The sequence below is a fragment of the Pipistrellus kuhlii genome, unplaced genomic scaffold (assembly GCF_014108245.1).
Source record: "Pipistrellus kuhlii isolate mPipKuh1 unplaced genomic scaffold, mPipKuh1.p scaffold_m20_p_23, whole genome shotgun sequence".
Classification (NCBI taxonomy): Eukaryota; Metazoa; Chordata; class Mammalia; order Chiroptera; family Vespertilionidae; genus Pipistrellus; species Pipistrellus kuhlii.
In genome coordinates this window covers 6,703,045-6,774,083 of record NW_023425522.1, presented here as the reverse complement: position 1 = coordinate 6,774,083, position 71,039 = coordinate 6,703,045, and the positions used below count along the sequence as shown (strand labels likewise).

The 71,039-nt window shown below is 47.7% G+C and overlaps 1 protein-coding gene across 1 annotated transcript; it reads right to left on the bottom strand.

Moving 5' to 3' along the window:
• Positions 1 to 14,152: 14,152 nt before the first annotated feature.
• On the bottom strand, positions 14,153 to 68,043 carry LOC118726915 (myosin-13). The gene is made up of 40 exons (XM_036452241.2): positions 67,992 to 68,043; positions 60,172 to 60,387; positions 57,865 to 58,008; positions 57,625 to 57,781; positions 55,824 to 55,851; positions 55,626 to 55,737; positions 54,322 to 54,414; positions 52,653 to 52,716; positions 52,462 to 52,560; positions 52,218 to 52,321; positions 49,536 to 49,674; positions 46,416 to 46,534; positions 45,572 to 45,721; positions 45,286 to 45,456; positions 43,774 to 44,083; positions 41,868 to 41,941; positions 41,687 to 41,774; positions 39,327 to 39,444; positions 38,797 to 38,920; positions 37,333 to 37,469; positions 35,617 to 35,872; positions 33,695 to 33,937; positions 31,783 to 31,959; positions 30,686 to 30,831; positions 30,495 to 30,585; positions 28,993 to 29,382; positions 26,264 to 26,390; positions 26,056 to 26,174; positions 23,748 to 23,944; positions 23,215 to 23,398; positions 22,683 to 22,848; positions 21,854 to 21,978; positions 20,631 to 20,939; positions 20,345 to 20,548; positions 18,896 to 19,021; positions 18,477 to 18,647; positions 16,364 to 16,468; positions 16,189 to 16,284; positions 14,639 to 14,773; positions 14,153 to 14,250 (listed from the first exon to the last, which is right to left on the bottom strand). The coding sequence occupies exons 2-40, from the start codon at positions 60,373 to 60,375 to the stop codon at positions 14,236 to 14,238; spliced, it is 5,817 nt and encodes a 1,938-aa protein (XP_036308134.1). The 5' UTR covers positions 60,376 to 60,387; positions 67,992 to 68,043; the 3' UTR covers positions 14,153 to 14,235.
• Positions 68,044 to 71,039: the final 2,996 nt, after the last annotated feature.

Below are 71,039 nucleotides of genomic sequence, written 5' to 3'. Positions count from 1 at the left end.
AATGCCTTAGTTGTTCTTGTAAGGAAAAGTTTAAAAGGTTGTAGAAGTGTTTAACTTGGACAGTACTAAATCCATAAATCAATTTGGGAGGAATTGATACCTTTATACTATTAGGTATTATGATCAATAAATCATGCTGTATCATTGTTTTATGTCTTCTTAAATAGCTCTAATGATAAGTTTTTTTATTTTCTCTTATACATGTTTTGTTTTATTTGATGCTAGATACTTGATTATTTATTTATTTATTTATTAAATACATTTTTATTGATTTCAGAGAGGAAATGAGAGGGAGAGAGAGAGATAGAAATATTTTAATGATGAGAGAGAATCATTAATCGGCTGCCTCCTGCATGCCCCTTACTGGGGATCAAGCCCATAACCCAGGCATGCATCTGACCTGGAATCAAACCATGTTTCCTGGTTAATAGGTCAGATGATGCTCAACCACTGAGCCATGCCAGCTAGATGAAATTTGATTTTTTTATTTTAAATTATAAGTAGGATAATCTTAAAAACCAGTTTCTACCTATTTGATGCTGGCATATATATACACAATTGGGTTTCATATTTTGATTTAAAAAATTTTAAATCAGAGGTTTTAGTTTGAGTTAATTTTAGCTTTACAAAAAAGCTGAGAAGATAATACAGAGGGTCTCCTCACCCAGGTTTCCCTAATCCTAACACTTTCTATTAAAACTAAGAAATCACCATGAATACATTATTAATACATAAACTCCAGATTTTAGTTGGACATCACTCATCTCTCCAGCAGTATCCCTCTTCCCCAGGGTACACTCCAGGGTACCCCATTGCATTGAGTGTGTTTTGATGTTTGATAATCACTGCCTTGCTAAGCCCCCTATCAATTCTAATATTTATATGCTTATTCCTTGGTAAATGTATACAACCAGCAAATAATGGCAAATTTGCTCCTCTTTCCCAATCCTTATGTTTTCATTTTTCCCTTGCTATATTATATGAAGTAGGACTCTGATTAATAGAAATAATGATGGTGGGTGTGCGTGTCTGTGTCTTATTTTCAATCTCAAAAAAAAAAGATTTCAACATTAAGTCTGTTTGTGTAAACCCTTCTGCAGAGACTTTTTATCAGGTCATGGAAATTCCCTTTTATCCCTGGTTTAAGAAGGAACATTCTTTTTATTAAGTGGTGAAAGGTTACTGAATTTTATCAAACATTTTTTTTTTTGTACTCATTGAGGTGATCATATGACCTTTCTCCTTTCATTTGTTTACACAGAGTATTGATTTTCTAATGCTAAACCAATTTTACAATCTTGGAAAGATCCCAACCTTATCCAGCAAATATTATCCTTCTTATACTGTATATTGATAGGCTCTATTTCCCAACATACTTTTTAGAATATTTTGCATTTATGTTCATATTCATAGTTGAGATTGACCTACAATTTATTTTTTTATATTAAAGGTTATCCTGGCCTTACAAAATGAGTTGGGGAAGGGCTATACCTTCTTATGAGTTGTTTGTTTTCTGGGAGAGTTTGGGTAAGCTTGGAATTATTTCAATCCCTTGAGCCTCTACAGCGAAGTGTGGGGTCCTGACTTGGTGTCTCATAGCCGTGTTTCCCACACTACTTTCCAGAGCCTCGGGCGCCCCTCCTGGACACACCACCCCTTCCCCGTGAGAGGCAGCGAGCACCTGCCATGTTCTCTCTGAGCTCCCTATGCTGGAAGCCCAGGGCAGACCACGGTGACTGAGGTCAGTCTCTCCTAAGCTGAGCAGGAAGGTAATTTTTGTAAGCTGTGGGCTCCGCGGTTGTTTTCTCAGGGGAGGAGGAGATGGAAGACTGTAGAAGCACCCAGTGCAGTGGCTACATTCACGTCCACCCCAAAGCTATTCATGAGAGCATCGCTGGATGGAGAATCAGTGCAGAAGTGTGCATGACCGGCAGTTGTCCTGGTCTCTAGCCTCTGGCCTCCGCCCTGTCCCTTCCCTACTGGCTGGCAGAGGCATTCTCAGCATTTTCCGTGATGGGAAAACTTCCACAGCCATTTGTTTGGGAGGACAGGGTGTGGCACGCTGAAGGGCGGCTGGTCAGGGCATATTCCAGGAAAGGAAGTGAGAAGAGGTTTCCTTTTCCCTTTCCCTAACTGGTGCCCGGGAGGTCTGCCTCTCTGGGGCAGGCTGAGGTGGAGCTGGGACAGGAGTGGAAGCGGCAGCAGCCGAGCCTTGCAAGGTTTAAAATCCATGTTTGTGACCCTCAAAAGCTTTGTTCTCCAGACCCCTTTACGCTTTAAAAAGTGGCCAAGGACCCCAAAGGACTTGTGTCCCTGTGGAGCCTGCTTAATGATATTTACCAACAAAAAACAAAACAGAAAACTTGAAAATGTTTCATGTGTTTAAAACAACATCAACAGCGGGGACTGGTTTGGCTCAGTGGATAGAGCGTCGGCCTGTGGACTGAAAGGTCCCGGGTTCGATTCCGGGCAGGGGCATGTACCTTGGTTGCGGGCACATCCCCAGTGGGGGGTGTGCAAGAGGCAGCTGATCAATGATTCTCTCTCATCGATGTTTCTAACTCTCTATCCCTCTCCCTTCCTCTCTGTGAAAAATCAATAAAAAATATTTTTTTAAAAAAACAACAACAATTAATCCACTGAAATGAACATACCATATTCCCCAAAATAAAATAAAATTAATGAGAAGAGTGGCATTGTTTTAAATTTTGCAAATCTCTTTAATTTCTGACTTGATTCTCCTGTCTGCTTCTAGAGTAAATCCACTGCAGTAAGCTTAAAATACATTTTCTTTTTTTGCTAAACTATAAAAAGAAAATTCAGGCTTACAAGTATATGTGGTTATAAAAGAAGCAATATTTTAATAGATTTCTCAAATAATTGCAAACATTACTTTTGGGCTGTTCACCAAAACTTGACAATTGGTAATTTCCTAAAACTTAGGTGCAATGAAAAAGCTAAAACTATATCATCAACTTTTCATACTCTGCTACATTAGAGTTCATTGATCTGTCTTGCATGTTTTGTTTTTTTAAAATATATTTTTATTGATTTCAGAGAGGGAGAAGGAGAGAGAGAAAGAAACATCCATGAGAGAGAATCATGATCAGCTGCTTCTGCATGCTCCACACTGGGGATCAAGCAGCAACCCAGGCTGGAATCAAACCATGACCTCTTGGTTCACAGATCAATGCTCAACCTGTGAGCCACGCTGCTGGGCTATCTTGAACTTTGAATGGATCTTTTATTCGAGGATGATTCTTTAACATCGGGCATTGGTCACTGGGGAAACATTGGCTCACTGAGTTAGGCAGACAGTCCAACTGTTAATGCATTTTAGTAGACAGTACAATGTGAAAGGTGTTTATGAATACCAGGCCATTCTCCTCAGAAATGTCCTTAAGTATTGGAAAGCTATTAAGCTCAAGTTTTCAAAAATTCTAATTTTTTATTGGAAAGCTCAAATTATATCATTGACTACAAATATTCTTTTTTTTGGTCAAATATCCTTTGTCTTTTTTTTCCCTTGTGATAAACACACTTCATCCATTTCCAAGTATTATCTGACAGACACCCAGGGTCTGTAAAATGCAGCCTCGTACGTGAAGTAAAGGTGACGTTTCCTGAACAAGTGGTTAGTGCAGCTTGTAACTCAATTGCACAGATGTTTTCCCTCAAGATAATCATTCTACTTCAGTTTGCAGAAGTGCTTTTGTATTCTTCCCATTTCATCACATAGAATAGTTTTTAAAATGTGGTTTCATAAAATTAATTATTTGTATTGCTCCATTAAGAGTATACTTAAGTAAAGTGGATTTTGCATTTTTTGGGAGTACCTGGAAGGGAGGAACAGATGATGGCTAGCACACCTCGATGCTACTGCCTTGGTATGGGCTAAGACAGCAATAATTCACCATTGCTTGTATACCCTCAGTGCCAATGTCAACACAGTGAAAAAGGAAATGACATCTTGGAATTCTAACGAAAATGGTTTTGACCTCGCAGACCCCCTGAAAGGAACTTCAGGACTTCAGGCTGAGAACTGATGCACCATGAATCTATTCAACTGGACCCCAATAGATTCGTTAATTCCCAGAGACCAAGAAGCCTTTGAGTTGCTGAGGACAGTGGAGATGATAATGGTTTTGAATCTGCCATTTATTAAATGCTGACTGTGTGTCTGGTCTTGTTAATCACTGTGCGTGAATTGTCTCTTTTTTAATTCCCACAACAATCCTATGAGATGGACTTTATTATTTGCATTTCACTGATGGGCAAACAGGTTTGCTGTGCCCAACTCCATATAGCAGGTAAGCTGGGGAGCTGTGACCTCCATCTCCTAGGTCCTCCTAGACAACCTGTGGGGAAATGAAGCTGCAGGATTGGTCTTGGGAGAAGTGAATTGAGATGCAGTCCCAAGAGAGGTCTCAGCCAGTTCCATGGGGGTGGAGTGACAGGGGTGGGACTCTGGAGTTGTATGGCCCTTTGGATTTGAGCATAAGGGTCATCCTCTATCCTCCCTCTGCCCAGGGATTGTATGCAGACTGCCCTGGGTCAGGGGGCATAATCTTGAGTTCAGGGCAATTCACCTGGAGATCTTAAGGTGCATGTTTGGGTTTACGGTATCTGGGAGGGGCCTGAGAGTCTACCCAGGAGATTTTGCTGCTGCTGCACATGTGTAATAGCAAGGCTAGACCAGGGCACACACAGTACTTTGACTCTTTTCTCTTGTCTACCTAAATATTCAAAGCTAGCAATTGTATTCCCATTTCCAGGCTTCTTCTCAAGATTACATATGACCAGTTCCCTGGACTGCTCTTTGGGTAGCAATGTTTCCACACCCCTAACCCCCAACTCAGCCTGCCCTTCTGCATACTATCCATTCCCTGCACCTCAGTCCACAACTTCTCTCATCACCCTCTTTCACGTCCTCCTGCCATTTGGAGCTATTTCTTTCGGTATTTCCTGAGCTGGCTCCTGTCCCTAGGGGATTTTCAGATCACTCATGCTTCTGGGAAGCTCTTGGGATTGTGGGAGAGAAATCACACCAGAGCCGGATGGTGCCATGTGCATCTGTCCAATCTGGACACAGCCCTGGTGAGCCTCCTGTCTCCCATCCTCTCCACACACTCCTGCCCCTGACTGAAGTCACCTCAGTTCAACCCCAGTAACCATCACCCCTTAGAGACACCCTGGGCGTTTGAGGGGCTGGGAGGATAGCACAGAGCAGAGAGGGGCCCTTCCTTGGCTGCCAAGAAGGGTTTCCCTGAACCAGCCACGATAAAGTAGCTTTTGTGACAAAGTTGACACTTTTAAAATATATATATATTTTATTGATTTTTTACAAAGAGGAAGGGAGAGAGATAAAGAATTAGAAACATCGATCAGCTGCCTCCTGCACAACCCCCACCTGGGATGTGCCCGCAACCAAGGTACGTGATCCTGACCAGAACCGAACCTGGGACCCTTCAGTCCTCAGGCAGACTCTCTATCCACTGAGGCAAACCGGTCTTGGCAAAGTTGACGCCTTTGTACACTCTTACCCCACCCCCACCACCCCAAAGTCTCCTCCTCCACCCTCAGGACCCTCCCCCCAGCCCCAGCCCATCCCACTCCCCCAAAGCCAGCTTCCAGCCAAGGCTTTGCTTCAGAGGATCCCTGGGAGATGTGTTTGCAGGGAAGCAGCAGAATTGAGCCCATCTTGTACCTTAGCATCGCAGAGCGGGTTCATCTGTCAAAACAGTGAGCAGCTGTCCAGCCCCTGGGGCATAACACTCAGAGGTAGATGGCTTTAAAAAATTATACGGAGCTTCTCCGGGAAATGAAGACTCAAGGAGAGTAGAAACTCCATTTCATTTCCCAGATCACGGGCTTGGCTGACACATCCATACATTTTCACGTGGCTGTGATCAGTACATATATATTAACGTAAGCTTCATTCACTTAACATCTTTTAGTAAATACGCATCTAGATGCAGCCGAATGTTGTTTGTGCTTTTGCCTTTTAAAGAATGCATAACCCACCAGGTATACAAACCCTTCACGTAATCCTAGACTAGCATGGTGGTTGCAAGATCAGGCCCCACCGCTTACCAGCTGTGTGACATTAGGCAAATTCTTAACCTCTCTGATCCACCCCTGTAAAATGAGGACACTATGCCAGTAAGACCTCACAGCATAGCGGTTTTGTGAGAAAGAAATGCAATGATCATTAAAGTTCTAAAAAATAGCATTTCCCTCATTAGACATGCTCAATCAATGCTAGCTGTAATGGCTATTACCATAAGGCATCCAGGCAATCCTTTATTACTAAGCATTTTGGGTCATTTGAAATTATTTCATTATCAAAATTATGTAATGAACATGGATGCTTTCCAGAAACCACCAGGGACTGCCGCATCTGTGCTAGAGGATTCCAAGGTGATAAAGAGAGTGGCCCTGGATGGGGCTGGCAGTTTAACACCGGAGAGAAACTGGGAAATGAATGATTATAATCATCAAAGGCCCGGAGGGGAAGTGTGTTCGCAGAGGGATGGAGAGAACCAGCTAGGCAGGTGAGATCCGGAACCACCCGGAGGAGCGGATGACACTTGAGATGAAGCTGGGATATCTTTGAGAGGAAGGCACTGCTATCGCTTGTTATTTATGTCACTGTTGTGCTCCCCTTGCTCAGAGCTGCTTGCTCCTGTGTATCACAGGCCCTCAGTCGCTTCGCTGTTGGATGTGTGGCTTCCTGCTTGCTCCGCAGAGGGAGCGAGGCCCCGGCAGTGCCACCAGCCCGCTGTGGGCCGGCCCTGGTTCAGGTCCCAGCCATGTCCTGATCTGGTCCAGATGTCCTGTCTGGCCCCACCCAGACCTCTCCTTCCTGAGTCAGGACAGGAAACGCCTGCCTGCAGGCCGCGCCTCTGAGCTGCGTCTCTGCTCCTGTCAGCAGCGAGGCAGCCCGAGTGGAATGTGGAATCTGGGTCAGGGATGGGGCGGAAATGATGTTATGTGTGAGAATTGGAACTAGGGATTTTGGAGGATGGGGGTTCTGCAGGGTCTGAGTACCCGCTGGTTCAGCTGGCAGTGGAGGAAAATACCCCACACATCCTATGCCTCAGAATCGTTCATTCACAGCGTTGTCTCTCCCGTGGGAAAGAGACAGCGAGGATACGTTTGGAAGAAAGGAATCTGCCCACCGGCGCTCCGAGGCAGCCACTTTGTGCCAGAGGTTCCCAGACCTTGGATGGATTTGCCCACACTCTGACCTGTGGGAGGGCACGGCCTGCCCAGTGCCACAGTGAGGGGCATGGCACGGCCACAGCGCGAAGCGCCTGGGCCCTGGCAGGGAGCAGCTGGTGCTTCCCCGCCCGCCCTGCTTCTCCTGGGAGGCGGAGGAAACCGCCCTCCTAATGCTCAGGCCACGGGCTTGGGTGGAGTTGGTCCCCATGGCTCAGAGCTGACCTATCAGAGGTCCGAACCCTCCCACCACCCCTCACCGAGGCCTGGCCAGTTAGAAACTGCAGCTTTTGCTGGAACTCTAAGAGAGCTCTTCTCTCTCTCTCTCTCTCTCTCTCTCTCTCTCTCTCTCTATATATATATATATATATATATATATATATATACATATATATATACACACACACACACATATATATATATATATATATATATACACACACACACATATATATATTAATCGTCACTGGAGGAGTGGATATATTTTTTTCTATTGATTTTCAGAGAGTGGAAGGGAGTATGGGGAGGAGCAGAGAGAGAAACATCAATGTGGGAGAGACACACATCCATTGGTTTCTTCCCACAGGCTCCCCAACTGGGGGCAGGGATCAAACCTTCCACCCAGGTACATGCCCGAGACCAGGAAGCGAACATGAGACCCTCTGGTGCAGAGGCCAACACTCTAACCACTGAACCATGCCGGCCAGGGCGAAAGAAGCTCTTTAGTTTAGGCTGCTAGCATAAGACCTTAAGAGGCAGGAAACGAGCTGGCCTTTTATAATTCTGAGGGGGCAGGCTTCCTGGGAATGCATTGATTTAAAAGAAAGTAGAACTGAGAGGAAAGAAAGAGAGGAAAAGAAATCATCGGAAGTCCTAGATCAAACCTCGTATCTGTGGATCCAAGCAGCCTGAAGGTGGACTGCCCTCAGATTTTTCACTTGGGAGAATCCACAAATGGTCTCTCGTGCCTAGAGCGTGTCAGCTCCCTTTCTGCTACAGCTAATGAGTTCCTCTGAGCAGGACGCAGCTGTGGGCGGGACTTGGAGGGCACCTTCCTTCCCTTCGTTGGGTCCCCCCACTTTCCAGAGCTCCCAGGGATGCAAACCCCAGCCCCAAGCACTGCCTGGAATCAGCCATCTGGTGGGATGGTGGGGAGTGGGGGTGGGCTTGGCCCTGGGAGCTCCAATATCTTTACCTGCAGAATTGCAGATTTGTGGGAGCATTATCTCAACTTATTGAGGTTCTGCTTCCCGGCATATGTCGACTCAAATAAACTCACTAAAATTCTTTAAAAAAAAGAAAAAAAAGAATTGCAGATTTGTTTTTATTTGGATTTCGTGGGTTCCACTTGGTGACGTGCTGGTAAATGCTTAACAAGCAAACAAACTAAAAGCCCTGTCTCGTGTTTGCCAGTTTCTGTGATGTGCTGTTTCCACCCGGGCCTGCTTCAAGCTGCCGCCATGACATCAGCGAGTGCCAGAGGGGGCGGTGAGAGGGGCACGCCCGAGGGGGCATCTCCTCCACTCGGGCTTACTGGTTGTAAATACCCCCCAGGGCACAGATAATGAGAAAATATAGCAAATAATTCCGGACTTATGAGTTTTGAATTTTTATTACCTTTGTTTTTTAATATAATTTATCTCATTGTGAGTTTAAATGATGTAGCTCTTAATAATGTCTGTGCATAAACATTGATTCACAAAATTCCTTAAAAATGCTTTGGCTCCTGTGGGCTGGATCACGCTGGTTCCAGGGTACCACGGTGCCACCCTGCCCCCAGAGGAAACGGCTGCCTGTTTGTGAGGTCAAGAGCTGTTTCAGCCAAAACTGGTTTGGCTCAGTGGATAGAGCATTGGCCTTCGGACTGAAAGGTTCCAGGTTTGATTCCGGTCAAGGGCATGTGCCTTGGTTGCAGGCACATCCCCAGTGGGGGGTGTGCAGGAGGCAGCTGATCAATGTTTCTCTCATTGATGTTTCTAATTCTCTATCCCTCCCCCTTCCTCTCTGTAAAAAAATCAATAGAATATATTAAAAAAGAAAAGAGCTGTTTCAATCAAGTAGGGGGCCTGGAGGCACCCTAAAAGCTTGATTTTCTTGAAGGACTGTGCCAGTCTGCAATGCGCAATGAAACTGAAGGTGTCACTAACTCCCTGACTGGGATTTATGGCCCTGAGACATTCCCGGGCTGCAGGGCGGGGCTGCAGGGCCGGAACACGCCTACTTTGCATGGTCAGCTGATCCTGCTCCACAGAGGAGGCAGGGAGAGTGAGATAGATGTGCTGGGCAGGGGTCCTGCAGAAGTTAGGCTTCCGCAGGAGAGAGACGGGCACACCCAGATCAGCATCACGTGAGGGGTGTTTGAGGAAGAGACTTTACAAAGATGGGGGCAGGTGGAGGGGGACCACAGGGACACAGCAGCGCCCCAGGTCCAATAGCTCAGGGTTCAGTTACCTTCCTTAGGCCTGAAGGTGCAAGCAGCGGTGAGGGGAGAGTTGCTGAGATGGAGAGAGAGGGCTGGGGGGAGTGGGACACTAGACAGAAAATGGGATCTTTGACTGCAGGAGGGACTCGGGAAATAAACACCCTTGACCTCCCTCTCCTTCCTTCTGCTCCTTCTATCCCAGGTCCCAATTGGCTGGACTCACCCAAAAATCCAGAGGGCAAGGAAGCCCGTTGTGCCAGTCTTGGGCCACTGGAAAAAGATAGATGCGGTCTGCAGGGTCCAATGGCAGGTAGTGTGGGTACCTGGCCGGGGAGCAGTGATCCTTTGTCTTGGGTCTTCTGGAACTGCCACAGACCATCTTTCCCCCAGAAACATTCAGGCCTGGTCACCTGCCCTGCTGGAGGAGGGGCGTCTGTGGAGGTGCATGCCTTCTCCTCCAGCCTGCTAGAAGTTCCGGGTCAGGAGAAGGAGGGCTGGGGAGCAGGCCCTGGGCATGGTTTCACCCTCCACTGCCAGGGCCATCCCCAGGGCATGCTTTCTGCCTAGCCACCCCTAGCCTCCATCTGAGATTCTGTAGCGTCCTCTTCTATGGAAACTCGGTTGGGGAGCTTGGGAACTTGGGAGACCTGGGCGTCTCCTTCCAACCATATCCTGAGAGGTTACCCGACCTTATCACTAATCAAATGTTCTCACCTGCCAGACCAAGGGCCTGGGCCAGGTGACCATGACTTCCAGGAAGACCTCTGCCTAATTCCACAGCTTTAGGAGCGTCCTCTCCAGGTCCCTTGCATAATGAAGTCTGTCTTTCCACTGCCAGGAGGTGGCAGCAAAGCTATGTTTTAAAGGGACCCCTATGCCAGGATAGGCTCTGCTCTCCAAGGCCCAGGGCTCAAAGACCAGGTATGGTGGCTGGGTCTCAATGCTGAATAATAATAATAATGATGATGATGATGATGATAATAATAACAACAGAAGCAACATCATTATTATTATCTCTGTTGTTAGTAAGACAGCCACAATGCCCCCTCCGGTTGGGTAGTGTTCTATGGTGGAGGAAAGCTATGCAGTATCCTATAGGGATCTTTCGACACCACCACAGTGCAGGTAGGAAGCGCTGGGCTTGCAGCCCATGTTGAGGCTGAGAGACATTCTCAGACTCCCCAGGCCTCCTGGAAAGTAGGATGTGCCAAGACAGAAGCCCAAGCTTTCTTCCTGTGCGTCTCACCATGTGCAAGTCTCCCATACTTCCCTCTTCATCTTGGAGGGGCCAGGGGTACCCAACCCAAGACCCAGGGCCCGAATTTGGTTTCCAGTTGCCATGGGGGTGCTGAGGAAGAACACTCAGCACAGGAATCCATGTTCATCCCCTCCTCTTCCTTCCAGCTCTCAGAAATACTTTAAAATCTTTATTTTATCATTAACAGGGCATACTTGATGTCTAGGTAGAAAAGTTTCTCATTCATTCATTTATTCATTTATTCATCTCTCCATTCACTAATTGGGATTCTGCTGTAATATAAGACATGGTATGTATATGAAGGATGTAGAAATGTTCTTTCTCTTCTAACTCAGAGGTCTGGGAACTAGGGGTTGGGGGGTTGGGGCTAAGTAAGTGCAGAGATACTTGGGGGTGTCTTCCTCCTAGGGGGTCCCCGGGTGAACTGGGGAGTACTTGAGCAGATGGAATTAGATCTGCTCTTGTTGGGTGCCAGGGAGGAGTGATGCCATAGGAATTTTTGTTGATGACCTCCATCTGCATGGTGTATTACCTCCTCAAACCAGAGGAAGCTCTTGAGAGACACAGCCCAAGCCTCAGACTGTTGTCCATCTGGACCCTGTCTTACACTCTGCCTGTGTCCGCAGGCCATGTCTCCCCCTCCCCATCATGATAACAGGTTACCAGTGCTAACTGTAGGCCAGGCTCTAGACTAAGGGCACTTCTTTCTTTTAAAAAAATATATATATATTTTATTGATTTTTTTATATAGAGGAGGGTAGAGGGAGAGTTAGAAACATCGATGAGAGAGAAACATTGATCAGCTGCCTCCTGCCCACCCCCTACTGGGGATGTGCCTGCAACCAAGGTGTATGCCCTTGACAGGAATCAAATCTGGGACCCTTTAGTCTTCAGGCTGATGTTCTATCCACTGAGCCAAATCAGTTAGGGCTTAAGGGCACTTCTTGAATATTCTTATTTACTTCTCAAAACAACCCTATGAAGTCCATTGTTATGCCCATTTTACATGTGAGAAAGCTGACACTTAAGTCATGAGGGAATTTTCCCCAAATCACAAAGATAGTGCTTGGTGGGCCAGGACTGGGACCCAGCTGCTGGCACCCAGGGCTCTTACCACTGCAACATCATCACACATGGAAAAACCCTCCCTCCAGAGGCTCTGCCCGTGTGTGAGTCTGAAGAGCTGCCCTCTCTTTTCCTTCTCATCACTGGGCACCCAACCCGACCTGTAGCGCCTCTAGAAAATGATGGTGCTGATACCGCTTCATCTCCTGATGGGCTTGTTGGGAGACTGGAACGGGAAAAATGGGCATATGAACACTTAGCATCATACAAAATCAATCTTGTAGCCGAAACCGATTTGGCTCAGTGGATAGAGCATTGACCTGTGGACTGGAAGGTCCTGGGTTCAATTCTGGTCAAGGACATGTACCTTGGTTGCGGGCACATCCCCAGTGGGGGGTGTGCAGGAGGCAGCTGATCAATGATTCTTCTCATCGATGTTTCTCTCTATCCCTCTCTCTTCCTCTCTGTAAAAAAATCCATAAAATATATTTAAAAAACAATAACAACAAAAAAACGATCTTGTATGTGCTATGGCATCATCGCTCTTATGGGGAGGACAACGTGGTGGGGTGGCAGGACTGACCTAGGGCCTGGTACCTGGGCTTTAAGAATGGCCTGTTTCCTTGCCTGTGAAATTGAGGAGAATATAGAGATCATTGTTAATAGACTCTTTCATTCCTAATTCTCAGCAGTGACATTGTTGCTGATGCTGACCATGGTGATGACAGTGGTGGTTGTGGTAAGAATAGAAATGATGATAGTGATAGCAGTGACAGTGATGATGACGATGATGACAATAGTGAGGATGCTGATGATAGTGATAATGGTGATGCCAGACCTGACCTCAGAATCATTTCCTGTTACCACCCTGCTGCCAGCCCTCAGCTCCCAGCCCTGCTGTGTCCAAGTCATGCAGGGGTGGGCTGGTGATGAAATGGAAAGGAGGCTCTCCAAGGATTGGTCTAAGACATTGGAGGATGCCAGTCTCATTGCCTGGGACACAGTAGCCCAGTACTTACTATCAGTTAATGGCTTTAGTAAGACACAATTCACAGTTATACAACCATCAAGCAATCAATTGTGGAACATTTTTGTTGCCTCTAAAATGTGCCCTGCCCCCTGCCACCCACCCAGTGTCCCAGTGAAGCTGCGATTACTATTACCTCTGCCTCTATCAGCACATGGGGCTCAAGAAGATACTGACTGACCCAAGGCCTCACAGTAGGAATGTGACAGCATCAGCATTCCATCCAGGTTTGCCGGAACCAACAGTCCGTGCTCTGACCACACAGGGCAGCACTTTAGGTTCAGAGAACACGTGTAACCAACCCCAGGCCACACAGCTACAGGCATTAAGGGGTAGCCTGGGACTCAAATACAGCGTTGGCTCCTAATCCCGTTCCTTCAGGGTAAGCAAATGACATAAGCAGAATCCGAGGGGTCCCTGGGCCTGGCAGCGAGCTCTAAAACTAGCAGTAGCTCCTTTATTGGTGCCTGGTCCCAGCCTCAGGCCTGAGTCTGGAAGTCAGTGGCTCCTGAGGCCCAGCTGCTCCCTTCACTGGTGGCCCCGAGCATCATGAGGGGAGTCCATCCAAGTTGAGGGGAGTGACCCAGCCAGAGGAAGGAGCAAAGCTTGCAACACATGCCCCTTCCAGTCCTGCGAAGCACCTGCCTTCCCAGGAGTGGAGCATCTGGGAGTACCAACTACCTCTCCGCTGCCCTGGAGCAGTGGGTGGGTCTGAGAGGAGGGTAACGCGGTCCCAGGAGGGATGGGATGGGAAGCAGACTTGCTTGAGGGAAAGAGCCCTGGGTAGAGTCTGTGAATCTTTGGGTCTACTCTCCACTCTGCCCTGAACAACTACCGTCAGAGAACTACGTCCATCTGGGCCCAGTTCCCCTATCTGCAAGTTTGGGGAGAAATGGGGGGCTGAATTGGAAAGAATCATGATGAGTTCCAGGAAGAAAATGGGCTGTAGTTACCCGAAAGTTCTTTCTTTTGAAATGCAATGGGAGCCAGTGATTTATCTGGCAATGGGCTGGACTTCTCCTTCCTCCTTGGGGCAAGGAGCCTCCATGGTCACATTCCTTCCTGTCTTTAAATGAAGGAGAGCTCAGGCAAGGATCTAAAAGGCAGCCCACGGGAGAGCGCTGGGCCGCGGTAATAAACACAGAGGAGCCGAGTGTCTGAGTAGTTAGGAGAATTTATTTCTCACAATATCTTCCCTCCACTCGCCTGGAGGTGCCCATGGCAACAGGCATCAGGAGGGCCTCATTCTTCTATCTTCTGTGGGAGAAAAAAAAAAATCGTACACAGGATATGAGTCAAACCCAAGGCAAGGCTGAGTGTCGTCTGCAAGTGGGGCGGTTGCAAGGGCTGGAAGCTCAGGCAAATATTACAGATGCATGACCCATGACCAAAGCAAGGCCCTCAAGCCCGGGGGAAGGAGTCCACCCCCTGGAAAGTGGGGCCTCTGGCCTCGGGGAGGGATGGGAGTGATAAGATGTGGCCCCTGGTCCCTCGCTTTTCTCCTCGCTTTTCTTTTTAAGCCACAGGTTCTGGCTAAAGTAGTGGCATCTGTGAGCCAACGGCTAGCACAGGGAAGAGGCACCCATAGATACCCTCCGAACCCTCCCTGGGGCTCAGCACATCTAGGGAAGAAGTCTGCTCTCACCTGGCCCCCAACATCTCGGCTCTTGGCCCTCAGTTTGTTGACCTGGGACTCGGCGATGTCTGCCCGCTCCTCGGCCTCCTCCAGCTCGTGCTGGGCCCTCCGGCATCTGGACAGCTGTGTGTTGGCCTGCTCCTCCTGAGCAGAAGACAGAGGGGTCCGAGGATGAGCAGGCCCTTACTCTGGCTCTGAGGGCCCAGGCCCTGCAGGCTGCTGAGGAACTGGGGAACCAGGACAGCTTGGGTCTCAGCTTCACGGATGGCAGAGGAGAGAAGGCTGAGCAATCCAGGGGTGAGGATGCAATCTGCACCGCTGTGTCCCTTGCCTTCTCTCCCACAGGAGCTTTTTGAAAGAGACCCAAGTCCAGAGTCCTCCCACGGCACCTGTAGGTGTCAGAGACCCAAGGCCCAAGTCCCCATTGCCCTTCTCCTGCTCCCAGCATCATTTGCCTGTGGCTGGGCCAGTGTCTGGGTCTGTTTTAGCATTAGCCAAGGGTTCCTGACAACGGTGGCCTTCTGGGCCCCCTCAGGCTGGCCAGTCCCCCTGCCACTGTTCTAACGCGATGAGCACGTGTCTCCATGCTACGTAACCAGCGCAGATCTGTCCCTTTGATGTCAAGACAGAACCAACCAGCCCCCCAGGCAGGGAAGAGAACGGGCAAGGAGAGGAGCCCCATGCTCAGGCATTTATCTAGGGCAGGATCCCCCCGTTTTTTTCCCTCAGACCACTGGCCCTGTGGGAAGCTCTGCATACTTTCGCCAGAACAAGGTGCCCGGGCCCTTGAAAGGTGGGAAATGCTACATTCTAGAATGCCTCTTCCACTTTGCAGAGCCAGTTACATGTGACCTACAGAATCTGAGAAATCCTTGCAGTAAAGCAAGCAGTTCAACGTTTTTAAACGCAGCATTTCCAATGGATTTCTTTTCTATAAAAGAAAACCCTCTCCCCATGGTTGTCCTCCCCCCGCTTAACCCCCACCACCTCCACTAGCAGCTTCCTGCTGTTGGCACCCCTCAGGCCCAATGTTCCCAGGAGATACTTTGGGAAATGCCGGTTTCAGCCCATTTCATTTCTTCCCTGCTGGTGTTCCCTGTTCGATGGAGGGCAGATCACAAAGGAAGGACTGGGGTAAGGGCATCACGGAGGGCTCAGAGAGAGCAGGAGTAGGGGTGCGCAGGATGGGGACCAGGAAGGGGAGTGGGATGAGGTGTCAAAGGTCAGGTCACAGGGGCAGGATGGCTGGTGGGATGGGCTGAGGGTGAAGCGAGGCCAGAGGTGGACTAAGATGCGCTGGGGTGGGTGAGATAGTGTGAGCTGGGCTGAGGCCCAGTGAAGGGATGGGGGCAGCTGGTGACATGGGGTGAGGCAAGGGCACAGAGGAGGAGGTGGGCAGGATGTGTTACACAGACCAGGAGAGGGATGGCACAGGTGTCCTTGCTTTATGGCCTGTGAAAACCGCCTGAGCTCTGTGGGCTGTAGGAAACAGGACATACTCCCAGCAGGGCTGGGGGATACTCAGGCCGGTCTGGGTCCACGAGAGCTCCCCCACTTACGGCCTCCTCGGCCTGCCTCTTGTACGCCTTCACTTTGGCCTGCAGCTTGTCCACCAGGTCCTGGAGCCTCAGGATGTTCTTGCGGTCCTCCTCGGCCTGCAAACAGAGAGTCCTGGCCAGGCCCCGGCCGCTGCCGCCTCCCACCAGACCACTCCCCCAGGCCCTGTGCTTCTACCTGGTAAGTCATCTCCTTGACTTTTCGCTCGTATTTGTGAGTTCCCTTCAGAGCTTCAGCTCCCCTTTTCTGCTCAGCATCCAGTTCGTTTTCCAACTCCCTCACCTGGTAAAGAGAATGCGGAATGCAGGCCAGACCGCCCCGGAGATCCATGGCCTGAGTGCCTGTCCTAGCAGGGTGATCTCAGCGTCTCCTCCGAGGATGCAGAAGCCACGTGTACTCACAAGGCCACCACGCCTGCACGCGGTGGGCTCTGTACAAATGAGAACAAGGCACCACTGTGGTCAGGGGCAGCCGCAGGGGCACACGGATCCAGTGTCAGGTCTGGCTTTGCAAGGAAGCCGCTTCCTCTGGCGCCTGCAGCCTGGCCAGAGCTATGCCTCAGCCGGGCTTGCCCAGCAGGCAAAGACTGCATGGCTGCTCCAGGTGGCCCAGCTCCTGACTGAGCGAGGCAGCGGGGGTCCTGGCGAGAACCGGAGCCAGGAGCAGTCCAGGACACGCTCAAGTCCAGGTCAGCTGAGTGAGCTGAAGCAGGGCAGCTGCCCGCACTGGGAATGAGTTTCTGTGCAATTGGGGTGGAAATGACCATTCCTGCCCAAACTTCTGCCCATGTGGGATCGAATGACACCAAAGGCCTGGAAGTGTTAATGTCACAGCTGCGTCCACCTTGCCCGAAGTCTTGGCAACAGAGGACAGCCATCGAGAATGCAGGTCACCAGTGGTGGCCCCAACTCCATGATCAGAGAGAGCCCAAAGGGGGCGTGGGGTGGCAGCCAACGAGTGGGAATCCTGCTGCCATGGGCAGGGCGGCTCTGGGCTTGCGGACTCCCCAGCTCAGCTTTGTAATCTACCAGTGGAAAAGGCCACCACTGGCCCTGGCTCCAAACAAGATCCCACCACCACCCATACCCGGTGGGTCCTGGGAGCTGTCTGCCTTCAGGTTCTACAAAACTTCTTTCCTGGGGGGAACTCTCCAGGCCTCTGTACAGTTTATGAACCCAGCGTAACTGGGCAGCTGGCAATGGGAGGATGTTGAAGGTTCCTCATCCTGCGGGGGTGGGGGAGGGGGGAGGCTGGCTGAGGGACCCCTGCCAACCCAGGATTCACAGAATCCGAGGGTGGCAAGGGATCCCTCAAGGCCTAAGCTCACGCTCATAGAATAGGCCTAGAAATAATTAAAAATAAGCATGTAAAGATATTTTTTTGGAAGCTCCGACTTTCCCAGTGTTGACTTTTGCTACTCATGCTGCATAGTTTCCAGCCAAAAATCCCTTCCCCGTTTCAAGTGTGCCCGTGCTGGGACCACCTCCGGGGGAGGCTGGCTGGGAGAATGACTGTATTTGGGTCTTTCCTGCTGGGATAAGTGGTCTCCTTCTCTCGGTGGCCTCCTCCTCCTCCTCCTCTTCCCCTCCCACTCTTCTATTTCCTTTCTCCCGGGGACAAGAGGCATCTGACAACCTCCTCCACACAGCCCTTCTTCAACATACTAACTGGTGGCGGAGCCCATTTAAAAAACCAATTAAATATACCATCGCAGGCCTAAAGGGAAACAAGCAACAAAGGGACCGAGCAGCAAAGAAATTCAACAACCATGAAGCCTACTCCCAGGTGACAAAGCGCACAGCTGCCGATCACCCTCCCCGGGATGCCCGGATGCCTTCAGAGATGGGGAAGCCAGGGGAGGGAGGGGGGTCCAGGAGTGGGAGGCGGAGGGAGACTCTACAGGACGGGCCACTATTTATCGAAGTGGAGGTTGGTCCAAAATTTAAATCCCACTAAAACGTGTACTGTTTAAATTGTAAACTGTATCTCCACCACCCCCCTTTTTTTTTATGTGGGTCTGAAACTCTATAAAGCCAGAATGCGAACACTTACAAATGTCATCACTGCAGTTTCTGAGGCAGAAGCATTCTACAGTGAATTTGTGTGAGTTGGGGTGGAAGGATGGGCGAAAAGGAAGCAGGTGGGACATTTGGCTCACAGGGAGTTTTGCAAGAAGTCCTCATGCTAAGTCTGAAGTCTGCTTAGTCAATGGCCACTTTCCCACCACCCACTGTGGTACTGCCCAGGGACCGGGAATCACTTTGGGAGGGAGTCCCCTCGGGCCAGCTACCCGGTTCTCCAGCTTCTGGATCTGCTTCTTCCCGCCCTTCAGGGCAAGCTGCTCAGCCTCATCCAGACGATGCTGCAGGTCCTTCACAGTCTGCTCGAGGTTCTTCTTCATCCGCTCCAGGTGGGCGCTGGTGTCCTGCTCCTTCTTCAGCTCCTCGGCCATCATGGCCGCCTGGGTAGTTCATAGAAAACATCCGTGGGCCATCCGCCCATCTCACCCCTCCCCAGAGCACATGCAAGATACTAAGGTTGGTGCTGTGTGTGCTGATACATAGCACTCCCTCACGTTACTAGTCCACCTCTTCAGGAAGCCAGCACTGACAGACTTGGTCTTAAGGAGATGGATCTGCATGTCATGCCCAGGCTTAGAAGCCCCTCCTTCTCCCTCAAGCATCTCTGAGAAGAAAGAATGGAGCTCACGTCCGTGATGGCTTTCTTGGCCTTCTCCTCTGCGTTTCTGGATTCCTGGATAGCGTTCTCCACTTCTGCCTGGCACTGGGCTATGTCAGCTTCCAGCTTCTTCTTGATGTTTATCAGGCTTGTGTTCTACAAGGAAAATTCGGTACCGGGAGTGTAGGTTGTAATTGGATAATACTTCAAGCAATCGGCAGGGAGAGGGCTTGGTGGTGAAGGACATAAAGCATGATCAGGTTCCATTCCTCATTTCCACACGGGGTTTGCTAGACACTGTTTTGGTCTTGACCAAACAGAACATCCCAAGAGAGACCCAAGAATTGCACATGAAATAATTGAATAAAGGATAAAAGTGGGCTTTCAAATATTTGAGGAAGAACAGATTATTCAAAAAGGTGTTGGAAGAAGGAAATGATTTGTTGACCTAGCTATATAAAATGAAAAATAATTCTAATGACCAAAATACCATAAATGGAATTGTAAAAGTGCGGACAAACTGGAATACATTTGCAAATGATTATTACTGAAAAATATTCCCTGCTTAATGTAAAACAAATCAATAAGCAAAAAGGGCAAGAAATAAAAAATAGGTAAGACACAATAGAAGAAATGCAAGTGGCAAAAAAAATGACAAAATGTCTACCTCAGAAATCAAAGAAATAAGAATTTTAAAAAAGGAAATATTTTTAACAATAAAATTGGTCAAGTTTAAAAAAAAATAGCTAAGGTCTTAGAGAATTTATAAGAAAGAGCTCCCAATGGGTAATAAAAATTGGGGCAACTTAATTAAAGATCAGTTTACAGTATATTACAAATTTATTTATTTCTAGAATATTAGGAAAATAATAATAATGGATATATGTGAAAACTTAGTTTACATAAACAGTTTTTCTAATAGTAAATTTTAAAGAAGTTCATCATAGCAGTTTTTCTAACAGCAAATGTTTTTGGTGGAATGATATAAAACATCTAATCAGAGAAATAGTTAAATAAAAATGCCATAATACACAACTAAAATGGACTACTTTTTTGTCATTAAAAACAGTTATAGAAAACTCTCTAAAGAAACATATTCAAGACACACTGCTAAATGAAAATAAGTTGCAAAATGTTTGATCACATTTTTACAAAAAATTTAATATTTATTCACATAGACAAGGGCTTAGCATGAAAGGTCTCAGAATGTTAACAATATGGTTAGCACTTTTCTTCTGCTTCTTTGCTTGTATTCTCTATTTGTCTATAAAGAGAAATTTTTAAAAAAACTTCCATAAAAATGACAAAAGTAATTATTTTGAATGACAATCCTAACTTTCTAAGATTATGGCTTCTACCATGAAGCCTTCTCCAGCCCCTCTATGCAGCCATTCACGCTTCCTTGCTCTGCCTTCCCACAACATGCATGACCTTCTATGTTCAGAAGAATAACACCCCCTGGAGGGAGCCTGGCTGCACCTGGGAGTGCAGCAGCTGCACCCGATCGCTAGCGTCCAGCAGCTCCTGCTCAGACAGCCTGCGGGTCCGCTCCGTCTGTTCCAGGGCCACCTTCATCTCCTCCAGCTCCTCCAGCAGCAGGCCACTTCTGCGCTCCGTGATGGCCAGCTGCTCCTTGAGGTCCTCGTTGCTCCGCAGGGCGTCGTCCAGCTGCAGCTGGGAGTCCTGCAGGGGGCAGCAGGGGTGAGGCCGGAGCCCACAGGCCAAGGGCCCAGTCGCCTCCCCCTCCCCAAGGCCCCACAGTCACCTTGAGCTGGCCCTGGACTGTGCGCAGGTGCTTCTGGGTCTCTGCCAGCTGGCGGTTGGAGTGGCCCAGCTGGATCTCCATCTCATTGAGATCTCCCTCCATCTTCTTCTTCAGCCTCAGGGCATCATTCCGGCTCTGGATCTCCGCATCCAGCATGCTCTGCATGGCCTCTGCCGCCCGCTGGCTGTTTCTCTTTAGCTGCTCGATTTCTTCATCCTTTTCCGTGACCTTTCGGTCAAGCTCGGATCTTACCTGGCTCAGCTCTAGCTGGACACGCAAAATCTTGCTCTCTTCATGTTCCAAGGAGCCCTGGTAAAAGCACAGGAGCGATTGGAAGTGCTGTGGACACGTGAATGGATATTTTCTGCTGTTAAGAGAAAACTAGAGGCCCAGTGCACAAAATTCGTGCACAGGTAGGGTCCCTAGGCCTGGCCAGTAATCAGGACCTTCTGGCTGCCAGCCAGGACCTTCCTTTGTTCTGTGCTGCCTCCTAGTGGTCAGCACATGTCATAGCAAGCAGTAGGACTCACAGTAGGTTGCACTCCAGGGACAATTTGCATATTAGCCTTTTATTATATAGGATGGGTAGGATAATAACACCCATTTTACAGATGAGTAAAAAACACTCAAGAAGCTCAAATGACTTGCTCCTGAATGTCCCTTCTAGTAATAAAACTGGAACTAAGCCTTTTTATTAGCAACCAGGTCTTGAGGGGGGAATTAGGGAACATTTTATTGAGTGTGTCTTTTTAATAAGGCTATAAGTCAGGAGCCAACCTATTCTCTAAAATGTCAGGGCAATTGCTCTCCCTTTATCCCTTTGTAAAACTTGACAAATTTACGCACATTTCCCTAGAAGCTTCTCGAGAGCGCTGCCCTGCACTGGCCTCAGCTGAGTGTGAGCTCAGGTCACTGCACTGTGGTCAGTGCAGGACACCCAGTAGCTAGAGGTGATCATGTGCTATGTTAAAAACCAGTGCTTTGGATGTGTGGTGAAGGATTTCTTGCTTTCCAAGAGGAAACACTGAAGACATAACAAACAAGTGTATTTATCTTCAAAAGGGAAGACAGGATGGACTATGGGACACAGAGGACACAGCAGAGCCCAGCTGTCTCCCGGGGCTTCCCAGCAGGAAGCCCCCCCCCCCTCGCCCAGGGGTGCGCTGGCCTCTCCTTCAGAGCCCACTCTCCTGAGCTCCCATGTGCTGCGTCCCAGAACTTGCCTCCACCTCCTCGAGAGCAGCCTGGAGCTCCAACTTTTCCTGCTCCACTTGCTTCTTGGTCTTTTCCACTTCCTGAAGATGCTTGCCAGTTTCCGCCATTTGCTCGGTTAGGTCTGAAATCTCCTCTGCAAAGGACAGGCTTGATTTAGGCTGCGCAGGCTCTGAGGGGCAGCGCAGGCCTCGGCAGGCAGCTGAGGGTGAGCGATTCACTCAGAACATTCACGTGGGAGAGAGCAGGCGAAGCTGTCGGGTGAGGTGTGAGTGGAGGGAGGTGGGTTGCCACACCTGAACTGTGCAGAGAGCCAGTGAAAGAGCACCCAAACCTCCCAAAGCTCTGCATGGCCCAGAGGACGGAGGAGAGAGTGTGGAGAGCATGCACAGGCTGGCATGCCGCACTGAGGCGGGATTGGGGAAATGTTCTCCCACGGGGACCTCAGAGCCCCACTGTGCCCTCTGGTTTAGAAGATGCGACTTTCTGCCACTGTGCCTTTCACAGGAGGCCTCAGGCCTCACAGTGGACTGACCAGATGTGCGGATTTGGGGGCAGTGAAAAGGAGGAGGAGTCCGGAGGTGGTTGTGCTCATGGTGGAGGGGTGGCTGGCTGAGAAGGGGCATATTACACGCGTGTGGTGGTCAGAGAGCTCACCTTGCAGATTTTTAAATTTTCATTTTATTTTATTTTTTAGAGAAAAAGAGAAACATCGATTGGCTTCCTCCCGCATGCACCCCAACTGGGGATGGAACCCACACCTTTATATGCCTAGACCTGCCACCTTTTGGTGTATCTGACGATGCTACAACGAGCTGAGCCACATCGGCCAGGGCTCACCTTGCAGATTTTTGTTCTCCCGCCTCAGTGTCTCCAGCTGATCCACCACCTCCTCGTAGGCGTTCCGCATCTTGAAGATCTCGGTACTCAGGGACCTGGACTCTTTCTGAGCTGCTTCCAACTCAGCTTGGCCCTCATCCAGCTTCTGCTTCCACTCTGCCAGGACCTGGGGGAGTGAGAGGGGGGAGAGACACACAGGGCATGAGAGGGGCAGGAAGGGCAGGGGACTGTCTGCAACACCGAGGTTTACCCTTCCATCCTTAGGACCAGGGAGACAGGGGCCCCTTCTAGAGCAGCCCCCACGCTCTGATATCCCTGCCATGATCCACCGGGTTCTTAAAGGTGTTTTCATCTCAAAGGAAGCAGAATTAGCTTTAACTAAAGAGAGAATTCCCTTTCGAGGGACTGTCACCAACGTCAAGTGACACGGTCCATCCCCAAGCTCCCCGGACGGGCCATCCTGCCCTGCAGGCTGTGTGAGCCCCTCACACGTGGGCATGAGGGCCATCACTCTCATCATGGGAGGAAGGACCTTGTCGAAGTTCCTCTGCTTCTTGTCCAGGGTGGCACAGGCGGCGTTGGCCCGCTCCAGGCCCAGCATCAGGTCGTCCACTTCACCCTGGAGCCGCTGCTTGGTCTTCTCCAGGGACGCGCACTTGGCGCTCACCGCCTCCGTGTTCTCCTCCGCCTCCTGGAGCCTCTGGGCCAGCTTTTTCCTAAGAGAACCAGACGTGTCTCCCTTGGCAAAGGTGGACTATCTCAGGAGGACCATACAGGAAGAGAAACAAGCAGCCTACAGGGACTGGACCTGGACAAGAGCAAGACCTAGAGTTTGATGAATAGAAAGGATTTATGTAACATCTGAAGGGTCTCAAAGAGCTTGGCCACCGAGGGGGCACCGGGGAACTGGGTCGAATAGAAGGTACTCATAGGAAGGACAGGAGCACCTACGTGGATGCTCAGAAAGCTAGGGCCTGGGGGGAAGGGGCGTTCCAGGGAGGGCTGGTTCACTGTTCCTTTGCCTGTGCCTCGGGGTCCCCTCTCCTATGTAACCTGGGGCCGTACTTGGCCTCCTCCAGCTCCTCGGTGCGCTGGATGGCATCCGTCTCGTACTTGGTCCTCCACTGGGCAACCTCGCTGTTGGCCTTGGACAGCGCCCTCTGCAGCTCGGCCTTGGCCTCCTGCTCCTCCTCATACTGTTCCCGCAGCAGGTCACAGTCATGGCGGGAGGACTGCAGGGCGTGAGCCAGGGCGTTCTTGGCCTGTGGGAATCGCAGTGGTGACAAAGACATGACACAGACATGTGGCCGTTTCCCAGGTCACGGTGTTTTCACATAAACCAGCACTTCCCCAAGTTGAATCGATATTTCCTTGCTGCCTTCCCAAACTTCGCTGTCACAGCGCCTCGCCTATTGTGTTCCCTTAATTTTTAGAAAGATGACTCCTTTGTTCTATATTTAATTTTATTTAATTATATTTAGTTTAGAAATAAACTGTCACACTACCGCAGGTGGGACACCGTTAATAGGTGCCACGATGAGAAGGCACCCCTAAGAATCAACGCAATGGAAGTGAGGCAGCAGTGTCGCATTCTACGTGGGTCAGTACTGGGCCGCTGTGGCTCTGTGCCCGGGGCCTGCCCCCTAGGGGTCAGTAAGTAAATAGCCAAGTGCTAGAGAGCTGTCGTCCTCATGTGATCAGAAGAACTGAAACAGAAGTCGATGCAATGCTGTGGAGCCCTGTGACTGTGAAAACCCAAAGGCATCTTTGGTGCAACTGCCCTACGTCTGTGCACCCGATCTGTGCCATTCCCACGCTCCACCTCCTCCTCCTGAGAGGAGGCCATGCCCAAGGCCTCACACCCATCCCTGTCTGGGCAGGACCACGGATGGTTTAGCGCTCATCACACCAGTCACAAACACTCTGCGGAACCACCGAATGCAGCAAGCAACTTAGACATCTGCATCCCTTTAAAGACACATAAACAGCCAAAACCGGTTTGGCTCCATGGATGGAGCATCAGCCTGCAGACTGAAGGGTCCTGGGTTCGATTCCGGTCAAGGGCATGTACCTTGGTTGCGGGCACATCCCCAGTGGGGGGTGTGCAAGAGGCAGCTGATGGATGCTTCTCTCTCATCGATGTTTCTAACTTTCTATCCCTCTCTCTTCCTCTCTGTAAAAAATCAATAAAATATATATATTTTTAAAAAGACACATAAACAACAAGACTTTGCGGAGGAGAAGGTAGCGACCACGGTGTCCTGGCCTGAGGACGGCGCACTCCGTTAGCAGACCTGCTCCTGACCTCCTCGGGCTCCGGTTCTCACTGCTCCCTGGCCCTCTCCGTACAACGGAAAGGTGGAGACACATGTAGCTCTGGCACTTTTAGGCAGAACGTGAGAGACTTCCAAAGCAGGCGTCTTCAAACTACGGCCCGCAGGCCATATGTGGCCCGCAGAGGAGTCTGATCCGGCCCGCCAGGTTTTTTGGGCAGTGAGCGCAGCCGAGATGTTACAGTAGGAATTAGTAGTTCATATAGTCCGGCCCTCCAGCTCTCTGAGGGACCGTGATCTGGCCCCCACTTTAAAAAGTTTGAGGACCCCTGTTCCAAAGGATGGCTCCAGAAGGCATTGCTGGTGCACGAGGCCCTTAGAATTACGAGGCCCTTAGAATTACAATTACACACGTCTGGGGACTCCTGGATTCTCACTCTAATGAGCAGCTTCACTAAGCACCTGCTGAGTGCTCTGTCCTACTGTGCACGATTCCTGCTGTTTACAACTACAGCGGGAATTATTCCTGCCCTCCAGGGGTTTACAGATCAGTGAGAGCCCTGCAATACAAACATAAACGGCTAATACTGGCATCAGGAACACGATGGTGGCGTGTATGTTTATGTCGATGTCGCAGGGCTGTCTCTACAATCAGGCAATTTTTTCTGGGGGAGGGCAGCTTGCAATTGGGTATGGCAGCAGGGGCTACCCAAAGTGTGCAGAAGAAAGAGGAGGCCATCTTGAGGGCTCAGATGAATTGCTAGGCAGCGTGAAAGAATACACACAGGCAGGGATGTCAGGCCAAGGCATTGGGGGTTGGGGGGAAGGGCGAAAGGGATGTCCCTAGCTGGAGAGGGAAGTGCATCAGAGCCCTCTGGGGGACAGAGGACCCAGAGGATGGAGCCTTCTGGAAGAGTTTTCTAGGGCTGAGGAAGGAGGTCTGATGCCAAGATCCCCTCACCTTGCAGACCCAGCTCCTGCACACTGCAGGCAGAGGGCAGGCACCCGCATCTGTGATGCAGCCCACCTCCCACCAGCCCCGAGGCCTCCCCTCTGTCAGGTGCTATCAGACGCTGCCATCCCAGGAAGGTGGTCCTTACCTTGGTTTCTTCGTCCAGTTGCCTCTTCAGCTCCTCCAGCTGCTGGGTGAGGGCCTGCTTGCCTTTGGTGAGCTGTGAGACCAGCACCTCCTTCTCCTCCACTTGGTGGCTCAGCTCCCCTAACGCACGGATGGGGTGCCGGTCAGCCTTGCGCCTGCCTTCCCCCGGGCCCGCCGCCCCCGCACTGCAGCGCCCCACTGGGCCTCACCGTTTTGGGTCTGCAGTCTCGCCTTCTGCATGTTCAGATCGTGGATTAGCTGTGTCTGCTGGTCGTCCTTGGCTTTGATTTCATTAAACTGGTCTTCTACGGTCCGGCACAGTCTCTCCACGTTACTCTTAAAAACAAGCCCATGTGAGTGGGGAATGGGTTTTTGGTGTCCAAAATGGCCCAGGCCCGTGGTAGGCAAACTGTGGCTCACGAGCTACATGCGGCTCTTTGGCCCCTTGAGTGTGGCTCTTCCACAAAACACCACGGCCTGGGCAAATCTATTTTGAAGAAGTGGCGTTAGAAGAAGTTTAAGTTAAAAAAATTTTGACTCTCCAAAGAAATGTCAATTGTTGTCCTGTTGATATTTGGCTCTGTTGACTAATGAGTTTGCCGACCACTGGCCCAGGCTGTCTGACAGATTAGTTAAATGATAATATAGAGAGCACCCAGAGGTAAGTTTTCAAAAGTCATTTCCCGTGTGCTGTGTTTTTGTTTGTGGTTGTTGCTTAATCACCAATAGCTGGGAACAGCATGCCCGGCAGACAAGTATTTAGTGATTTGTGAGCAAACCTTTGAGAAAACACCACTCACAGGAGCCCCGGGATCTCCTTCTAACATAAGCAGCTCTATTGCCATGTCAATAGCACGACCTCCTGATGTGTCTGACTGCAGCAATATAATGAGCATCTCATTAATCACTCATAAAGTTCCCTGCGGCTGCTGGCTGTCCTTTTTCTTTTTTGAAATTCATTAAAAAACTTTGAATATGCCATAGACCTCTTCCCTCCTCTCCCACATCATTTAACATAAAATGAATATATGGAGCCTATATTTGTCCTTGGGCTGCGAAGTGTGAGATGACAGCAGGAGAGGCAGGGACGGTAGATTCAGAGAAAGACCTTGAGGAGCTCAGGCATCTTTGAGAAGATGATTTACGCGCGTGGAACCATTAAATCGGGATAGTCCACAAAGGGATGGGGACTCACAAAGAGAAAAATCAAAGGATTCAACAACGTAAAAAAAATATAAGGCAATAGCTCAGACTGTGTGACTCAGTGGTTGAGCATTGACCTATGAACCAGGAGGTCACGGTTTGCTTCCCTGTCAGGGCATATGTCCAGGTTGCAGCTCAATACCCAGTAGGGGGCATGCAGGGGGCAGCTGGTTGATGATTCTCTCTCATCACTGATGTTTCTAAAGCCCTCTCTCTTCCTCTCTGAAATCAATAAAAATATATTTTTAAAATAAGGCGCCATAAAGTTCTTCTTGTACTGAATATTAAAAGTGAGAACTGAGAGCATGGTGCTATGACAGGGAGGCAGTAGAGTGGGGCTGGTTGTAGGCACAGCATGTGAGTGATGCTGAAGTTTCCTGTAACCCACCCATCCTGCAGCCTGGCTTGGCTTGGCTTGCTGGGGCAGGAGGGTAGGGAGGGGAGTGGGAGGGAGAAAGAGAAGGAGAATACATACAGATGCACTTCCCAAGGGAATGGGGAAAACACGACACAGTTGGGGAAATGGCTAAGTTAGAAGGAGAGAGAAAGGAGTTGCAGTGAGAAGGAAATAAAAGGGTTGAACGAGCAGTGTAGAAACCCAGAAGTTCAATAAAGGCAGCAAGAGGCTCCAAGGAGACCACCCTAATCCCCTGATCCTCTCTCCATTCCTTCCTCACAGACACCCTGACCTCTGGGCAGCCCCCTGCAGGAGGTCCACAGCCCCAGTCTGCGGTCACCACTTCTTCTAGCCCAGCTGAGCAGCCCCAGGAACAACTCTGAGCTCATTATTTTTAAATCCTTACTCGAGGGCATGCTTTTATTGATTTTAGAGAGAGAGGAAGGGAGAGGGAGAGAAATAGAAACATCCATCAGTGGCTTCTTGCTGGAGCCTGACTGGGGATTGAACCCATACCCTGGATATATGCCCTGACTGGGAATCGAACTCGAGACCCTTCAGTGCACCAACTGAACCTCCTGGGCCAGGACCAGGGCACCTATTGAATCTAGGAGCCCACGGCTCCTCTCCGGGGAACTCTTTGTTTTGGTCACACACAGAGGCCAGTCTACTATGAAGCTGGCAATGTTTAGGCTCCATGCCCTCACTCGCGTGAGCCAGGACTGCAGGGAGCTGTGGCCCCCAGTGTGGCGGGGGAAGGGGGAGGCTGGGCACAAGCAAGAATGTCCTCCTGAGCAGGTATTTCTGACAAATGGCCTGAGGAGGCCTGAGCAGACAGGGGCCTCGTTCTCCAAGGAGCTAGCAACCTGTGACGTATTTTCCCATTCTAAACAAATACGTACTTACATGCTTAATTTGTGTTCATATTTTATGTATATTTTCCTTTAAGACTCCTCCCCTCCTGAGTTTCCTGTGCTTTAAGTGCCACAAGCCCTGGGCCTGCCCCTGGTCCCATGTGCGATTTCACATGGGCTCTGCTTCCCAGGGACTGATGCTGTGGGCTCAGATAAGCACATCTGGCAAGGCTCCTCGGTGCAATCCACCCACAGGTTTAGTTTTAGAAAATGCTGGATGGATCAGAAACTTTCTGGAAAACTCTGGGAAGATGATGAGGGTGTGAGTTATAGCAGGCCGTTGAGTCAAGTTCACAGACTTGAATTGATTTGGGGACTTGGGAGCAGGCCCCGTGGGGACAGGGATTTGGGTTAGAATGTGCACTGGGTTAGGGCATTTCCTGATACGGCAGCCTCGCCTTTGCCACAGTAGAGAGGCAGGTACCTTGGACTTGGAGACACTCTCGATGTTGCTGGCCATGTCATCGATCTCCATCTTCATCTCGCTCTTCTCCTTCTCCAGCTTCTGCTTGACCCTCTGCAGGTTGTCGATCTGCTCCCCGAGCTCGGCCACAGTGTCTGCGTGCTTCTTCCTCAGGGTGGCCGCCATGGCTTCGTGCTGCAGGGTGGCCTCCTCCAGGTCCCTGCGCATTTTCTGGAACTCGGCCTCCCTCTTCTTGTTCATCTCAATCTGGGCCGACGTTGCACCGCTGGCTTCCTCCAGTCGCTCGCTGATCTCCTCCAGTTCCCGGGAGAGGTCCGAGCGCTGCTTCTCAATCCTGCCTCTGAGCATGCGTTCTGCTTCCATCTCTTCCTCCAGCTCCTCCGTGCGGGCCTGAGAGGGCCTGTGTCAGCAATGCTGTGGGGGCAGCAGCCACGTGGGGAGGGCAGGCAGTGCGGAATAGAGCGCAGGCAGCGTGAACTAAAGAACACACTATACGATTAAGTTAGTGTCAAAAAACCCAGCAGCAAACCAAATGTCCCCCGGGAGGGAGGTGGTCAGGTCAACTGTGATGGAGCCGCGCCCTCTGTGTCCGCAGCCACTGGTCCACAGCCACCATGGACAGCTCTGCAGGGCGAATTGAGCAAGTTGCAGAATGATAGTCTCAGCATGATATTTATATGTATATTTTATATATGTGTGTTATATATATTTATTACACACATATATATTATGATGTTCTTGTTTCCTTATTTTTTTGCATATATATAAGCTTATGCCTGTGTTGTATATATAATATAGCACTAGAGGCTGGGTGCATAAATATGTGCACAGGTTAGGACCCTCAACCTGGCCGGCTATCGGGCTATAGGGGCTGATCCAGGTGGGCTGGCCAGGAGGTGGGGAGGGGCCACAAGAGGTTGGCTGGCTGTGGGAAGTTGGCGGGCTGTGGGAGGTTGGCTGGCTGTGGGAGGTTGGCGGGCTGTGGGAGGTTGGCTGGCTGTGGGAAGTTGGCTGGCTGTGGGAGGTTGGCGGGCTGTGGGAGGTTGGCTGGCTGTGGGAGTGCACTGAATGGCCCCTGATGGTCAGTGTGTGTCATAGTGACTGGGTTGTTCGATTGTTTGGTCATTCAGTCATTTGGTAGCTTAGGCTTTTATATATAGAGACATATTTTAAGGTCTTATGTACATAAATTCCTATTGAAACATCCAGAAGGATGCACCTCCAACTGGCACTGGAAGTGACCTCTGAGAAGATGGCAAGGGCACTGGGCTTAGAGTGGTGAGCAAAGCAATATCCTGCCTCATTGGTAAGAGGTTAACTCTGTCCAAGGAAACCCATTGATGTGGAACTTGGAAAATTGAAATATTAATTTCAGTAAATAAAGGGAAGGAAGGAAACTGTCTCCAGCTGCAAAGGGAGGGAGAGAAGAAGCAGCAACGGAAGCAGAGGGGACGGGGTGAGGAGGCGCGACCCAGGGCGCTGTCAGGGGCTCCCGGCCTCACCTGCAGCTCTTTAATCTTCTTCTGTAGCTGCAGGCTGTGAACCTGCTCGTCGTCCATCTTGCTTTGTAACTGACTAATTTCAAACTCCTTCCTGCAAATAGACATATAGGCATTTCGCATGAAAGAGAAGCCTGATAAAGGGGAAAGCTAACTTTCGTGCTCAAACACAGAGGCCCAGATGAGACAGCTACTTTTTCAGTTTCTCCTCTACTTGCTGCCTGTCGTTCTCCAGATCCATGATGGCTTCCTGGGCCATTTTCAGGTCTCCTTCCAGCTTCCTCTTCACCCTCTCCAGGTCGGCCCGCAGCTTCTTCTCTTGCTCCAGGCAGCCCTCGAGCTGGGACGAAAGGGGGGAGGCTGAGGCCCTGCCGGGAGAGTGCGCTTGCCCCTTAGCCACGCACCAGGCCGTCCTGGGCTCCCGGGGTGTGACTGTGGCATTGGGCTCAGAGGGAGCAGGTTTGCCTTCCCTCCTCCAGCAGAGGCTCCCCAGGGGCTGGGGCCTCAGAGGCTCCTGTGGCACCCCTTCAGCCGATTCCCATGTGGCCTGCCCCTGCAGAAACATGGTGCTCTCAGGTTCGTGCTCTTGCCCAGGCAGGAACAAATGTCCTCTTCCTTAGGCAAAGTGTGTGTGTGTGTGTGTGTGTGTGTGTGTGTGTGTGTGTTTTCACGTGCATGTGGACATCTGTGGGTGTGTTTAGGGGGAGTCTAGGGGTGGAGCACACCATCTTTGGCCTCAGGGACATCTGGTCAAGTTCTCACCACAGTTGTAAGTGAAATCTGGAGACACTGAACCTGGCTCTTAGCTCGAGAACAAAATGTAACGTGGTGGGAGAAACAACCATTTTTATGGTCGCAAACAGAACTCGTTTTTAGCAATGTTAGAACAAAAGTGAAGCTTTTGGGGACCATAGACCTAGAAGGGGATGCCAGTGATGATGATGATGATAATGATGTGATGATGGTGATGATAGTGATGATGGTGATGATGATGAATTAGCTCATGGTTCACTAACACTGAACATGCTGAACTTTCCATGGACACCCTCCAAGGTGGAGCTAGCTGTATTCCCATTCACAAGGTGGAAATGGAGCCTCGAGTTTAAGTGTTTGCTCAGCATTCCAGTTGTGCTTGGAAAGGGCTAAGATCTCAACCCAGTGACTCCGATTCCAGAATCTGAAGCTCAGCCGTTCCTGCATCCCGTCTAGACTCTGTATCCTGCCTAGACCCCGCCTTTTCTGAGTGTCTGCAGGCACCACGTGTGAGAGCCCAGCAGAGAAATGTCCTCACGTCATCTGCCTGCTGCTCCAGCTTGGCATTGACTTTGATGAGACCATTGACTTTGTCCTCTTCAACCTGCAGATCATCCAGTGTCTGCTGATGGGCCTCCTGCAGGGCTTTCTTCTCCCTGGTCAGCTTGGAGATGTTTTCTTCAAGGGCCGTCATTTCTTCGGAAAGGTTCTTTACCTGGGGCAGTAGCAACACCAGTGCAAGTCAAAGAATTAGACCAGGGCGTCCAGCAAAGGCTACTGATTCTCTCATCAAAGGACTTGGCTAAATGTTGTTCTTTTATTGAAGGACACTGTTAAATTAGAAGATGCTGCCTCTGAAGGGAACACGCCCATCTATTGATATATCCGCCTGGCACATCACAGGAATTTGCTGATTAGGTTGGCTGACTGGGGTTTGGAATGAGGTGGGAAGGGGAAGAATAATCCGGAATGGGAGTCATAAGTTGTCTGGAAGCAGGACAAGGGCACCAAACACGGAACTTTAAAGCATTAAATTAAACAATTGTCCCATGTGCAACATTCTTCTGGTCACAGAGTACTAACTCCTGGCCCGTAGGCTGAATCCAACGACAGACATCTATAATATCCTTTAGTCCTCATAGTGGTTTACAACTTTAAATAAGTTATCAACATTGAAAAACTAGGGATGTCACATAAAATCTGGGTTTCTGGTCTCTTACAGGAAGTTGGAAGCCCTGGCAATGCCCGATTCCCATTTCCACCTGGCAACAGCTGGCTGGCGCTGTCATGGCTGCCACTGGTGGACAGGGTGAATGCTCTCCAGTTTGCCACAATCTCCACCGCTCCCTACTGTCTCTTTCCACTACATCCAGTTGTCCACCCAGCACTGACTGGGGAAGGGCAATCCCACACCTGGCCATCATCATCCCATGTTCTATCTCATTGGCAGCCATTATGAAATGAATCATGTACTGCACTCTTCATTTAGTTCTGTGAAATATTTACTCTTTTGTGTGCATCTAATTTTAGTCTACACATGGCTTCATGTTGTGTTTTTCATTTTCCTACTTTTCCCCACTAGGCACTAGTTCTTTTATACCCATCTTGTTGCCTTATGAGCATCCTCCATGTCTCACCTCTCCATTCCCCAGCATGGGCCCTGATGCTGTCTCCAGCTCTACCCCTGCCCCTGCCCTAGGCAATGCTGCCACACTCATCCCCACACATGTCCCGGTACGGACTGGAGGGAAATTTCCCTGTCTCTACACCTAGGAGCACAAACACTGGGTTGAGGATGTGTGGATTCTGAATTTAGCTAAGTATTTCCAGATGGCGTTCCTGAAGGCTGCATGCGTCCATCTATACCAGTGGTCGGCAAACTGCGGCTCGTGAGCCACATGTGGCTCTTTGGCCCCTTGAGTGTGGCTCTTCCACAAAATACCACGACCTGGGTGAGTCTATTTTGAAGAAGTGGCGTTAGAAGAAGTTGAAGTTTAAAAAACTTGGCTCTCCAAAGAAATTTCAATCATTGTAGTGTTGATATTTGGCTTTGTTGACTGATGAGTTTGCTGACCACTGGCCTATCCCAATAGTGCCTCCCTGACAGTATTAGTTTTCTGCCTCTTTCTCTCCCTGTCTCCCTCATTATGTGCCTGGCCCGGGGACATTCTTGTTTGCTCCTCCTGTGCCAAGTAAAATGCAAAGAGATGAACAGGACTCCAGAGCTCCTGTTTTGTGGAGGAAGCGGTGGGCTGGGAGTCTGTGGTACCCCTATGGAGGACTGAGAAGCCTGCAGGGTAGAGAACAAGGCCGAGGGTAAAATGGGGGTGGACTCCAACCACCCTCTACTCCTTCTGCCTCCACTCCAGGCAGTGCTGGGTTAGTGGGGGTCCTTACAGAAAGGAGTCAGGACCAGCCAAGAAACTGCGGGGTCCCCGGGGTTCGTCCACCTTGTTCTCCGTGGCATGCTTCTCCTTCTCCACTTTGGTCAGGGTCAGCTCCAGGTCGTCAATGTCTCTCTTGAGAGAGGAGCACTTATCCTCCAGGTTCCTCTTCTTGGCAACAAGCTCAGAGTTTGTTTCCTCCTCCTCTTCCAGCCTCTCATTCAGCTCCTTGACCTTTGCCTCCAGTTGAATCTTGCATTTGATGAGCCCCTCACACCGCTCCTCGGCGTCCATCAGGTTTTCTGTTTCCTGAAAGGACCGGGACATTACGGGTGGATTGGCCTCCTGACAGACCCAAGAAAGGAAGGGCTTTGCCCTTCCCCAAGCCCATTAACTAGTGCTAAGGAGTGGCTACACACACACACACACATGCACGCACGCACTTGCATGCACACACGCACAGGCATGCACTCACACATGCACACCCCCTCATGTGCATATAGCATCCACATGCTGCATTTTAAACTACCATGGGCTTCATCCACTTCATAAAAACTCACCTCAAATAATTTTAAGCTAAAGCGTTCATGGAGTTTATAAAGCCTTTACTAATTCTGGAATCCCAACCATCTCACTCTGCCCACTACCACCAGCTAAAAGGTAAAAAATCCCTACACTATCACAAACGAATATTTGAAAATGCCACTGCCTTTTAATTTTCAACAGGAAAGTCCTGGCTATGTCTCCTTTAGCCTGGCCTCCTTGAGCTACAGAACAGAAAGTTCAAAACACACAGGGGTAAGTGACTAAATAAATACAGGTCCCAGAACACCTGCCATGAGTTTCTAGGACCACATTAGTTCTTAAACCAAATTGGGCCATCGCTTCCCACACAAGAGTATTGTAAGGACTGGACACACCTTCCAAGGGTATGAATGGAAACAGACCGGCAAGCACAAGAGTCTGTGTTTGCTGAGCATGTGCTATGTGCTGGGCATTTTACATGCATGGACTCATCTGATCCTTCCAGCAACCCTATGAGGTGGGAATGTTGCTGTGCCTATCCTACAGATAAGAATATTGAGGCACAAAGTGGGTGAGTGTCTTGCCTGAGGCCATGCAGCTGTCAAATGGAGGGCCTGGGATGCAAACCCAGCAGGCTGCTTAAAACCTTGTCCTCTCGCCACTGTGCTTGGGAGCGCACGCCTAATAACCACATTTACGGACGGGGAACGTGGAGAGGGGAAGGGAAGATGCTTTTCACAGAAGGCAAGAGGTAAAGGTATTTGGGAATTTAAAAAAAGACAAACAATAAATGCCTTAACTCTGTGAAATAGCGCAATTACATGGTCAGAGTGGCCCTATCTTCCCCATTTCTTCGATAAAAATGCAGATTTTTAAAGTGTTTTTACTATGACTTATTATCGAAAATCATGTATAGAAAACTACTCTTTCTACTTTCAATTTTTAATTTTAGTGTTTTATCTTTTTTAATAAACTTTTTTTTAAAAGAATATTTTCTCCACTAATATTCAGAGATAGTGGAAGGGAGAGAAAGAGATAGAGAAATATTGACGGAGAGAGACACACTGATTGGCTGCCTCCTACATTGGTCCAGAGGGGCAGAGATGGAGCCTGCAACTGAGGTACATACCCTTGCCCAGGGCCAACACTCTAACCACTGAGCAAACTGGCCAGAACTTATTTACAAACGTTTAAAATACCTATTACATTCCTGACAAAGTTTATTATGATGACACATAACCACAGCAAGACAGGTTTAACTCCACCATGAAAGATGGGTGGGCAGAGATTCACCTTGTATGTTCCAGAATGCCCTGCTTTCTCTAAGCCAGGGCCCGCCTCCTATGACTGGAGTGTGGTGCTGCAATACTTAATATGACCACTAGGTGGCACCAATGTCCCTCGAATAGACACCTGATGGGGACTCAAGGTTGCTCCTCCTTTTCTCTTAAGAAGGCACTTACAGACTGGACCTGCAACTGGAGGTCATTCTTTTCCTGCAGCAGGGACACCATTTTCTCCTCCAGCTCCTTCCGGCGAGCCTCAGATCTGGCCAGCTCCTCCTTGGCCCTCTGGAAGTCTTCCTTCATGGTGGCCATCTCCTTCTCTGCCTCTGCACTCTTGAGGAGGGGCTTGATCTTGAAGAACAGGTTCATCCAGGGCCAGTGCTTGACATTCATAAAGGAGCGGATGTTGTACTGGATGCAGAAGATGGAGTCCCTGTACATCCGTTAGGACTGGGGTTAGTGAATCTCAGCGAGGTCTTGTCTCCACTCACCTACCCTGTGGGCCCCAGGACCTGCACCGCTCCGGCTGGGTGGGAAGGAAGTACAGCCAAGCTGAGCAGAGCCCACAGACTCCAGAGTAGATTCTTTAAAAGGCAGGGGGAGGGGCAGAGGAAACAGAAAGTGCACAAGTTGGGAGGTGAGATGGGGCATGGACTACTGGTGGTCTCCCATTCACCAGCTCCCTCCTGGAAGTCCTCTGCCTAAGCATGCTGGTGTCCCCTGTTTATTGGGTCCCCCATTTGACTAGTTAGCTCTCACCTTTTGAAACTCTGATAGCTAATTATTTGCCATGTGGGCTCCGTCTTTATGCTTAAATATTGGCGTACATCCAGGCCTGCCTTGAGTCCACTGGGCATCTCCCGGACTCCAGTCCTCATTGAATGGATCCATTTTCCTAATTTCAACACCTACACTGTCTCCTACTCGTCACCCTCTGCAGCCTTCTATCACCTAGCTCATGTTTACCTGAAAATGGACTTTCCTTTCCTTTAACCTGTACCCTCCTGTGGGATGTTTTTAATTTCTGCACTGGCTTTCCTTCGCTTCACCCAGCCGGTGCCTGGGAGATGTTCTTGACTAGTACATGTGGATGGCCCGGACGGCAGTGACAATGCCTGTGCGACACAGGGCATCGGGGCATCAGGGAGGGCGGGCTTCCACCCAAAGGCCCTCTTCCTGGGGTTCCCACACATGACCAGCTACCGTTGCTGCTATTCCTTCTGCTTGCCCACGGACCATTTCCTAACTTAGGTCCCGGCCAACTATTACTGGGACTTCTGCCACAGCCTGGTCTTGGTCTCTCCTGTCCTCTAGGTGCCACTCTCCTTGGAGCTGCCATAGGTCTGAGCTACAAACTGGGGAGGGGGAAAAGGAGTTGGCCGCTCTCACTTAACTCCTTAAACACCTTCCACGGCTCCCCACCAACCAGGTGATCCCATATGGCTCATTAGCACAGGGACCTTCACTCCCTGCACCTCACACTCACTCCAAATGTGACCCACTTGTGGGCTCCCTCACCAGCCACTCTCTCAGGCCACGCAGAGCTGATTTCAGAAAATCCTTTCTTCTCACTGACCCTTTCATGGCAACCCCACCTCCAACAAGGTTGGGGGCCTGTTCTCCTGAATATAATGTTGACAGAGTACAGATCACAGGCATTAAAATTAGCCATGACCTGTCTGCTTCCCACCCATCGGGAGCTCCTGGAGGGCAGGGTTCCTTTCTGCGTCCCCAGGGCCAGGCAGAGACCCCAATAATGAATTCCTGCTCAGGAAATGCTGGTTGAGTGGATGAACAAGTACACGAAAGTCCCGAGACTAAAAGCAGGAAGTGATGGTCTGCTTCTAAGGAGGGAGGGCAGGGGAAGGTGGAGGTGAGGGGGATCTGGGTCACCTCCTCTCCATCATCTTCTTGAACTCCACCCGCATCAGGTACCCTCGGCACAGGGCCTGCGTGCGCGTCATCAGGATCACCAGCTTCTCATCCCTCATCTCCTCCAGAAGTCCCAGGAGCCCAGCTTTGAAAAACACCTGTATTAAAGGAGAGACAGCCCTGCTCTGTACTCCACAGGTGACAGCCCTCAGCCTCAGGAGAACCTCTTCCGGTCCAACCCCAGCCCTCAACTTCCAACGCCTGGGTGGGAACCTCAACCCGCTGGCTCCCAGGTCTCAGTTCTCAGGGGCCCCAGTCTCCTCAGCAGCCCCTCCTGTGTCTTGTTCCAAAGCACGTCCCAGGCGCCACCAACCTGCATGGACCGATCCTGACAAAGCTCACACACAGTAAGCAAAGAAGAGTCCAGAAAGTGACCTCCACTCTCCACTGTGTCCAGATTGGGAGAGATCCAAACTTCTACCTCCTCGCCCTCCTCTCTCTCTCTGCCCTTCCGAGAAGGCTGGCTCCACCTCAGGCCCATTCACCCACGGTCCCTGTGGGCAGAGCTCCTTCAGCCTCCATGATGTTCCAAGAAGCATGGCCTCCTTGGGGGCAGCAAGCTCCTCCCCAGCAGGGTGGATGCTCTGGTCCCAGCTGCCCCTTCTGGGACCCGGAGTGCTAGAGTTGGGCCAGGGTTGAAGCCAGCCTTTGCATCCAAGTGACCAAGTTTCTAGCCTCCGGGAAGCCTGCATTTTCTGACCCATCATCCCCCTGAGGTCAGGACCACCTCTGTCACCACCAGCTTCTTGGGAGGCTCAATGAAACGTGTGCAGAGGACTTGTCACAGGGCTCCCTCAGTGCACACGACTTCAATAAATGGCTGCCATTTCTGTGGTGATAGCTCTTCCACCCAAGTCCTCATGGCCCCTGGAATTCTTTCCACATTCTCATCTCTCCTGTGGGCTCCTTCATTTTCATCAGAGTGTCTTTACTCTACTCCCTCCAGGACACCCAAGCTCCCAGCGTTTTCTTCGGCAGCTGGTGGGGCTCCCACCTCCAATTTATTTTATTTATTTTATTTTATTTTTTAATTTAATAAATCTTTATTGTTCAGATTATTACAGTTGTTCCTCTTTTTCCCCCCGTAGCTCCCCTCCACTTGGTTCCCATCCTACCCTCTTTCCTTACCCCCCCCACCTCCACACTGTCCTCGTCCATAGGTGTACAATTTTTGTCCAGTCTCTTCCCGCACCCCCCACTCCCCTTTCCCCCTGAGAATTGTCAGTCCATTCCCTCTAGACTCTTTACAGCCAGCACTGAGACGGAGACCGCTGTGCCCAATGCCTCTTCCTGGGCCACAGGGCAGGGGGTGGCCAGGCTGAGCAGATGGGGAAAGAGACCCCTTTCTTCCACTCATCTAGCAAGCAGCCCAGGGCTGCGGTTACAGGGGGGAGGGCGGCGGTGTCCAGCTCCCCCTGCTCTCACCTTGGTGTGGCCAAACCGGTACTGCCCCCGGTCCACATCGATGGAGTTCAGAAGCTTCTCGGAGGCATTTTTACTGTCAATGAACTGCCCTTCTGGGATGGCGCTGGCGTTGAGGAGCCGGTACCTGGGGAGGGAGGACGGACGCAGGCCAGTCCCGGGGCTGCTGGCTGGGGCAGCTGGGATGACCATCTCAGGGGGGAGGGCCGCTGGCCACACAGCCTCTCCTGAAGGTGCACCCTGCTCCTTGCTGCTCAGGCCCACAGGATGCATAACCCTCCAAGGTCCAGGCCAGCGAGGCCGTGCCCCCCTATCCTCCCTTCCTTGACCCTCCCCACCATGAGTAAGGCTGGAAAAGGAGTTGGGTCAACTGTCCCAGGGCAGAGGACCACTCCCTCTTCCCCAGGAAAAAGACAGAGCCATGGACATCCTCGGTGGGGGGCTTGTGGGCCCACCAGACAACCTCCCCAGGAAGCACCCTGGAGGATGCAAAGGTGCCCTGAAAGCGAGAGTGTGAGGACGAGACCACCCACCGCTGTTTGAAGTCGGCGTAGAGGATGCGGCTGGGGAAGCCTTTCCGGCAGATCCGGATGCCCTCCAGGACCCCGTTGCAGCGCAGCTGGTGCATGACCAGGTGGTGGTCCATCACGCCTGGGGAGAGAGTGTCCGGGCAGTCAGGGGCTTTCTCATCGTTTTCTTTGTTGCTTTGGACACCATGGGCCACTCCGACACCCAAGCTTGAGAGGAAAGGGTTGATGCCAGCTCCGGAATGGGAGTGGCTGGAGTCTTGCCTCCACTCAGTAGAAATAAACCTAATGTATTGGGTAGACCCTACATCCCATCACCATGGGAGCAAGAGTCATATCAAATATTGGTGTTGACCCTGTTCCTGGTCCCTGGCTCTGTAGCCAGGCTCCAAGGGAGGCAGATGAGTGGGGTGCACCCTCTGGGCCTCCCAGCAAACCTTGAGGTGCCCTTCAGTCTCTACCAAGGTCAGAGATGCAAATGTGCAGGCTGGGTGTTCAGAGGAAGAAGAAAGCCAGAGAGAACAAGGGGGCTGTGGCAGGGGAGGAGGGAGTTGCATGAAGGGCAGAGTCACCTGTTAAACACAGAGCACCTGCCACAAAGCAAGGTGAGCACCAAGGGAAGGGCAAGAAGGGGAGCAGAGGGACCAGACCCTGTGGGGAGGCAACATGGTCACTCTTGGCACCAGCCTGGGTCAGCTACAAATCAAACGGGGACCCAGAAAATTCTGCCCTTAGACTAGGAGAAGGAGTTAGAGGAGAGGCATATGGCTGCGTAATGGCTTTTAGTTGTGAGCTCCCTAAGTTTCTAGGGAAGGGCTGAAGCTGGTTTGGCCTAACCTTATGGAAACTTATAGAACGCTCAAAAGTTCCCCTGGCTGCTGTGAGGAGAGGTGATTATACATTTATACAATTTTTAAGATTCTTCTAGAGCTGTACCACTATCTGATCCAGTAGTCTTTGGCCGCATGTGGCTATTTACATTTAATTCAAAATTCATTCAAGTGAAACAAGCACTGTCTTAGTTGCACCAGGTACTAACCACATGACATATAACCATACTGGGCAGCCCAGACAGACAAGTTCTCCATCATTCTCAGAGATCCTAGTGGAGAGTGATTCTCGAGAAAGAAGTGGTTGAATAAGGAATAAATGTGTCAGAAACTCAGAGAATCTCTGATGAGAGAACCATGGAAAGCATCCAGTCCAACCCATTATTTCTCCGCTGAGGCTTCTAACCTGTGAACTTGTTAACTAGCCGTGTGAACTTGTACTTTTTATGCCACAGTTTCCTCATCTGTAAAATAAATATAACGATGGTATCCACCCCCTAAGGCTGTGGTGAGGGCAAAGTGAGTTCACGTGAGTGGAGAGCTTAAACCAGCCTCTGCCACACCAAAAGGGGCGCAGGAGCTACACCCTGTGGCAGTTGGAGCACCAGGCTGTGTCCATGAGGTGGTGGACTCATCTCCACTGGGACCAGGAGCGGAGAGAGAGTGCAGACAACCCTTTCAGGCAGAAGAAAGTGGAAACGCCATCGGTTTATGCTGGGGAGGCCAGAGCGCCATTCTGCTTGCCAAACATGTCACTCGGAGAGGGACTGTTGTTGGTTCCCACAAAGCCATTCTATAAGGCGGGAGGATGCTGAGGGAGAGGTGAAGTGCCTCGTAAGGTAATAGTAGGTCTGAGCCTGGACCCCCAACCCCTATGGCCCCTCTATTCGTGCAGGCTCAGAATTCGGGATTGAGTTTTCTTAGATCCCTCTCTAAGTCCCCCTCAACCCAGGCTGAGGCAGTTTGTCCATGAGAAAGATCCCTTTGCCTTTGTGCCAGCAGCCAAAGCTCCTGCGAAGGTCCCCAAGCTACTGCCTCATCTTTCTCATGTTATGTTTGCTGCAGGATATTTTCTTCTTTATTCCCCGCCCTTAGTTACTCCTTCAGCCCCTCCTTTCTCCAGCTACTTCAGCCTTCATGGGCAGTGGTACTAATTGTGTGTTCTATTTTCTGTATTTTATGATATTTTGACATCTTGGCACCATGTTGGCCCAGGAGAGTCTGCTTTGTCCAGAGCTAGCCAATTCCTAAAGACGGCAAATTACCCCCCTATGGACACATAATTCATAGGCGAGCCAACCAATCCAGAGCCTGTTGCCCCCAACCACTACCTATATCTGGCAGCTGTTTCATAGATTGTCTAGACTCTAGAGAAATGACAAAGAGTTGAGAGCTTTCCTCAGAGACACAGCAGCACATATGAGCACACACTCACACACACACACACACACACACACACACACACACGTGTGCGCTCACACCCCTAAGATTTTGCACACGTTTCAGGGAGCTCTAATCTGGTGGGTTCTCACTTACCAGGAGTCTTGGTTTCATTGGGAATCAGACATCGTACAAAGTGAGGGTGAGTGCTCCTCAGGTTGGTCATCAGTTTGTTGAGGTTTTCCTGGGCACAAACCAGAACAAGCTCATTTACCTCAGTGAACGTCTCACTGGGTACAACACCAACAGCTGGGCATGGAAGGAGCCAAACACCCACCCTGAACACCGCCGACACGGTCTGGAAGGAGGAGCCCTTCTTCTTCCCTCCTTTCTTGCTCCCTCCGGCGTCACCTGGAGACAGACATGGAGGGTATGTCAGATGCAGTTCTGATGACATCACTCTCCCAGCCCTGAACGTTTGGTTTTCTCATGATGTAAGACACCTGAGGGTTTCTATTTGCTTTTTGATGTGCCCCCGAGCCACTTAGATTTGGGCATGCGCACTTTTGTCACTGTGAGGATGGGGTGGGGTGTAGATGGCATTGAACTGGGATAGAACTGAGGTCCGAAGCATCCAAGGAGAATCTTTCCTTCAGAAGTCAGACGTGATGCTCAGCCAAGGTGCCGGCAAGATGGAGACACCCCTCTGAGGACTGTCCTCTCCTTCTGTGCTTGAGCCCCTGTTCAACTCTTAATGAGAAATTAACTAGAAGTAATACAACTGAACATTCTCAAGAATATTCTACAAGGAATGAGCTGTAGAATATTCTTGAGAATATTCTTTTCTAAAAAATGGAAATTTGATTTGGAGTCAGTGATACCAGGTCTACTTTTCCTAAATGGCTCCATTTCTGATTTAGTCTCTGCTTTGTCATCAAGCTTCATGTGGGAAATGTCATGTCTTAGTTTCCCCTTACTCTCCTCACTCCACGCACCTGTCCAGGGTCCACCATGGATTCATGTTTGGGTCGGGGAAAGAGAGGTAGAAAACCCCTTCCCCAGACCCACACCCACCAGGGGTGTTATGTTTGGAGTCCTGGTGTGTCTCTAAGTGATGTTATTCAACACAGTTTTAGAGAACTCTGATTAGAAAGGAAGCTGATGTTAATTGTTCAAGTTTAAATTTGTGCCAATTAATTTTTTAAAATTGTCTACTTATAGAATGAATGATTATATTGCATGTATTTTCAAATTAAAAATGAATTTGTGTTTAAGTTTATGTGTTTAAGATAATTCATGATTTTTAAACCCTATTTTGGCAATTATTTTAGAAATAATATATGAATAACTTTACAAAATGATACTGGGTTATACAGCCATTTTGGAAGGCAGCTATGCTCACCACTATACCACCAACGCCTTTATACAGCCATTTTGGAAAACACTCTAGAACTAACTCAAAAAAGTTAAGCATTGAGTTATCATATGACTCAGTGATTCCACTCCTGGGTATATACCTAGGAAAATTAACAGCATATTTCCACACTAAAACTTGTATACAAATGGTCATAGCAGCATTATTCACAATAGCCAAGAAGTGGAGACAACTCAAATGTCCATCAATCAGTGGGTAGATGGACAAAACATATATATACATACAAAGGAATATTATTCATCTATAAAAAGTAGAGAAGTACTGATACATACTACAACATGAACAACCTTGAAAACACTAGGCTAAGTGAAAGAAGCCAGACACAAAAGACCACAGAGTGTATGATTTCATATTCAAAATATCCAGAAGAGACAAACCCATAGAGACAGAAAGAAGAGTCGAGTCGTTCTTTAGGGGAATGAGAAGTGAGAAGTAACTGGTAATGGGTTACAAAGTGATGAAAATGTTTTTGAATTAGATAATGTGATGGTTTTACAACCGTGTCAGTATATGAAAAACCACTGATTTTTTAAAGGGTGAATTTTATGCTTTCTAAATTATATCTCAATAAAACACTACTAAAGAATGTGGTATTGGCTATCACGTCCACTGAGAGGTTTGTTGAGCTCCATAGAATTCCACCTCATAAGGAGAGGAAGAAGAGGAGAAAGGAAAATTGAGATCAGAGACAACAAATAAAGCAACCTCAACCCAAAGCTTATGTTCAACTGCTGCTTCTTCATAAGCAGCTTTGGGTTATGAGCATTTCCACAGAGATTTCCACAGGTAAGACATAAAAGAATTTCACCTGCTTCTGCACCAGCATAGTTAGAAAACAGGAAGGACAGCAGCTTCAGGGAAGACTTCTGGTACAGCCCGACCACGGTCTCATTCAGGGGGTCCTTGTTCTTGTCCAGCCAGCCGGCAATGTTGTAGTCCACGGTGCCCGCGTAGTGCACCAGCGAGAAGTGGGCCTCGGCCTTGCCTTTGACGACTTTGGGCTTCTGGAAGTTGTTGGACTTGCCCAGGTGCTGGTCATACAGCTTGTTCTTGAAGGAGGTGTCTGTGGCCTTGGGGAACATGCACTCCTCTTCCAGGATGGAGAAGATGCCCATGGGCTAGAAGGAGCATAATAGGCTGTACCTCAGTATTCAATACCAGTCTATTCCAATGACTCTATTGTCTGCGGGGTCTAAAGGCACTTTGGTGCTGTCACTCTGTTACTAGACACTGGAGTATAAGTGTTGTGAGAGCAAGGCTCTTGGTCTATTTGATGCAATGACAGAGTAGCACTAGACATGTGGTATGAGCTTAATTAATATTTGTTGAATAACAATACATGGAATGAAATTATCCTATATAATAAAAAGGCATAGGCAAAATGACACTCATGCCCTTGTACAAGATGGCTGCTTCCATGCAGTCATAAATGGCCATCACAAAATGGCTGGCAGGGGAGAGTAGTTGTGGAGGATCAGGTCAGCAGGGGAGGGGAGTTGGGGGTGACCAGGCCTGCAGGGGAGGGCAGTTGGGGGGGGACCAGGCCTGCAGGGGAGGGCAGTTGGGGGGGGGACCAGGCCTGCAGGGGAGGGCAGCTGGGGGATGATCAGGCTAGCAGATGAGTGGTTAGGGGTGATCAGACTGGCAGTCAGGTGAGCAGTTGGGAGCCAGCAGTCCCAGACTGTGAGAGGGATCCCAGATTGGAGAGGGTGCAGACTGGGCTGAGGGACAACCCCTTTGCCCCAGTACATAAATTTCGTGCACCAGGCCTCTAGTGTGTATTTAAATGTAGCCCACTTTTAGCAATATGTTTACTAAAAATGTAGTTATGTACATAGACATCATGTGATATAAGTAATATTTTATTTTATTTTTTTAAAATGTGAGTAATATTATCTGGATTGATCAGCATTCACCTCTTTCCAACATGATCAGTGCAAAAACATTATGGAAAACATTTTTAAAAAATTAATGTTATCCGTGTTTTCCCAGTGACATTGAACCCCACTGCTCTATGGGCCCTCCTCCATGGGACTTTGGACAAACCAAAAGGGTGTGAAATACCACAGTCCTTGCTGGGCTCCCATGATATTCTTGGGGATAATTGAGCCCTGGGATTTTAACCACCCAGACACCCCTCTAGGTGTCTGAACAGATTCTGGGTGCTTTCCAAACACTTAGCCTTTATGCACAAGGGGATTACAGCTTGGGACAGTGAGGTTAGAGGCAGCAACATGTTGGCAGGAACGAGTTAGAGCAAAGAGGGGATGGTCCCACGTAAAGAGGAGCTATCCCTGAGGAGTGACATTTATTTATTTACCTTCTCGATGAGCTCGATGCAGGCAGCCAGGTCCATCCCAAAGTCGATGAACTCCCACTCGATGCCTTCCTTCTTGTACTCCTCCTGCTCCAGCACGAACATGTGGTGGTTGAAAAACTGTTGCAGTTTCTCGTTGGTGAAGTTGATGCACAGCTGCTCCAGGCTGTTGTACTGGTGTTTCAAATAAAAAAACAGTTTGAGGGAGTTGGAAATTCAGTGGAGATCCAGTAAAACAGACACAAAGTGGGAGGCCCTTTTTAGGCCAGACATCTACCCAACAACTCACGTCGAAGATCTCAAAGCCAGCAATGTCCAAGACCCCGATAAAGTACTGCCTGGGCTGCTTGGTGTCCAGCTGCTGGTTGATGCGGGTGACCATCCACAGGAACATCTTCTCGTAGATGGATTTGGCCAGAGCACCCACGGAGTTTGTCACCTTGAGGAAGGATCTCCCACTCAACCCTCAATTTAGTGTTTATGGTTGTGTTAAATTGAAACATATGAAGTTGACATCTCCGATGTTTAAAAACAGTTGGAAATGACAACTTTATATAGTTCAACCTAGTACAAAATATTTCTTGAGCCTTTTCCCAGCTCATAATGTTCTCCTTTCCTGAGAACTATCCCATGTATATACGTTATTTCATTTTTTAACCACACTGGTAATAGCACTTGGCTCTACTTAATTGAATCAGATATGGATATTTGATCCAAGTTGGGTTAAAAAGAATGTCTTTCCTGGTAATTTGGAATTGGGATCAAAAGACACTGGTCTCAGGGGGAGGCTAGAACCATGGAGATATCAATGTGGGAGCTGCAGGGTGGCTGTGGGCAGGAGAGGTGGAGAAAACTTATCTGCCTAGTAAGGACACAATAGAAAAGAACAGCAATGCCATCCCAGGGAGCCCCAGAGAGGGAGCTGGAGAGAGAGTGCCTAGCTCCAGGCTCCCAGGAGACCCTTTTACTCTTTGTTCAAACTATGGGCACACCTTGATTTGCATCCCTTGATGAACCACAATGTTGAAGTCAGTTTTATATGCATTTCTGATACCTGCAACCCAAACCACTTGAAGATGAAGGTGAAAATAGCAAAATACCCAAGTCCACTGGACTCAGAGCCTCTCCATTACCTGCTGGACATTTTGCCCTTTAGTGACGTACTCGTTCCCGACCTTCACCCTCGGACAGCACAGGCCTTTCAGCATCTCTGCGGAATTCAGACCCATCAGGTATCCAGCTTTGTCAGCCACTGAAGGAAGAGGAGGAATGGTATCACACAAAAATAGAAGATGCTGACGTGTACAATTGGACCCTGGGTCCTCCCAGAAACGTTTTCTATAATCCTTCTTGATGTTTTTACGTTCTATGTGCGCCAGGCCTGGCCTTGTCCAATGAAGCTTAAATTCCATGGTCCAGGGCTCCAGGCTTTAAATTTTTTTTCAATTTGCCTTCTAGACACCATCTTTAATTATAGGTTGATCTTGCTCTACTGCTATTTAAATTTCATTTTAAAATACAGCTACACAGTCATACTGGAGTCTGCTAGTATATACAATGGTCAGCAAACTCATTAGTTAACAGAGCCAAATATCAACAGTACAACGATTGAAATTTCTTTTGAGAGCCAATTTTTTTAAACTTAAACTTCTTCTAACGCCCCTTCTTCAAAATAGACTCACCTAGGCCTTGGTATTTTGTGGAAGAGCTACACTCAAGGGGCCGAAGAGCCGCATGTGGCTCACGAGCTGCAGTTTGCGGACCATGGTGCTATTACAGCAAAATGTTAAACACCTTACTAATTTGTGAAAGACACTGTACTAAGAGCTGAGAGGGAAGTATAAAACTTTGACCCAGTCTTTAAGTGTTGGAGATGGTCAGAAGTAGACTCTTGGCAACTTGTATTTCATTAGAAGTTCAGTGAGCTTTGGGATGAGCTGGCTGCTGGCATTACGCTCATGAAGAAGGTGGAAAATGTTGCTCCCCAGTGACAGCTCCCCTTCAGTTGAGACCATCTATCTCCTCATTGCTGGTTAGAGAGTTAATAAAAATCAGAGCAGTATTTGTTAAGTGTTTGCTAAAAGGCCAAATACATGCTTTTACTCTTTGTTCAAACTATGTTTTTTTTCCCCTGCTGTGTCCATTTTGGTGCATGGTACCATTATTCTTCTAGTCACTTAATCTTGAAAGCTTGGGGGTGATCATGTCCTTTCTTCTCATTAATGACATGCCTCTGCTCAAACAGGCACCAAATCCTGCTCATTTCACCTTCAAAATAGCTAGCATCTCCATTTTTTCCAAGAGCTGAGGTTGTGCACAGTATGGTGACAGAGAGCTGAGCTCTAGAGTCAGTCTGCCTGGTTCAAACATTGTCTGTGCTTTCTTTATGGCTCAGTTTTGTCATTTGTTCACTGTCTGAGTTGTTGTGATGTGGACCTGGTGCATGGTGACCACTCTGTGAATATTAACCTAGATAGCTACCACCATCAGAGAAGCTCAGCCCCCGCTCCCACAGCCCCCCTTTTCCTGTTCCAGGCTCTTCTTGACCCTGAACACTGAGCACACAGTTACCAGGGTTGGGAGAGGGGTGGAACGCTGCTGCCTTATGTGGCAATATGGTCTGCTCTTGCTGAGTAGCCTGATACATTTTTCCCAGCATCCCACACTCTTGTTGAGTCTGACTGCTTACAGATTAATTACAGGTTGTCCCACATATGGCTGTGCTAATTGGGATATCCATGGCTTCTGGTGCCTACTACACACATTCTAAACTATTTATCCTGGCACTCAAGGCCTTCCTAAACTGATGCCAAAATAATCACCTTTAATTCTCATCTCTTATAAACCCACTACACATATCCTCTTCTGTAGCCCATGTGGACCACTCGCTGCTCCTCAGTCCCATCACATTCCTTCCTCTGCCCCTGGCTTATGATATTTTTTTCTGACTAGACTGCCCTCTCACCCTCACCTTTCAGGATCCTACCCATCCTTCAAAGTCAATGTCAGTGCCCCCTCCTCCAGGGAGCCTCCCCCAATTACCCCAATCAGAAGTACTTCCTGCTCTGACATCGAGTTTCTCTCCTGTTACCTCCCCATGTGCAACATTGTGTTAGGCAGGAATCCAAAATGGTGCCCAAGATTTGCACCCCCTGCTAGACATTCCCCAGATAATCCCCTCTATTTGCATGTGGATGAAACCTGTGGATGTGATAGGATATCACTTCTGTGATGAGGTTACTAATCAGCTGATTTTGAGTTACTAAAAAGGGATTGTCTTGGGCAAATCTGACCTAATCAGGTGGACCTTTGTGATCAGTGATAATATTAATTCAAGGCTATTTCTCCCTTCTATCATTCGGGGTTCGGTATGCACCGCTTCCCATGGAAGGCAGTGCGAGAGGCAGAGGCCATATGAGCAGGGCACCTGGGGGTGGCTGCTGCTGCTGTGAGCCCCTCCCCCTGCCTCTGCTGCGTTCCCAGGCCCCCTGGGGATGAGGTAGAGGGAGCGGTGAGATCATCCACAGGAGAGTCCTGGGCAGGAAGATTTGTAACCTGGCCTTTGTTCAGGCTCAAGTTCAATAGATGTCAGAGTGAAGAGAAAGTGATGGGAGGGTGAAATCTGGCTGCCTCCGTACTAAAGGCTTCGTCCTCAGCTGGTGATTAGGAAAGTGTTCTGGATATTAATGTTGATAGGTACGGAGAGGAGGGGACATTTGCTTAACCATCTCCTCTTGTAATGTCCACCTAAAGATAATGGAAACAGCTGAAACCTGTTTTGCTCAGTGGATAGAGCATTGATCTGCGGACTGAAAGGTCCCAAGTTCGATTCCGGTCAAGGGCATGTACCTTGGTTGTGGGCACATCCCTGGTAGGGGGTGTGCAGGAGGCAGCTGGTCTATGTTTCTCCCTCATGGATGTTTCTAACTCTCTATACCTCTCCCTTCCTCTCTGTAAAAAATCAATAAAATATATTTTTTAAAAAGATAATGAAAACTGCTGGTGAGAGAGAGCCATGTGGATGGTGATTATTCCCGGGAGAATAATGTTTTTGGTGTATCCAGGATTCATCACTACAGGGTTCCTTGACCGAGTGAGTCAAACTCCCCCCCCCCCCAACTCCCCCAGCATGTGCACAGTGAGCTTCGGTTTGTACAGTTTTCCAGGAGCAGGTCTTGAGAGGAACACAAAGTTTTTCTTACTTGTGCACGCAGGTGAGAGCCCATTCCAGTCCCCTTCCCAGAGACGGTTACCTTCTGTGCCGTCGGGCTCCGCCTGCTCCTCCCGCTGCTTCTGCTTGAACTTCATGTTCCCATAGTGCATCACGGCGCCCGTGAGCTTGTAGATCCCAACCTTCTCCTCGGAGCTGAAGCCCAGGATGTCGATGGCATTCTGGGAATTAAAGACAGGACAGGGTCGCAGTGGGACTCAGGGGTGCCAATGCAGCTTTTCTCTGGCATAGGCCTCACTTAGCCTTTTCCCATAGCACGTGAGGCAGCCCTTACCCCATACGTGGATGACAGGTGGGGTATGGTAAGTTAGGAGTTAAAAACTGTTTCTATAATTTAACATGCTTGCGTGGGTAGGTGGAGATTATGGGAAGGAAATGTGAATAAGTTTTGTTTTATTCAATAGGAACCGACTTTAATCCTTTCCCACTGTACATAGATTTGGGGGGGGGATGTTTTCTAAAGAAGGCCATTGGGAGGCATGGTGTGAAACAGGGAGAAGGAAGTCTAATGGATAGTGGCTGAGAAACAGTGTCCAGCAGCTCGAGAGCGTGGCATTTCAGTCTAGGAATTCCAATACGGTTCAGAACCAAGGGAGGCTTAGAACCGGAAGGCAGGATCATTAAAAAGAATACCCTTATTTCTCAAATGAGAAGAAACTAACGTTTGCAGAGCCCTCTGTGTATTAGGCATGGAGTTAGGTGCCATCCATATTATCTCCTTAAGCCCCTGTGAGAATTTCAGGTGTACAGATTTTTCCAAATTTCCAGGCGAAGAACAGAGGTTCTAAGGAGGGTGAGTGATAGGCAGGATGCGCTAAGACGGGGACTGGAGATAGCAGTAGGACACTTCCAAGCTTGTATAATAGCAATGGCTGACTTGGTTTTATAACCACTTGGCCCATCTTCTACTACAAACATTTAAGCTAGACAAGCCTTCTCTGGGGTATGCATAGTGATTATATATCTGGGTTTGTAGGCTGAGCCTAGTCCATGCCATGGGTGGGGGTGAAATGTCTCCGGACGTGCCTGGGGCGCTGGTGGGACAGACCAGGAGGTCAGGGTCAGCAGGACGGTATTGCAGAGTGAAGATCTCTTGCTGTGGCGCCCTCTTTGGTGGAGGGAGTGTTCTCACCCGAAGGTGACAAAGGAGGAGAGATTCTGATCCCCCCTCCCTGTGATTCCACATCCAACCCCAGCAGAGGTGTGTGTGTGTGTGTGTGTGTGTGTGTGTGTGTGTGTGGAGAGGGGACTCTGAAGATCAAAGGAGAAAGAACTGTGGCTAAACTGGAAGGAGGCAGGTGAACACATTGCTGCCTGGGAGCCCCCTGGAGAAAGCCATCCTCAGAGGGAGCGGCCCCTCTCCTTGGCCGTAAACTATTGCTCAGGAGAAGCCTGGGGGGTATGGGGCAACAGCAGCCCATGACAGCAAGTGACCTCTGGGGAGAACCTGGGACCCTCAGAATCATGTGGGAAGCCTTTCTCAGGGGCTTCAGGCCTGGCAGCGGTCACTAACCTGCCCTTTCTGTACCTTCAGTGGGTCAAGGCTGGCGAAACCTTGTTAAAATGGTGTAATGGCTCGACTGAAGTTAACTGAAGTGTATTTGATCACGAGCATTATCTACCTGCTTTAAAACAATGAGCATCACCTGGGGACCTCACAAAATGAAGGCCAAGCAGCGGGGTCCCGGGCAGTGCTCCTAGATAAGACAGCCCTCGTAGCTTCTGTGAGGTGAATTGCTCAGAGACAGTGTCTTTTAGTTAAAAATACGAATTCTGTAGTTGAGCAGACCTGGGTTTAGACACTTTCTCTGTCATTTATAAACTCTGCGCCTTCATGCAAATTTGTATTTTTCTAAGATTCGGTTTCCACCTTTGTAAAATGGGGGGCATGGTGGCACCTATCCCAGAAGGGGTGTTGAGCTAAACTGAGGCCATGCAGCCAAAGGCTGTTACCTTAGGACCTAGCTCACGCAAGTGCTCATGGATTGAGGCATGGTTATTATAGTTATTAGCCCTGTAGGTACTCCCCCAAGCAGCAGGCAGGAACTCGAGGGGCCTGCTGGGACCTGGGTGCCTGACAGGAGCTCCAGGTAGTGGCAGCAGGAAGGGTGGAGCAGCTGCTACAGACTAGGGTTGTCTCTTCCTGCTTCATACTTTTCTGCATTTTCTAAATTTTCTTAACCATGTATGCCAAAACCAGTTTGGCTCAGTGGATAGAGCGCGGCCTGCGGACTGAAAGGTCCCAGGTTTGATTCCGATCAAGGGCATGTACCTTGGTTGCGGGCGCATCCCCAGTAGGGGGTGTGCAAGAGGCAGCTGATCGATGTTTCTCTCTCGTCGATGTTTTAACTCTCTATCCCTCTCTCTTCCTCTCTGTAAAAAAATCAATAAAATATATATTTTTAAAAAAGAACCATGTAGATGGATTTGTAACCTGTAAATATCCAACAAAACTTTTTAAAGGACTGGCACATGCAGAAATGTACTCTAAAATGCAAGCGAATGAACCAAAGGCGGCTTTGGAGAATGCTCCACACTCCCATTCTGAAGTGCAGCTCAGCGGGGCGGGTGCTAATGTCCTGAGCTCTTGGGTATCATCACCTAGCAGCCCTGGATCTCAGTTTGCTCATTAGATCTCTAAGGTGCCTCTCAGCTCATCAACACAATAATCCAAGCTTAAAGCATAAGTCAGCACAATGCTTACATCAGTTGCCAACAGTTCTTCACTGTCATCGATGCTGGCCACGGTGACCTCTCCTTGGCTCACAAAGGGGAAGTCAAAGGGGTTGGTTGAGATCAGAAGCAGGTCTGTGAAACACGAAGATACATTTAGCATCTCAGGCACAACTTATGTTGGCGTGTTTATTTGTTTGTTTGCTTGTTTGTTTGTTTGTTTGTTTTTCACTGTCACTGACTTGTTAGATGAGAACAATAGTCTAAGAACTTACCAATTAGTTCTGGCTTCTTGTTTGACATGATTTGGTAAAAAATATGATAGCTCCTCTCACTGGATAACTGAAACGTCACTCTGGATTTCTCTAAGAGATCTAAGGTGACAAAAAATAATGTCATGTCAGGCTCCCCAGAGATGCTTTTGTGGCCAAAGACCAAGGTATCAAAATAGAGTGTTTAGACTCACAGGTTTCAATGTCTGCCGATGCCAGCTTTCCTGTGGCTCCAAAATGAATCCGAATAAACTTCCCCTGTCCAATGGCAAGTGGGAAGACACCACAGTAATTTTACTTCCTTGGTCAAATTTTCAAACTCTTCACAAAACTTTTGACAGTCTGATTGGACCATCGGTGCGACTTATTTTTTGCCTTTGGCTGTTAATTCTGAGATTTCTTGCCTCAGTTTTCCTTACTGCTGACTATAGGCAAACCTACCTCCCAGAATCCAGCCAGGCTGTCTGGCTCCCCAAAAACCCCACTCAAAGTCTGAATTCTCCATTTTGCAGGGAGGAAGAGGTAAAATTATGTGTGTGTGTGTGTTTGTGCACGTGCGTGTGCTCCCTTCTTACCTTATTTGCTAGAGTCATCTCTATCTCACTGTGAGCAAATTTGAGGGTGAAAATGTTGCCTTCCCTGTTTACTCACAGTCTGGCATGCAGTTGATACTCAAAAATATTCTCGATATTTTTTGAATAAAACTTAAGAGGAGTCAATGAAGGGTCAGTGGAGGTTTGTTGAATTGTACATATTGGATCTTCAGCGTTGTTATCTGCTGAGTGGAAGATGATGGGAAATTTGCCTGCTCATGTTTGTTTGGAGGATTAGAGGTGAGCAGAATAACTGGAATGATTGCGACTTCTGGGTCAGGGCCAAGAGAAGAGGCTTTGGACAAAATAAATCGGCTTGAGGATGAAAGCATCCTCTTCCATTTGAACTGGTGCCAGGCTAGTGCAATCACCAATTGGTCCAAGTATATGTAACACATCTCTGCTGTGCAACATGTCCCTTACAAGGGAGAGATTAGTTGTGCACTGGGAACGGGCAATGCACAGAGGACCCAAAGACAATGAGGTCAGGCTTGAAGCCTCAGTCTTTAATTCATGCAACTACTTTCTCATCAAATATGATTTTACCTTGGAGAGGTGGCAATAAAATGCAAGCCTGAGATCATTCTGCTATCCACATGTGTGACATTTTGATGCACTTTTGCAACTACAGGCATAAAAGAAGGCTTTCCCTTCGGGTTCTTGCTCCACTGGTCAGAGGGCTGGGTTTTGTTTGTGATTTTGTTTATATTTTTTGTTTTTTGCCAGTGTAGAAGTAAATTCACCCTTGGTTGAGCTAATCCTAAGTGAAATGTTGATGGATGAACATATCCTTCAATATCTTCAATGTCAACTTCTTCCCAATAGTTGAGCTTTTATGTCTTCAACAGGCATTTCCTACTCTTAATATCTCCTGACTTGGAGGAGTTCAAACCTGCTAACTTAATTCACACTGAGGTTTTTGTGGCTAATAAGTCAATAGATATTGCTAAATGGACTTCCATACTTTAAAATGTTTCCATGGAGAGACACCAACTTTAGCATAAAGGAATTGCTCTCCTCTTGAATCATCTGGTTTCAGAATGCTCTGAGGTGATGCTGACTAGTTAGGAAAGAACAGTTAAATCTTCCCTCTGCCAGGAACAAGCCAACACTGTCTCCAAAATGTATGAGAACATCCCAGTTGAGTAGATGGAGATGGACCATAATCAAGTGGGGATAGAATAAGGCCAGCTACATTCTAGTTTCATAGCCAGCACCGGAAGAAAGGGCCTGGTTTGGGGGAATAGTTGAAAATTGGACTGAGTCTTACAAATCTCGAGGAGTTGTCATTCCTCACGGTCTTGGCGTTTCCAAAGGCCTCCAGCAGGGGGTTGGCCTGGATGATCTGATCCTCCAGGGTTCCCTAGTAAAAAAATGGGAAGGAGAAAAGAGAGGACGTTCGTTAAATGTCTTCTGAAGTAGCCCCTTTGTGACTCAAGAGTGTGGATGCTCTGGGCAGGGTCCAGGGACAGATGTTGACCAGCTCACCTGGTGGCCAGTTCAAATGTACCCACAGCCCCATCCCACCCGATGAAGCTTCCAGATCCCATCCTAGAGGGGGTCTTATTTGTACAGCATCAAGGTAGCTGCTGCCACAGCAGATTCCAAGTTCCATCCTGATTTCTCTGGCTGCCTCTCTTCTCTGAAGCATCTCATTATAAATCATGGTTTTGTTTTGTTTTGTTTTGTTTTGATAAAATATATGCCTCTGTTCCTGCATGCATCATGACCCATCCAATGTAGACATTTGGGTTCAGAAGGATAATAGAGCCCATGAAGTGACCCAAGAGATCACATAATAGAAACAGTACTTCTCAAAACAATTAAAAATATTTTTTTAAATCTTCATTCAAGGACATTTTTTCCATTGCTTTATAGAGAGGAGATAGGGAAAGAGAGAGAGAGAGAGAGAGAGAGAGAGAGAGAGAGAGAGAGAGAGAGAGAGAGAGAGAGAGAGAGAGAGATTGGCTATCTACTGCACCAGGGCAGGATGAAACCTGCAAACCAGGTACATGCCCCCAACTGGGACTCGAACCTGCAGCCCTTAAGTATCAAAAAAAATACTTCGTGAGACTGATTCCTCAGAAATCCACTTATAAAAATAGAATGTTTACCCTCACCCTCACTGGTGGCTTATCATTCTGGCTCCAGAGCAGCTTGGAAACTACTGTCCAGCCCAGTGGTTCTTAAAGTGTGATTCCCAGACCAACAGCATGAACAGTGGGAATATGTTAGAAAGGCAAAATATCAGGATTGTGAATGTGAGATAGAAATTTCTATCAGAAATTCTGGGCCTGGGCTCAGCCATAGGTGTTAACAAGCCCTCTTGGTGACTGACGTGTGCTCCAGTTTGAGAGCCACTGGCCCACACCATCCCTTCTCCAGTGGAGGATGTGCAGCTGCTCGAGGTCACTGTGCTGTTGCTGATGGAGCTGGTGCAAGAGCTTGAGTCCAACAGGTGGACCCCATAAGCACCGCTGGGGCTAGACCTTGTGCTGTGCATCTCTGCTGAGCACAGAGCTCTGCATACATGAGGAGCCCACCCAGCAAGCCTGGGGTTGAGGAAGCTGTCACCTGCATTTTGCCTGGCTGTTGCTCCTTCTTCTTGTCCCCAGTAACTGCAATTGTTGCAAAGTACTGGATGACACGCTTGGTGTTCACTGTCTTCCCTGCACCAGATTCTCCGCTGTTGGTTTAAAAGTAAGTGACGTGAAGGAGTGGAAAGAGTGGCACTGGCTCCAAGTCATCATGGTGCAAACACAGGTTACTCACGTGATGAGAATAGACTGGTTGTCTCGATCTAGAAAGACATAGGGGAGAAAAACAAAATACATAAACAATAAAAACAGAGAGTATAAAAGTTGGGCAATGTTGGGGGTGGTTAGAGTCTGGCTTTGCCATGAACTAGAAGTGTGATGATCTGGACACAGGTAAACTTCTTTGAGATAATTTGTGCAGATTTCCCAAATGTGTCATATGGGCAGCATGGGAAGTGAGCAATGAGTCCCACAGTTCAATTAAGACCTGGGAGGCTTGTGTTCACAGATCTTAATTCTTCAATGGCACTTTCTCATCTCCCTTTTTAACAAAGGAAGTCTCAGACTCAGAGCTGTGAGGAGCCACATCTTTGAATTAGAATTTGTGGGCACTGATGGGTTGACATCGCATTTTTCTTTTACCTTTACATTCCACTTGTGGAAAGTGATGGTTTTCCATTGACAATCGTGTTATGGGTTTGAACTGTGTCTCTCCCTCCTCCCCAACTCATCTGGTGAAGTCCTAACCCCCACTAGCTCAGGATCTGAGCTTATTTGGAAATTGGGTCATTGTAGATGACCCAATGTAGTTAAGGTGAGGTTACACTGAGAGTAGGTGGATGCTTAATCCAATATGATAGGTGTCCTTATAAAAAAAGGAAATTTGGGGACAGATGCACACAGGGAGAACACCACGTGGACAGGAAGGCAGAGATCAGGGTAGCACTTCTACAAGCCAAGGAGCACAGACTATTGCCAACAAGACACCCGAAGCTCCAGGAGAGTCATGGAGTATATCCTCCTCAGCCCTCAAGAGGAGCCAACTCTGCCTACACCTTGATCTCAGGCTTCCAGCCCCCATAGCAATGTATCTCTGATGTTGGCCCAAAGTCTGTGGTACTTTATTACAGCATCCCCTAGGAAGCTATTACAAGTGCTGATACTAACCCTCCTTAGCTTTAGTCTAGTTGAAGAAGAATATTAAGCATGCAGAAACAACTAGGATTGTGAATGTGACTTGGGAATGCCTGGAGTTTGGACAGCATAGTAGTAGAAGACTTTTAAGTGTCATCTGATCCCAGATGCTTGCTTCTATCGATACTTATATCTGCACCACAGCAAGGCAGGTAAGAGTTGGACAGACAGAAGTGACATTAGGCATGACGGTGTGATGGTGTTGCCACATCTCTATTTCTTGTGCCATTCTGGAAGTTTAGTGAAGAGAAAGAGGAGCTTGAAATTGGGAGGAAGACAGGAGAAGGGGCATTGCTGTGCCCCTTTCTCCAACTTTGCAGCCTTACATGGCTACCAGTATAGTCTCTCTTTCTTGTATGGCCATGTTGGGGGTTCTTAGGAGGTGGGAGCAGGGCTCCTTCTTGTGTCTCACATTACCCCAGAAAAGGCTGTGTTTGTGGAAGATACTGCACCCTGGCTTCCCATCACACAATCATCTGTTTCCTAAGGTCACTTTGATCATTGAACCATTCAGATGACCGAGGCCTGTGAAGGGCTCCAATAATAAACTATATGTTTTTAATAACTTTTTTTTTTAAATGTGGGTTTGGCCGAAACCGGTTTGGCTCAGTGGTAGAGCGTCGGTCTGCGGACTGAAAGGTCCCGGCTTCGATTCCGGTCAAGGGCATGTACCTTGGTTGCGGGCACATCCCTGGAAGGGGGTGTGCAAGAGGCAGCTAGTCGATGTTTCTCTCTCATTGACATTTCTAGCTCTCTATCTCTCTCCCTTCCTCTCTGTAAAATATCAATAAAATATATTTAAAAAATAAATTAAAAAATGTGGGTTTGAAGAAAATACTCACCAGTCAGCATAAACTGATAGGCATTGTCAGAGATGGAGAAGATGTGAGGCGGGGCCTCCTGGCGCTTTTTGCCTCTGTAGGCAGCCACCACCTCTGGGTTATACACCGGCAGCCACTTGTAGGGGTTGACAGTGACACAGAAGAGGCCCGAGTAGGTCTGAGAAAATCAGAAAACACAGCATGTGGATCATGTTTTTACTCCGAGAGAGAAACAACAAACAGATGTGGAAGGGCACTCACGTAGATCATCCAGGCTGCGTAGCGCTCTTTGAGGTTGTACAGCACAGCGGGCTCGTGCAGATGGGTCATCATGGCCATGTCCTCGATCTTGTCAAATTTGGGAGGGTTCATGGGGAAGACCTGGTCACTGTTCAGCGTGAGTGTCTGGATATTGAGAGGAAGAACAACAATGAGAGTGGAGCGGATGACTCGTACCCCAATCTGCAGGTATGGAGGAAGCAGTGAGAGACTGCAGTGCCTTTCCAGGCCCAGAGATGATCCACAAATAACTCCTTGATTAACCTAATTCTGGTCAAAATGCATAATCAATTCATGTCTGCTGCCCCCAGTTAGCATGCTATTCAATGTGTCAGGAGCAGGTTCCAGGTGTACAGAGCAATAGAGTCCTTCAGTCCTCGGGGTCCAGGTAGGACTCAGGATGGCGGGGGCCAGGGCAGTGGCCTCTGTTTACCCCATTTGCTGTGCGTGCTAGGGTGAGACCAAAGTTGGAAGGCTGCAATGTACTCTGTGCATCTCCACCTCAGTACCTCCACTCACATGGTCTCTTTGTCTGGAATGTCTATTGAAATCATGTCTAGAAAGTCTCCAAGTTCAGCTCAAGTACCATCTCTCCATAACGTGTTTCCTCTCTTCCCTGTCTTTTCAAAGGCTTTCGTAATTTTTTAAAATCCTCACCCAAGGATATGCCTATTGATTTTTAGAAAGAGGGGACGAAAGAGAGACTTTGATATGGGAAACATCAATCAGTTATCTCCCGCACACACCCTGACAAGGGATTGAACCCACAATCATTTTGGTGCACGAGATTATGCTCCAACCCACGGAGTCACCAGGGCTAGGCTAGGCCTTCACAAGGTTTGCACCTCTGCTCTAGTAGTTAAAGCCTTTGAACTTGCAGCATAGTCCAAGACTGAACAGTGTTTTGAGAGTATAACTTAATTTTCTCCTTTCTGTGTTTTTCCCTCCTTTCTCCCCCATTCAAGCGAGCCACTCGCTCTGCACTCCATTACAAGGAAGAGATATAAAATAGGGCAGAAAAGAGCCTCTAAGGCTTTCTGGCTTTTGTTTTCCAAAAACCTAAATCACTAGAAGAAAGTTGAACTTTTTACTGAAAAGAGAAAAGAAAGGGGATTCGTTGGCATAGATCAAATCTCTTAAAGACTACAATTTCACTCCCCTACCCTCTGCCTTCAATGAGTACAGGAAACCGATCACTGTCACACTAATAGAAAGATGTGGACTGGAAACCACCCGGAAGGCTGGTCAATCTTAATTGCTCTAATCACTCACTGTTTGGTTGAAACATTATTAGCTGAAGCAGCCTCCACCTCTGTTGTCTTATGTAAATTTCTGTTATTGGAGTTTCCCATAGACTCAATAAAAGGGATAGCAAGGCCAGAGCGGTGTGTAGTCCTCCCACTAGAGGTGTGCTCCCACCTGGCCCCAATATTCCCAAATTAATACTTTTCTAGTCTCTTTTCATTTGTGTGCAGCCTTCTCCAGAATCCGAACCCTGAACCGGAACCCTGAGCCACGTGGGACGTGAAAGGGATTCCTACAAATGAGAGAGACACCCAAGGGAGCACAAGGGGGGATGGAATGTCTGTGAATCCCAAGGTTCAGTCTCTGAGACTTGTTTCTTTTCACATCCTTGAGGGAGGCAGTGAGGCCCCAGGGTGGTTCTGGATAAGGCTGTGAAAATGTGGCATAAGCTTTGAAGAAAATTTATTTTTTAAATTATAATTTCCCAGTGAAAAGAGGTTGAAATTAGATATTAAGTTCAATAATTTAAAGAAAAACAAGATCTGTCTCGTATGTCCGAGTTTGTGGTCTGAGATTGAACGTTGGGAAGACAGTTGCTAAGATTTGATTACATTTGGAAAGAGACAAACGCTGTAGCCTAGAAGTGGTGGGCTGAATTGAATGGTGCACTATAATTCCCTACATTAAACTAGGTATCGCCTCTGGAGCTTCCTCCGTAAGTCACTCTGGAGCCTAAAGAGCTCTATTTGCTCAGCCCACTCAGCAGCAATCAGCACCAATTTCTTTCTTAAATAATCCAAGCTCTTCCACCCTCACCTTCCCCTTTCTCCAAAGCAAACATCACAAGATCTCGCAAAGCCCAAGACCTCAGAGAACGAAAGAAGCAGGAGCGAAGGTGTGTGCAGTGGCAACTTCCCCCGCTGCTTCCCTGCAGGATGGATAAATGCCACATTCCCAGGGGCCCGCATGCAATTTCCAACAGTCCTCCCCCAGGAAAATGAGAATGCCCTGATGATATCAAGGACATCTGAGACCAGCACTTACCCGGTCATCCAGGGTCTTGACCGTGACTTTGTCATCTTCTCTGCTCTGAATCATACCTTTCACGTACAATTCCTTATCATCCACCGCAAAGCAGGCTTTCTTAGAATCAAACGGGCGGTTCTGTGCTTCAATCCGCTCCTTCTCTGGTTTCCGCAGGTAGGGAGCAGCTTCTCCAAAGACGGCCATTTCTGCATCAGTGCTCATGGCTGCAGGGGGCTGGGAAGGCCAGAGGGGCACTCTGAGCCTGGAGTCTGGTGGGGGAGGGTAGCTGAATCTGAAGGGCCCCCCACTGGTATTTCCATTCAGAGAGAGCCAGATCACAAGGTCCCGGGATTTACCCAGGTCCTGGGAGTCTGGGAATCGGGGTGAATGAGCACAGGGGATATTTTACTCTAAAAGAAAAGTTTGAGGAGCTGTGTTTATTTCTGAGTGTTAGTGTTGGGAATCTCTCTTAGGTCAGCCCCGTGCCTGGAATTGTGAACCAGTTAGAGGACGTTAGAGAGAGTCCAATAAAGGAGGCCTTCCTTAATTAAGCATCACGCTTGAGCCCTGGTATTTTGGTGTCATCACCAAACCTGAAGGGTGTCTGAAAAGAATTAGAGGAAAGGTGAAATTCCTAGTAGAAACTTCAGACAACCGAGTACCATGGTCAGCAAACTGCGGCCCGAGAGCCACACGTGGCTCTTTGGCCTCTTGAGTGTGGCTGTTACACAAAATACCACGGCCTAGGCAAGTCTATTTTGAAGAAGTGGCATTAGAAGAAGTTTAAGTTTAAAAAATTTGGCTCTCAAAAGAAATTTCAATCATTGTAGTGTTGATATTTAGCTCTGTTGACTAATGAGTTTGCCGACCACGGGCCTGTGGAAAGAATGAGTTGCACAGCCAGTATTGCTGCACGTGTGTAGCTAATTACAGGCAACAGAGGAGGGGAGGCACTGTGACCCAGTGCAATGCCTCCACGTTTTCACATGCACCAAATTACCTGCAGGGCTTGTTAAGACATAGGTTCTAGGCCTCAATCCCAGAGTTTTTTATTCATCAGGTCCCGGTAGGGCCTGAGAACCTGCATTTCCATAGGGTTCCCAGGCAGTACTGATGCTGCCTGGCCAGAGACCACAGGCTGAGAACTGGTGGCTCAAAGCCTCCTCCTGAGAGTGTGGTCCTTGAACCCGTCCATTCAGCTGGTTAGAAATTCAGAACCCCAGACTGGAATCTGCCTTTTAACAAGGTCTCCAGATGATATCCACACATTGCAGAGCTCAAAGCACTGGGCCTAGTGCCGTGGTCTTCAAACTTTGGGTGTGTGTAGCGGTACCCGGGTGTGATAGTGTTTAATTAGATGAATGGCTGCCTTGCAACTCACTGCCAGTGCGTGAGTGTGTGTGTGTGTATGTGTGTGTGTGTGTGTGTTTGTGGTATTAAGTGTCTCTCTCCCCAACCTCCCACTCATCCTTCCTGTCACTCCCTCTCTCCAAATCATCTCCATTCATTCGCCCTTCTCTAAAACGTGGCTTAAGAGGTAAGAGCACTGAAAATATACGAACATATTCTCGACCAAAAGTTAATAAAGGGATATTTTCTATAAATTTGATTTGGGATCCCTTTTCTTTTTTCTTCCCCCAAATGATTTTCCTCGGACTTGTTTTGACACCATGTGTGTATTTTCATGGGTATCTTGCTTTTAGCATTTCGAATGAAGTTTAATTTCCTAAAGCACAAATTTTTTAGATGTAATTTACTCACAGGATATTTTTCCTGACATGATATTATTCCAATGTCACCCTTGTTTAATTTAAATAATAGGAGGTTTTTTGGAAATTTTATAATGTAGTCTTGATAGCCTTTACATTTTAATTATTTGCACTATGAATGCTTTAGGTTCATTACATGTTATGCAATTTTATCATGAGACGCTCTGTCAATAAGAAGGAGCAGAGATCAACCAAAGGACTTGTGTGCATGCATATGGGCCTAGCCAGTGGCCATGGACATTAGGGGGGTGGGGGCATATTTGGGGAGGAGTTTAGGATGGGAATGGAGGGATGAGGACAATTATGTGATACCATAATCAATAAAATTAAAAAAAAAAAAAGTCAGAGCACTGAATTCGGTCAAACCTTGCAAAGTCTCCAGCCCCCTGTCCATTTCCATTTAAAACACAGAAGAAAGCCGCCCTAGGGCATCTCCAAGGTCCCTGCTGGTTGTGGGCTTTCTGATTCCTTGTCCTCATCTGCATACTGACCATAAAAGGAGTTACGTTTTATGCTCACCCACCCATGTGACCCTTAAGAAAAGTTTACTTTTTTTGAACAAGGCCTTTCAGGTTCCCTATTAAAAGAGGGAAGTTGAACATCTTGTGGTCCTCCCTTAGCCGCCCCCCTCCCATCTTATCCTTTTTGAAAGGGCTCCTCAGGGTAACTGTGCTTCAGTACCCTTCTTGGCCCCACCTGCTTATCTCCAGCTTTATCCGATGCATTGTATTTTAGTTCTACTTCTGCCAGTGGCTCTGTGGGAAGTGTGTGAATAGAGCTTACACAGTAAGAGACCAGACTTCAGGGCAGCCCCACAATGAGGCCCCTGCCTCCAGCCCTCACGCTGGTTGGCATTTTCTCAGTTACTACCCGTGGGAAGAGGGAGAATTCACCGACCCAGCTTTCCCCTCTCTGAAGGAGTCGCTAGCATTGTGGTTTAAATGGGGTTCTCAAACTTTGTGTTCTCAGAACCCCTCACACTCTTAAAAAGGAGAACATAACCAGCTTTGCTTTATGTGAGTCATAGCTACTGATCTTGACTATATTAGAAATTAAAAGGGAGAAAATTTAAAACATTAATTCATTTAAAATTACTATATCATCTATTATGTTTACACACATAACATGTTTCTATGAACAGGACTATTTTCCCAAACTGAAAAAAAAAATTGAGAATAGCATTGTTTTCCATTTTTTTAATGTCTGCTAGATAAAAGACAGCTAGATTTTCATGTCTGCTTCTGGTCTGTTGCTATTTTTTGTTGTTATTGTTATTGTTGAAGTAATTATAAAAAATCAGCCTTGGTCAGGTCATAGTGACTCAGTTAATTGAAGCCTAGTCCACTACACCCAAAGAGGTTGGAGGTTCAATCCCTGGTGGGGGTGTGTGCGGGAGGCAATTGATCAATGTTAATCTCTCACATCTATGCTTTTCTCTCTCTCTTCCTCCTGTCCTCTCCTTCCCTAAAACAAGAAACAAGAAAAAAAGAAAAAAAGAAAAATTGTCCTTACACAGTTATGTAATTTGAAACTATATCCACAATTTTGTACTCTGTTACATTAAAATGCATTGGTCTGTATTTAAGCTTTGAATGGATCATTTTCCTATGTAGAAACATCATACATTTGCCATTTGAAAAATATTGCTTCACTGTAGAAATTTCTAATGTTGACACATTTCATTATAGAATATAAAGCAATCACAATCAATAATATCAGCACTGACTTCATTAGACATTCTTCAAATATTAGGAAGTTGTAAAACTAGTGGTGACAGATAAAGGTTTTCCAAAATTCAAGTTTTTGTTTGAAAACTCAAATAAATCATTAGTAACACACACTGTCAGTATTTTTCTTTCAAAGTGACAAGCATACTTTGTTGCATTTTGAGAAAATGTCTGCTAAGTAGCCAAGTCTTAGTAACTATAGTTTGTCCACTCGTCGTTTTTTCAAGTAAGAATTGTGCTTTATAAATACACTAGAGGCTTGGTGCATGAAATGCATGCACTCTGGGGCAGGGAAGGGAGGTCCCTCTCACAGTCCTTGAACCCTTGGGGGATGTCTACTGATGGTTTAGGCTGCCTCAGAGGTGGGGGAGGCTCCTCCATCACTGCTGCACTCACCAATCGTGAGCCCAGCTTCTGACTGAACAGCACTCCTCCTGTGGAGCACACTGACCACCCAGGAGCAGCTCCTGCCCCAGCCTCACACCAGTTTCTCATGCTATTCTCAACCCTAATGCCTGGATGAAATCTTTCAAAGTATGGCCTCTGGACCTACTCAGTCTGAAACCTGGGACAGGCCCGGGAATCTGCATTGTTCACACCCCTCCTATGGCACCCTCCTTCTGTGCCACAGAGGGGCTGGGGGCCAGGCGAGCACAGGCCCGAGGCGGCAGCTGGCCAGTTCGGGGCTCCCCCTGTCCCCACAGCTCAGGCAGTGGCAGCTGAGGTGGGTCTGGCGCACGTGGCGGCAGCGGGTCGTGCAGCTGCGGGTGGCTCGGCGGTTACAGTGACGCGCGGAGGGCTGGGTCCTTTCTCAGGTACGGGTGGGGCGGCTCGGCCTCCCGCAGGCCCTTCAAGACAAGCGCCTCTGAGCTGCAGGGCCTCCCTGCGGGCCACCAGGGCGCCTTCACTTGTGGGGGAGGGTCGGTTTGGGTAGAGAAACTGTTTTGGATCTAGAGCCCTTGACCTAGCTGGTGATCAGTGTGCGTCACAGCGACCAGTTGTCCCACTGTTCAGTCAATTTGCATATTAGCCTTTTATTGTATAGGATTGGTGGTTGCATCCTGCAACTCAAACATCTGTGCATGTGCTTTACCTTGGGACCACCACCCACCTCTGGTGTGTGTGCGCAGGGGTACCTTACCTCATTATATAGAAAGTTATAAAGATGAATGTGCAAGAATTGACATATAGAGCTGACCCTTGAGCAATGAGGGGATTGTGAGTACCAATCCCCATCAAGTAAAATCTCCGCAGATAACTTTGACTCCCCCAAAACTTGATTACTAATAGCCTACTGTGGACCAGAAGGCTATTAATAATTATATATGATATACTGTATTCTTACAATAAAGTACACTACAAAAATCATAAGGAAGAGAAAATGCATTTTTAAAAATCCGCATATAAGTGTGGCCCGTTGATCCTTGGAGAGCACAAAGAACTGCCCAGGAGATACATGAGGTCAAAACACTTCATAAGGGCCACACTTTGAGAATAGTTGCAGTTTAGCATGAGGGAATCTTGTTAGGTTACAGGTTTACAACCTTATATTATTTACCTTGACTTAATGTTAAGCAGGGTAATCAAAGAGTTGGAAGATGATCCATATCAAAGCTATCTGTGGTTGGGACCTAGGAATCTGAAGTTTTCCCAAGGGCCTCAAACACAGTGATGTTTGGAAACCACTGGTTTAAAGTATTATTTTGCTTTCCTAAAGCCTTTCTTTTCAAAACCACGTCCTATTGGTCATATACAACATCATTTTATGTAAATGCTCCTTAATTTTAATAATTATATGTTTATTTCAAAGCCTATTACTTTACTTATCAAAATCTAAGATGACATCAAGTATAAAATAGACAATGTTGTGTTCCAGAAGTAAAGGATAAAAAAAAAATCACAGCTAATTACAACAGTCCTTCCATTGATTATAAGGTGCATATAAAGTTCAGAGATAAAACTTTTTTAATGTGAAGAAAATTAAAATAGATAAAATAGGCAATATAGGCTTCCCATCCTGAGAGTGTGCTATATGTGTTATACTGTTGGTAAAAGACAGTTGTTTTTTTTCTAACTTTACTGTGCATGTACATCCAACTCAGAGTTTTGTTGAAATAATATTCTGACTCACCAGGTATTGGGTAAGTGTTTGAACTTGTGAATACCTAACAAATGTCTAGCAGATACTGGTACTCCACTTTCATAGCAAGCAACAAATCTAAGGAAAAAAGGAATCAGTGTAATCAAAAATACTAAGTGAATTAATAACACGGGTGTTAAGATGGATTCTGCAAATTTTGCAATGATAATATTAGAAGAAAGCCTGAAGTTTGGGAAAGACTACAGTAGCTCATGGTCAAACTGTATTTTTAGGCATCCTAGAAAATCTTTCCACCTGGGTTTCAAGTCACTACCAGTTTTGAGGTGGAAATATTTTCTCCTTTCACTCATGATTCCAACAGTGACTCGGAATCTTTTATCTTTTCTTTTTTTAATCTTCACCTGAAAATATGTTTTAATTGGTTTTAGAGAGAAAGGCAGAGAGAGGATAAGAGAAAGAGAGAAATATCGATAGGTTTCCTATGGGATCAAACTTAAAACCTGGGCATGTGCCCCAACCAGGAAGCAAACCTGTGACCTTTTGGTGTATGGGATGATGCTCCAACCAACTGAGTCACAGCAGCCCGGGGAGAATACTGTGTCTTTTAATTTTACTACTCAGATGTTGCAAGAGTTGTCTCAGCAATATTCTCACTAAAGTGCTGTTTAGCCTACTCAATACCTTCACAATTTCTTCTGAGCAGGTTTCATAGGCAAAATATTCTTCTTGCTTTAACGTAAAATATGGCTTCAGGATGACTGATCTTTATTCCAGCTCCTGGTAGCAGCAGGAAGAGTTCAGATCTTCTTCCCATGAGACACTCCTTCATCCGTTTGATGGCTACTCTGTGTTCTCCTTGGTATTATCTCCTCCATGTGAAATAGCCCCGGCTCCAACTTCATCTGCTTCTTCTGTGATGTGCTTCTGAATCTTTACTCTCACGGTGAACCCACTCCTGTTAATTTGTTAGGGTGTGATATCCAAGCCACGTGTTGTCTTCCATCAGCATTTGCCCTCACCTCTCTTGACCTAGGTGTAATGCCTGAGGTGGTGACTGCCTTTTGGCTGCCTCACCACACTGCTGAGTCACTGTTCACTGGTGAGCAAAGCCCCTCAATCCTCTGTGGGCGTGCAGTTGCTAAGTCAGATCTTCTCCCCATATTTATGCAACTGTGTTCTGGGACCCAAGGGTGAAAGCACTTATGAGGTCTGGCTTACGGTGACCTTGTATCCCATTCCCAGAAAGTCCCCTAATTAGCCTCTTCTCTGTTCTTGTCCTTGAGCTGCTTCCAACCCTGCAGAGCCATGTCCTTTCAACCACCAACTCTACTGCTATTTTTAAGGGTCTTCTACTTGAGGGCCATACCAGTCCACCTAACCTCCATCACTACCTTCTGTGTGCTTTCCCTCCGTCTGTCTGTTGTCAGCGCATCATGACACTGCTCTTGACTTTCAACCCTCTCCTGGGAATTTCTCAGCCACTGTATCTTGTAACAGTGGTGTTGTTATGACTCAATCATAACTTTTTTTCTTGGTCCTAATTCATCTAGAATTGCCTCTAATAAACACAGATTTTGTGGGAGAAGTAGTGGGACTGGGCTTGAATCAATTTCCTCTCTCTCTCTCTCTCTCTCTCTCTCTCTCTCTCTCTCTCTCTCTTTAAATTTACTTGGTAAAGGAAAAGAGAGAAACATCAATGAAGATAGAGAACATTGATTGGCTGCCTTCTGCATGTCCCGTTCTGCGGATGGAGCCCAAAACTTTGGCATGTGCCCTGACAGGGAATCAAACAATGACCTCCTGGTTCATAGGTTGATAATCACTGAGCCAGGGCCAGCAGGGCTGAATTGCTTTCTCTTTATTTTCTTAGGAACACAGCTGGGTATATTCAGGAGTGCAGACTCTGCTCGAGGAACAGCAAAGTTAGCCTGTGTGTGAAGATGGAATTCTACCTTTATGAACATTATGTTCTGGGCCAACTTACTATATTAAACTAGAGCTTGCATGTCAAAGTCCTGCACTGTATTTAATATTTATTAGTGTAATGAGCAAAGCTAGAGAATCATTCTTCTTTTGGTAAAACCTGCATATTTTGTAATCTGCCCTTAGCAATACTTAAGTAATTGGTTTTCATTTAATCAATTTCACCATCTTATGAGTGCAGTAAGACTGAGAATGTGTAAAACAATGCTTGCTAATTTCAATTATTGTATTCCCATTCAAGTGGAATGTAACTCTTACCTTCTTCCTTCCCAAAGTGATGGTCAGTGTCCTTCAGGAATGAGTCGTCTTCTTGGGGTTATTTCAGGTAAAAAAAAACACACACAAAAAACAAAAACAAAGAACAAATGAACTACAAAGAGTTTAAAGAAGTATAGAAACTGCTTGTTTCAAGTTTAACTATGATTAGATAGGTAGTTACACAGTAGATGGTATGGAATGGAAAAAATTTGCCAATTTCCCCTTTGGTTAAATCATCATTTTTTAAATAAATTGATCAATTACAACATTTGATTTATATCTATTTAAATATATTTTGTGTGTGCAAAGTAGCGTGTCAACTTCTTAAAGGGGTACGAAGTAGAAAAAAGATAGTATCTGCCCTACAGAAATGGAAAAAAAAATGATAAAGGTTAATTAAGAAAAATGCTCAAGTAAATCTTTGTTCATGAAAGAATAAGCCAATTCTGTAAGAATCTAAATGAAGTGCTCTGGGGATTAAGACTGCTTCTGGCTGAGGTAGGGGGCAGTGAGGGGTCAGGAAAAGGAGAGAGGAAGGAGGGGCATGATCAGGTTGTAACTTGGATGCTCACAGTCAATAGTTGAATTCTTAGAGCAAGAGGAGAAAAGTTGTGAATTGTGGGCAGAACTTCTTTAAGAAGTCTAGGAAAAACTTTCTTTTTAAAAAAACATTTTATTGATTTTATACAGAGAGGAAGGGAGAGAGAGAGTTAGAAACATAGATAAGAGAGAAACATTGATTAGCTGTCTTTTGCACACTCCCTACTGGGTATGTGCCCACAACCAAGGTACATGCCCTTGACCAGAATCAAACCTGGGACCCTTCAGTCCACAGGCTGACACTCTATCCACTGAGCCAAACTGGTTAGGGCAAAAACATTCTCTTGAATATCCTACATTCTGCTGGAAGAGATGAAGGTAGATAGGGCCCCTGAAAACTCATCTAGGACTGAGGAATCTTAGATAGGGCCACTAAGAGTTATAACCTATGTGATGATCTCAAGGGGCCATGAGAGTCAGATAATTTAATATCCAACTTAATTTAAACAAATTACCCATTTAATATGCAGTACTTTCATGGAACCATGGGAACATGCTATGACATACCGTTTATGCAGTAGGACACATTTAAACCTGAGTTTACTGTTTCCCTGCCTCCATCCTTCTTTTATGCATCTCTAATAAGTCTCCAGCTATAGCCTAACGTCTCACAAATTTCTCAGGAAAAGAATGAAATGATTACATATTATATTCCAAATCCTTAGTCCAAATAAAATAAGACTTGGGGATAGAACCTCAGTTCTACCAATTTTGTTAGGCAGCTGTTCAATATTTGGGTTTTGGTTCCCTTCTGTGAAATGAGACAAATGGACCAGAAAACTCTCCGAAATTCCTCTTAGCCCTGTCCATCTATGACAAGAAGTTCTCTGGTGAAGACAATGACCTGAAATCAAAGCGTCATAAGTGTCCCGAAGCTGAAGTCGCTCTGAGGGCTGTTACTGCAGTATCAGACATGTCCCAGCCCAAAGTCCACCAGGCATGCCATGCAAGAACAGTTGGAAAGCAGTAATAACCATACCGTGATGACTAGGATGGATGCAATGCTTGGGAGAATGTGTTTTTGCCATCATCTCCCAGAAAATCTGACATGGGTAAAAATTCAAATGACCATAAAGCTTTTGAATAATAGTGTCAGACAATTACAGAAGAGACATCACAAGTTAACATGTTGATCGGCTAACAGCATGGTTTAACACTGACCTAAACAGTCAGATGGGGAATTATGCATCCTATCGGTTTTATTCTATAGGCTACAACTTTTTGTTTCATAATTGCTTATATTCTTTTCTTCTGACTGCTCATAAATAACTTCTTGAAAGACAATTATCTTTCTTGACTTCCCCTGCCCCACCTCATATAGCCCTTCACACAGGACGTTACACTTAGAAGGCCTTCAAGTAAAGGCTAACGTGTTGCCTTCCCTTCTTGACTGATAATTTGCTCAGGTTTAATAACAATTACATGGGCACTTGAGAGCACTTACCTTGAGATGCTACGGTGGGAGCAGTTTCAAGAGCGTGACACCACCATTCTCTATATACTCCTAAATCTGCCAGATCAGCACTCCAGCTTGGCTATATTTGGGGGATCACCTTTTACTCATTAGATGTAAATGCGTCGTTGCCCTGATCTCTCCCTCTTGTTAAGTTACTTGGATAAATGACCAGCGGAGGCTGCCTAATGCCAAGTCAGCTGTGTAGGGATTTTGATGTTTGGACACAGATCTTTGAGACTTAGAGAGTCCTAGGGGCTGAGTGGAACTGGGGCAGAGTGTGCTAAGAAGGTCGGTAAAGGGCAGAACCATAGGACGCATTATCAAGCAATGGGCAATCAATAGCATGGACAGAAACTATATCTCATCTACCCAGCGTTGATATGGGATATGGGATGGTGTGTGCCTCTTCTCAGAAATTTTCAGAAAATTAAAGATTGACCATGTAACACATCCAGTGTTATTGATTGGTTGATTTTTTTTTTAAATCTATTGATGAAGGAAATTTTTCTAAGATGTATTACTTATTGTCTTGGTTTATTTACTTTAGTATTTTGAGTTGAATTTAGCTTTTTCATGATCACTCAGGCGTCTGGGAGGTGTTATAATGAAGTCCTCAGGCTTATTTGTTTAATAGTGCATTTTGCCCTGCACTAATGATTCCTAGATTCCTATGAACTTTTGTGTCTACTATTTAGTTTTTATATCTTCACCTTCATGGCGTGATTCTTTCTTGGTATTTGCTTCTAATAGCCTGATTTTGCTTTTTCTAATCTGCTGTTGACTGGAAAACAGATTGCAAAGTTAAGATCAGGCTAAAGTAAGAATCAACAAGTTCCAAGTGAAGTTCTAGAAGGTTCTAATGAAAATACATGGTCTTTGTGACAATTCTTATGGTTGCTTGGGGGACTTTTTTTTTTTTTTTTGCTAAAACCTAAGCGATGTTTGCATACATAGGAACAAGTGTGTAGAAGTTAGAGCCATTTACAACAATC

Coding starts and splice junctions, on each gene's coding strand:
- LOC118726915 (XM_036452241.2), bottom strand. CDS start 60,375: ATGAGCACTGATGCAGAAATGGCCGTCTTTGGAGAAGCTGCTCCCTAC. Junction 55,852..57,624: donor CTATCAGTTTATGCTGACTG/GTGAGTATTTTC, acceptor ATGTCTTTCTAG/ATCGAGACAACCAGTCTATT. Junction 35,873..37,332: donor AAGAAGATGATGGAGAGGAG/GTGACCCAGATC, acceptor ACGGATGTACAG/GGACTCCATCTTCTGCATCC.